The sequence below is a fragment of the Sparus aurata genome, chromosome 8 (assembly GCF_900880675.1).
Source record: "Sparus aurata chromosome 8, fSpaAur1.1, whole genome shotgun sequence".
NCBI lineage: Eukaryota > Metazoa > Chordata > Actinopteri > Spariformes > Sparidae > Sparus > Sparus aurata.
In genome coordinates this window covers 22,547,917-22,620,005 of record NC_044194.1, presented here as the reverse complement: position 1 = coordinate 22,620,005, position 72,089 = coordinate 22,547,917, and the positions used below count along the sequence as shown (strand labels likewise).

The 72,089-nt window shown below is 40.0% G+C and overlaps 1 protein-coding gene across 2 annotated transcripts; it reads left to right on the top strand.

Annotated features, from left to right (window-relative positions):
- The first annotated feature begins 23,768 nt into the window (after window positions 1-23,768).
- On the top strand, window positions 23,769-62,294 carry LOC115585995 (solute carrier family 23 member 2). 2 transcript variants are annotated; one of them, XM_030424713.1, is made up of 12 exons: window positions 23,769-24,071; window positions 31,811-31,963; window positions 38,348-38,505; window positions 41,777-41,960; window positions 42,871-43,052; window positions 45,618-45,735; window positions 47,332-47,488; window positions 48,754-49,007; window positions 51,716-51,880; window positions 53,882-53,990; window positions 59,087-59,182; window positions 59,269-62,294. In XM_030424713.1, exons 1-12 carry the CDS (start codon window positions 24,000-24,002, stop codon window positions 59,451-59,453), a joined length of 1,833 nt encoding a protein of 610 aa, XP_030280573.1. In that variant the 5' UTR covers window positions 23,769-23,999; the 3' UTR covers window positions 59,454-62,294. The 2 variants fall into 2 exon arrangements, with proteins under 2 accessions (XP_030280573.1, XP_030280574.1); XM_030424714.1 differs by lacking the exons at window positions 23,769-24,071; window positions 31,811-31,963; window positions 38,348-38,505 and adding an exon at window positions 40,374-40,426.
- Window positions 62,295-72,089: the final 9,795 nt, after the last annotated feature.

Below are 72,089 nucleotides of genomic sequence, written 5' to 3'. Positions count from 1 at the left end.
AAAAGCTTGCAAGATTGAGTAGTGTGTGTGTGTTACTGCGGTCAGGGTGTAAGTTGGTTACTGTCATGGGATGTACAAAACTGAAAGATGGGAATGTACTGATGGGAAGCAAACTTTGTTTTGTGTTTTTAAGATTGTTTTGATGTTGTGTTTAAATACTTTTATCTCGTTGGAGAGCAGCTCAGCCTTGCTCAAGTGACCCTGGCTGATGGAGGCTTCTCTCAGACCGGAATGACTCGGTCTCATTTTGCATCCTTTTGCCTTGTTCACAAAATGTAACATTGTGAATATATCTTTCCTTATCATGTTTATTACCAAGTAATAAGAAAAGTAATTTTAATCATTTTTTAATTGAGTTGTCAGTGAAGAGTAACTTGTAACACTTGATAAGAGACTTTCCCAACACTGGTTAAGATCAACTGCAGCGCTAAGTAAACACAGGTAGAGTCGATCAAAGAAGTGGAGGGAACAAACTGCAAATCCTTCCTCTAGATTTACAGGAAAGCCTTCTGTCCATGCCAATAGCACATGAGGGCTAAAGACTAACACCTCATCCCTTCAGAACAAAACCAAGCCAGAGACAGACCACATCAGAAGCCTCCTGCAGCCAGCTCGGCTTCCTGATGCCGGTAAACATGACCGGTCTGGGCCAGGGACTGCATCACGTGTGTTTATCCGCACCTGGCTGCCATGTTTACCTGGCGATAAACATGCAGACTGGTGTGACACAGGACTGCTCCGGTTCATCAGTTGCTGAGAGAGCTATTTCTCGGCATATGAGGTGATTTATGATGAAATAATCACTCAGCACAAGCTTTCACAGTCTACATATGTGGATCCACTTGGCTTTTAATGAATATTGAAAATAGTTTGAATCGAGACAATTCAAAGAGTTGTGGTGAATGTGTGTGATGCTCTGTGCACTATGCTTTCACTCTTTACTGGATAAAAGTGGTAAGAGCCTGCAGAAGTAAAGGATTTCAGAAGGGTTACTTTAAGGTACTTGTTGCAGACCAATATGATAGCTGAAACAATATCAGCAGAAACAAATTAAACTGTATATATTTTTTGTCAGATTTAGTAGTGATCATTTTGTAGCTTGGGATTTTTGGGTATGGTTTTAGTCTGGATGTCTTTAAGTGCACCCATAAATTCCCCAGGGCACGTCTACACTGCATTACAGCCACAACATGTCAGCCATAGCTGTTCGCAACCATTCTAGACAGTTTTGTGGTTTCACCAGGTGCACCAAAGCATGTTTCAGAAGCATCCCAGAAGCGACTCTACTCTGGAGAATACACAGTCGAATTTTGACAGAAGGGAACAGAGGACGCGTCGAGCTGCAAGGAGCAGATCGAGCCAGACTGGAAATCATACACGGGAAAGACACAAATAAGGCAAAAATAAAAGAAGATAAAACAGACCCATTGTAAAAGCACACAAATTAAGAACGAAATCACAAAATGACCACAATATGAAATCGAACAGGCATGTCTTAAACGCTCCCGGTGGGATGGGAAGCCATTTGGAGGAAGGAACAAAACCATGTAGTACACGCAACGTCAGGAACGTGCCATGTGGATTCAAGGCGTACATTTGACTGAGTGAAAAGATTATAACATGTTTTATTTTGCGCTTGACTAAAGACTAATGCTTTTCAACTTTTGAAGGTGAACTAGAGAACGACGTCTCCTGCTGAACATTCTGCCACTGTGAACCAATAATGAAGAAAATAGAATGGATAAATGTTTTATAATGTTTGGCTTCTTATAGACCTTACAATGGGGAAAATAAATCATTCTTCCTAATTAATTGACAGGCTAAATTGCAAGAGACTCAAGTTATTTAATCTTAAATGGAGGGAGGGGGGATGTCTGATTCATTCACTCCCATAGGCTATTTATTTTGGTTGGATAGAACAGCGAAATTCACGGGGGAGGTTTGGATGACGTAGAAGGGAAGTCTGTGTTTGGGAGGGTGATGGAGGGGGAGTAACAAACACAAGTAGGCCATCGCTTAGAAATAAGAGAAATCGGAGGATAGAACTACTGCACAGCTTAACAAAAAAAAACAAAAAACTGCAGGACTTACCCATGGCTCACCCAGCCTAACATAACCTCATATCTGCTTATCCCACAGGAAGCACACGTACAGTATATAAAATATAACTAATGCTGATAAAAACTGATGTAGAAGTTGTTCCTTGGCGTCAGTGAGGTTTATTTCTGTACGTGGTTATTTGCATTTTTTATGGATTCAGCCTGCAGACTTTAATAAAAGTAGTTATCCTCTATCTCCTTGCATAAACAAGGACATCTTTTTTTACATACTCTAAGCTGTATATCCAGCTCTCATTCATAACTCTCCCTCACACTCATGTGTTCCTGCGTGATGGCCCAGTTCTAAACGGGTGTCACACTGTACTTCCTGTTCATGTGGGACAGGGACTGTACTCGCTGAACTTGGTTGCGCACACAGTTTGGACACACACATTAATGTGTTTTTTTTTAAGTGTTAAACAAAGTGTTATGATTTGTTAATTGGTCTTGTGTGAAACTGCATACGACTTGAATGTATGCAAGCATTCTTTTTGATAAAACAGTTTGACATTTGATGGATGCAACTTTTCTTTTCCTTTTTTAAAGATGTGACTACATTGCCCACAATGCAACTTGAACACTGTCTGTATGTAGTTTTCGGATTTACCGTGCTAATAGTGGCTAATGTAGCCTCAAGCCGGATAAGGGAGTTGAAGTCGTAAGTGATAAGCTAATTTCTGTCCAACTCCACCCACACAGATTTAACATAAACTGACAATTAATCAACTTTCACAAAAGACTTTATACAACTTCTTTCACGTGTGGGAGTACTCTTCACAACCTGTCATTGTTGGCTAACGTACAGTTGTCAAACAACAGATATTAGTTACTTACTTTTATTTTTTACCTATACTGAATACAAAGAAAAACACATTTGTAACTGTCATCAGTTAGCTAGTGGTTAGCTGACAGTGAGCCACAGTAACATTAACCTGTGTTTGCAGTATCAAATGTATCAATGCAGATTTGTGTCTGTGTTAGATTCTAGTGGCCCTGTGGCGCTTAATGAGCTCAGGGAATACAATGTCTTACAAAACTCTGTCATCTACATCCAACTGAGTCCATTCCCATGTGCCAGTTTGGCTGCAGACCTGCCAATGTTTACCTATGTGGTAACACATGGTGTTAGTGTGTCTGTAGGACTGGGTTTTGAGGACGGCACAGTGGGAGGCTTACAAAACCTTTTTTGTGGGCGCTCACTGACAAGCAAGGAAGGATTCTCAGACTGGGTTATGCAAGACGTTAGTCATCATGCCATGATTCATTCTATCTGTCTCTTGTCTCTTTTATCCTGTCGTTCCTCTCCCCACTCATGAACTCCCTTTCTGTTTCATATATTTTCCATGGTGGGGGGTGCCAAAGGTGACACAGACTGAGGCACTGGCCTCTCTTTTCTTTTTTAACTTCTCACTGTAAATGGAGAAAAAAATCATTCGCTGAGCACGATCAGGCAAGAAACAAGAGGATTTGTGAAGTTGCAGATGCCATTACAGAGGATGGAGGCATGAGCTGAGACATGTAAATGTATGACTACTGCTACAACAAAGAAACTACTAATGTATTTTTCTCTTACACAATATACATTTTTCCCTTGTTGTGTCAGTTGCCTGGCTCCAGACCTCTGAATCACCACCACATCTAATTCTGATTCAAAAAGGTCTTGTGTTGCTCTCATGAATGGCTCTTCTCTCTGGTTGGAGGAACGGAGCCAATCAGAGCCTTTATCGGTAGGACCCATGTTGGGCAACAGTAAGATATTACTTTAATAAGTAGTGCGGCACTATTATGTCTTTCTTACAGAATTTCTGTAGTATTATCACAGTTACTAGGTCAAGTAACATACCATATGAATTTAAGCATTTATTGATGTTTTTATAAGAATTTATCCACATCATCCCAGTTCCACCAAAAAATATCCTTTCAAGAAGAATCGTGATGGCGAAGGATAGAACTGACTGTGGAGTCGGATTCTTAGTTTTCAAAGTGGGTATACTACCATTACTTTGAGATTACCAGAGAAAAGGACAAAAACTACATAATCAAGTGCAATCTTTGTAGTGGGAAGCCAAAGAAACTCTAAAGCGAGAAATAGCCCAAATGTTCAAGTATTTTCAAGCCTGCCCATCCTTGGGTCCAAGGCTGTTCATTCATTTAAAACCCAACATGGGTAAGACTAACTCAAATTGTTGGTCGCACGTGGCATCAGTTATGTACTTTGACGGTGCACATGATTTAATCGTGTCCTAAAGGTGTGTTCAGCTGGGTGATTATTCTGTCAGGATGGCAAGTTCATATTCTAACTTTGAATGGCAATGCCATCCATTGTAACCATTGCCAGTATTCTCTGCTGGCCTCAACCTATTTAACTGTCAGGCTCTGATACTGCACTTACATGGAGTCGTTTCATTTCAGTGGACACAATTGATTTCACTGTTGTGTTATGTGTCAGTTATTATTAGCGTTGCAACGGCGAGCACTTCAAATATGTGTATTGTTGCATTTGTCCACCGTCTTCTTTGCGGGATCTATTATTAACTTAGTACAATATCTTTGTTCCTTTTTAACGAAAACTATTGAACACAGTTCAGATCGCAGGTCAGACGTGTGCACAAAGGATGAGGTGTTTTTTCCTGTACTGCCAATAGTACACTCTCCAGCATTCGTCCTTCATCTCCTTTCAAAAGTCCGCAGAAGGATTCACGTTGCTTCTCTGCTTAGTTGGATGTAAGTCCTTGTACGCCGTTCCCACGCGCTCGACGACTCTCTCTACGCCTCAGTTTCACTTGTACTGTGTGCTGCACCATGATGCGCATGATCCTCTGCACCTCTTGCTGTGCTTCCATTCACCTGATTACGAGGTGTGGTGCTGTCATCGTTGATACGTTTGTTCTGGAAGTGATCTTTTGTGTTTGATTATACCTGGGAAATATAGCAAATCAATGTAATAACATTTACAGTAGAGTACTTTATATCTGGATGGGGGCACATCCTCCGGCTCTTTGTCTCAGGCAGGACGGATGCAGTAGGGGCTTCTTGTTTTTTTTGATGAAGCGCAGTGCACCACCAATACGACGACATCGCCTGTGCTGTATGCACCACTTCCCCCCCTGCAGCTCTGTAACCATTGTGACGTCATCAGTTTCCATCATCATCATCATCATCATCAAACTACATAAATAACATACTGCTAGTGATGCTCATGTGATTGGTCCAGTAAAAGGATGGGATGAACGCCGCTCGTCTGTTTTCTCCTCTTCTCCTCCATCTCTGCCCTCCTTCACCTGACCTCACCCTGTGTCACCCCCCGTACCCCCGCCCCCTCTCATTTCTTTATCCCCTCTCACTCACTTACGTAACAGTGTGATCCACTGGGCAGACGGGCGTTCTGAATGAACAGGAAATTGTGAATGAATAAGCAGCCATTCTTAATCTTGTCTCCCTCCACCCCGCTGCCTTCCCATCTTCTGTCCCTGGGTCTCTGTCGAGCTCCCTGCGTGTCTCCCTGTAACATTTTCTTGCCTTCCTGTCTTGTGCTCTCCTCTCCTTGCACTTCCTCCCTTTCTTCCTCCCTTTGCTTCCTTTTTTCTCTCATCCCTTCCTCCTTCCTCTGTCTCTCACCCATCAGCTCGGCGTTACGGCGGCGTAGGGGGCTGTTGCCGTGCAGATTAAGTGCTGTAATCCTGAAGTGCGGGGATTCGGTGCATGCATATGAATGCTCGTGTGTGTGCGCACATGCACGATTGTCTGCAGAGGACTGGATGTTTCTGGCTGCCTTAGAACATGGCATGCTTTCCCCTCCCGCTCGCACTCTCTAGTCCCCCCCCCTCCCTCCATCTTCATCAGCACCGCCATCATTATCATCGTCGCCCCATCTATCGGGTTTAGGAGGGGGAGGGGGTGCACGGCAGCTGAGCCAATGGTGAGGTCATGGGATGGCTTCGGTGCTCATTCAGGAAAACAGCAGCTGGATGAAAGAGGGGGGAGGGGGAGAGAGGACTAGAGAGCGCGAGCGGGAGGGGAAAGCATGCCGTCATCAGAGAGGAAATATCATTCAGAAAAAGCTGGCTACGATGGAGAGAAAGACTGAATGAGAGAAAGAGAGGTATAAAGAGATGGGCTCATGGGAACAGCTAGCTTGACATCAGCTTAATATCAGAATGGACCTGTAGTCGTATGTATGCATTGTAGGGAAACAGAGGGACGGAGCGACATGGAAAACAAGGATTTTCAGCAAAAAAGAAATGATACAAGCAGAGGAACAGGAGATAAAAGGAGTCATATATAAAAGAGGAAGCAGTGGATTGTACCAGTGCAGCGCAGAAGCCAATGAAAACGTTACATGCTGTGCACAGCAAACAATGCGATGAATTTATAGCCACTGAGCTCTGGAGAAGTCTTGCTTCAATGCAGTGAACTGAAGAGGCAGACAGAAACTGAGAACAGCTGGTGAGCCAATGCTACTGTGAAGATGGGAACAGGGTGTTAGGACAGGTTTTCTGTTCTCCTCAGCCGACATGAAAATACTGACAGATGATGAGAAATAACAGGAAAGGAGGGTGACACAGAGCTTTTCCAGCTGTAGTGGAAACAAGGCAGGCCAAAAGACTCCAAATCCAATCAAAACCAAGAAAAGACATATTTTTTGAACACTTAAATGTTATTTAGCACGATGTTCCTTACAGGATCTAGTAAAACAAAAGTATTGACCAAATACTGTATGGATGATTAAATCTGCCTGAATCATAAATACATAAAGAAATAAATGTCTCAATAAATGAATAAATAAACCATTAAATGTACCAAAATAGTAAAAAAAAGTGTAAGTGTATCAAAAAGTGACATAAATTGATATTTCTGTTTCAATGCACTTCTGTATTTCAATGAAACAACAAAAATTAATCACTTTAATTTTCTATTTTATCTATTCATGTTTTCATTTTTATTTTCTTAAGCAACAATATGTCAAAATTCGCTTCCCCACAGTTTTTAAACACTATTGCTGTAAATCAAAGCCCGGGTCTGTTACAATTTGTCAGACGTGATGTGGGTGCTAAGTCATGACGTCACAACAATGTGTCGTATCTATCTTTGTATTTTCTTTTTTACATTTCTTTATGCGTGTCTGCTCCGCTACATATCAGGATGGATACAAACAGATACGAAATAAGGGTTTTTGTTCATTCTCATAAGTTGGCTGAGCTGTTGGCCAGATTGTGTGTAGGTTAAGGGACACAGTTTGTGATTTTCTTTTCTCAACTGGTTAAGATTATTTGATTAAATTCATGAAATGGCGTTCATGTAGATGACTTTTTTGAGCTTACAAAAACAGTCAGCCATGTCATTTTTTTACCCCTGTTGAAATAAAATCTCATCTGATTCTGATGGCTGAGGGATTGAAATTCACTCCGAGGTGCTAAGTTCACTGTGTCCGGAGTGAGCCAATGTTTTGCTAAATGCATTAAGCATCTATGTAAACTGGGTCACTCAAACTCACTGAGGCCTGAAGCCATTAGTGTAGACCAACGCTCGGTCACACTCACACTCACACACACACACACACGCACACACACACACACACACACACACACACACACACACACTGGGGATATTAGTGGTTGGGGTTAAATTGATCGATCTTTCTTCTTTGTTTATTTGTTTGTTTCACTATTGAGTTTGGCTGTGAGAAGGAGATGCAGGGAGGATATTATGAAAACACCAGCGTCTATAAGAGACAACAGATGGAGGTAATATGCCAAGAGCACTGACTGTTTCATGATTGTTTGCGTGTTTTTGTGAGAGTTTCTCTGCTGGCTTCCTGGCTGTCCATTAGCACACAAAATACCACTACAGAAAATAATGTGATTGAGTGTTTGCAGTGCATTGGTCTGTCTGTGTGTGTGTGTGTGTGTGTGTGTGTGTGTGTGTGTGTGTGTGTGTGTGTGTGTGTGTGTGTGTGTGTGTGTGTGAGCGAGAGAAAGAGACAGAGAACAAACTGTGGACTAATGAAGAACCAGCAACAAAGGGGAACACGCACACATTCATGCACATCCTCGATACCAGTACTCACGCACAAACATGGACACACACTAAACCCAAAGGGCAGCCATCACCTCATGTACTTCCTGTGCCAGGGGAAAATAAGAGCACTGCTGACTGACGTAAACACACACACACACACACACGCACACACACATACTCTACATGCTCACAAAAACACAGAGGCACACAGGTATACAATAGGCTTGCTTCCTCTCTCATACACACACACAGTAGTATACACATTCATTAAACCTGCGCTGACACACAAACACACTTTCACATGGCCGGCCAGCCTCTGTCAGCCGTGAGGCGCTAATTAGCCCCTCGCTCCTGCCCCGTGGGCTTCTGCCCGTTTCCTGTGAACTTACATAAATGCTGAGCCATTAGAGGACCGGTCCTGCCACAAATGCTAATTAGCAGCAGCGTCTGATCGCTGTGTCCCTCCTGTCTACTTGACTGAGGAGTAAATAAAAGTTAATGCACTGCCCATCTTCTGTCCACATTCACTGCTCGAAAAGGTGTAACCAGTTTTATTTGCATCGTTTGTCGTTATTAACGGTTGTGAAACTGAAACAACAGCAGAGAAAAGATACCATGCAAAGTGTCTCAACATACTCACTTCATACTTTTAACACAGAAACAAGAGCAAGACACAGAAAGGTAGTAGGAGGTAATGTATATGAAATGTGTCTTCAATTCGGTGTTCAACACTGTGTAACTGTAAATTATTCATCCCAGACTGTACGATATATAATGTTTTGTGCATCCTATGAATCAGTTAAACAAATAATCAACCTTAAGTGCATCATACCCTGATGATGTCAGGTTTTGGATTGTTTGACCTGCGTCACAACCACCTACAGCACACTCATACAGTCACTTTATTCCAAATTCAAACATGCGTTGGAACATAAAAGTTCAGATCTGGTCTGCAGTGAGATGTTTAATTTCAAAATGAGCATTGGAAGTAGTTTTTCTTGGGCGCTCTAAAATCGATCTACTGCCTGCAATGTCATTGTGTTTACGAAAAAAATCTAGGAATGCAAGTAGGACAGTGGGGTTAGTGAGTTGACACGCTTCAATCCAAAATGATGTGCATAAAAAAAATGGATAAATAAATGCAGGGCAATGATTGTTTTGCTGCACATCACGTCAGTGGTGTGTGTCGCCCTAAATGCACTTTGAGTTTTTTATCGTGCACGTGTTGAACATGATTGTGAACTCCGTCTGTGCTGTTTTGGTCTGTTATAGCAAACTATGCTAGTTTGGTTAGCACATGGATGTCAAGAGCCCAGTGCAGATAAACTGTAAGAAAAATCAAAATACAAGTTGGGAACAGTTCTCTGTCCAATAAACATGCTTTCTGGCCTCTGTGCATCTCGGAAACTCTGCAGTCATTTGGGTCATTGCTACAGTCCTCACACATTTTTTTAAGAATGGTTTACTTTATGGATGGTCACAATCCAGGGGGTCTCAGTGTAGGATTACATCAGATAATCTTGCACTACAGTGAGATGTATTGACCTCAAGGGGTTACGGCTACAGATTAGGATTTACAATGTTCGTCCAATGAATGTACCTTTGTAAACCTTGACCTATGCATGAATGGGCTGTATGTTCTCAATGAAAGGGATTACAAAGGACCTAGACAAACGGGGAAATTGTATACAGTGCAACAATCGAATCTCTTTAAGTACAGCTGGAGAAGTAGGTAAATGATTTTTGCTGAAGTGAGTATGGATTGGATTTAGTGAGCATTTGGGGTAGGGGATAAAGTCCCAGTAAACTGTAGGGTGGAGTTTATTCTAAAGAATTAAACCGCTGCCCATGTTGAAGTTGGGTTGAGCCATGCAGGGAATTATTCAGCCAAACCTGGTGCACTAAAATCACACTGAAACCCAAAAGTAGATGGATAAAGAAATGATAACTTGGAGGTGTTTTTTTGGTTATTTTTTTTTTTATTCAAAAATAAAATATTGTAGTAATAAAAATCAATTTCTTGTATGATGATGTTGAGTTCATGACATATCAAAGTTGGTCAAAGATGCTGAAACGTTCATGTTAACACCTGGATTTTTCCCAAAGCTCCAATATCTGTTTTGGCATAATAATACAGTACTGCCTGAAGAAGCTAACAATAATGTACAACTCACCACCACCAAAGCCTGTTCAAGGTAAATAAACTCAAATGTACTAGTACTAACAAGCCACCGTCACACAGCTGTCTTCAGCTGTTGTCCATGAGGGCTTAAAGTTGTGAAATTAACTCTTCCATTAATGCTCCATCCTGAAACTATTTGAACTGTGTCTGTCCATTTTTTCTATGTAAATCTTTAATGGTGCAGATTTTGATTGTATGGAGAAGAACCCATATGCAATGACAATATCAGCATGCAATCTTGAGCATTTTAAAACACTTGCACATTATACAGATGACACAGGTAATGCCAATTACAGTCCGGGTTCACCTGCTACCTGAGACGAGTTCTAATCCGGCAAGATGAGTGCAAACACCTGTGGGCTGTTTGTACTTCAACTGCTTTTATTTATTTTTTCCTCTTATGGGCAGAGTTTTTGTGTAGCCATGCATTGAGCAGTTTAGTCAGTGTCCAGCAGAAGGTTGTCACATCCTGGCTTAGGACGGACCGCCATCTTGTGGACAAAAGCGACTTTACACCATTTTAAGTGTTTCTCGTTCTCAGCTTTTTGTGTGTTGTATGGGAGATATACTTTACGATGAAAGGTTATTTCAAAGGGACGTTTATCCATTAAAACATCAACATGGTACCGTAGAGGAACAAAAGTTTGGAGACATGACTTCAACCAACACAATCCAGCATACAGACCGATTCTAGGGGTTTGATGCAATGTGAGTGTGTGATGTGTTCCCTTTGCATAGTTATTATAGTTTCATGATTCATTTGAAGAAACGTTGTGCCTGATAGTGGACCTATTATTGTCCCCATTGAAGACAATATCAGATGGAGCTTTTTGTGCACTATTAAATTAAAAGGTCCTAACTGAGGTTTAAAAATGTTCCCCTCAGAAAGATGTCGTGTTGTACTGTCTTTGACTTTCTTCTCTTTCCTGTCCTGATCATCCAGGGTGGCCCAGAAAGTCTGCTGGTCAGAAAAGAAATTGACAGATGATTTTGAACAATGTACTGACCAGAATGACTCAAAAATAATGATTTTGGCTTTTTTTCTTTTATTTTTTTTTAGATAAGAGTTTGTCCTGTGATGCTTTTAATGCTTTTTATTTATTTATTGTTTTTATCTAAAGGCTTCCTGACTTCCTACCTCCCTCCTCCAGACTGCTACAGATCAGCACATCAGCAGAACTTATACCTGACACACCTATGGGAGCAAACCATTGTAGTAACATTTGACATCTCTTTTAACTGACTGTCATAAACCCTCTGGATCTGGATTGGTTGTGGTAGATTCAGGTCACCTGTTGTACAGGGTGTGGAGACTGGCATTCCCCTCATAGCCAGTCATGGTATGACAATGCCCTTTTGTGAAGGCTTAAGAGGGGAGGAAAACGGCACTCCCATGTGATTCTTGTTCTTTCCTTGACGCACTGCAGACCTCGTCCCTTCTTATATGCGTCAGACTCCCCCAAGCAGCTGTTTGAACACAGATTTTCAAATGATTTCACCATTAACACTAAAGTTATAGCAGCCTTTTATAGATAAAGTAAGCAGTAACTAATACAGGCTACTTATTTGTCACCAGGAGAGAAGCTCCCCAGACACCCTGGGAATTGCACAATTTGGAGTTATTGCATCAGGATAAACTTGGGGGCAGGGGTGGTGAGGGTATATTTCACCATGTTTTCTCTTTTTCAGGCAGGTTAGACAGAATTTCTTATAAAAACAGCGGCTTTTATGGTTACTCTTTTCAAAAAGACAAACTGTTAGACAAAGACACAAACTAATGAACAAAATGTTACCATCTGTTGCCTACCTCTGCAATCATAGTTGCAACAGGTGTGACCTATAAAACTACTTTGTGTTCTCTGGCTCTGTACCATGAAGACATGTAAATGTTCTACTCTCAGTTTTACCTCAAACACAATATTTCTGTTTGGATGCTTCCATGGGATTAACTCTGCTCTGACACGATCAATACAGGAGTGTACAAAGTGTGTACAAAGAAGACTCATCAGAGCAATCAATGTTCCAGTCTACAAAGACAATTAGTGCTTCTTGAATGACAGCGAAATTGTTTGTAGCCGAAAGTGTCTCTATAAATCAAGAGACAAAGAAAGAGATAGACATCTTTGGCAGTTGAGATCAAGCTGGACTGCCACATGTGCTTCACAATGCAGTGAAAAGTAATACCTGACCAGAAAGAAATAAAAATAAAAAAATATTTTCTGTTTCTGAAGTCTTAATGTTTTACCATGTTAAAAAGATCAGAACAACTTATTCCTGGTCTCATCAGGGGATTATTCTTCCTATCTCTCTCTCTCGCTGCATTCTCTCTAAAGATGAACTCTCGGGAACAAAAGAAGCCATGCTCAATAAGAATCGCCAACCATGTCTCCTTAAAATTATAACACTACATTATTCATTGTGGCGTTGTTTGAATGAATGTATCTGCAAAGTTGGAACATCCCAGTTTCTGCAAAATATCCATTGACAGAATATTTTTTGGGTTTTTCATATGTGCACATGGAAACAGAGTCAAAATGAGGTTGTTATGGTGACATTTAGGGTATAACTAAGGATTTAATTAAGGTTAGGAGAAAAATATTTGAAACACAAGACAGGGTGCATTGACTTTTAAATATGTAAAGAAAGCCACAATCTTTCTATAATCTTACATTAGAAAGGATTACTAGTTTACCATTTTGGGAAATACTTGTTGCAGTCTTTTTGTGCTAGCCGAGAATCTCAGAACCACAACACTTGTAATGTGTGCAAGAAAGCAAATGAGTACACTTCCCAAAATGTCAAACTATCCCTTTGACCAAAATGTTTTTGTGCTCCGACCTGAACTGCAACCACAGGATGCAGGAAATGAATCACGCCTCTCTTCTCAGTTCGTACATCCTCAACTTCTTCCATGCCTCCTCTCTCTTTTAGGAATGCAGTTAGATGAGGAACTTATGAAAGGCTACATCATCTTACATAAATCTACAATGTTTAAACACTAATGAACATTTGTAGAGTCCTAGTCCCATGACCGTTGATACATTATGACTATCTTTTATATCATGGGTATAGAAAATATAAACAGCAGAGCATCTTCACTCCTCTGGTATAGAGTTATTTTTGTGACCTTATTATGCAATCAAAATCAATCAATCAAATCAGAATAGATTTTAGACCAAACTTTCTACACTGCAATTAAAAAATGTATTAGTGCAAGGAAGATAAATTTATTGGCCAGTAACATTCGCCACTGGTTAACAGGACTGGTGTTCAATGATCTAACTCCAACATCAGTTGCCGTTTTGCCTGTAGCCAGCTAGTTAACTTTTGTCACTTTCTCATTTTAACATTAAGTGTCATGCTAGCTGAACTGTCTGGTTTTTCCATCTACCTGTATTCTTTAATATTCTTTAATAACAGCAGCTGACAAAAACACCTATGACCTATGTGGAGCGATGACGATGGAGGAGAAAGGAGTAGAAGAGGCACAAAATTATAGAAATATATATAATATAATTATAGAGCCAGGATCTGAACTGTGGTGCAAGCATGTAAGATAGTGTTGACTGGAAAAAAGTGTCTTAAGAACGTTAGCTTCTCAGCTCCAATCTATCCATCGCTAATTCATATAACCTGGGGGTAATCAACTTGAAATGTCATAAAAACAATGGCTGGAAAGGACACAACACCGGAAAACACTGTAAAAGCAAGGTCAGCCAGTATGTCACATGGAATGCCCATTGTTGTCATTACACCTCCCTGTGGGCCCTGAGCCACATATCATTGAGGCTCAGGGCCTCAATGACAAGCCATATTTTTGAGTCTCTGTTAGTTTCTTTGTGCATTTAAATCAAAAAACACAGTGAAACTACTCATTATGTAACTCCAGATGCAATAATGTAAAGGGGTTACCTTACGAGCAGCTATGTGCAGGAGAGAAGAAGTTAATTGATTCATCAGCCTGGTGACAAATGATCATGACTACATGTGATTTTTGCAGTCATGCTCTTATCCAAGATCCATGTTAGTTCTTGTTCTGCTTGGAATAGGGTTTGAGAATCACATGAAAAGTTGGACAATGGACAATGAAGAGCAAAACACTTCCCATTATTGTCATGTTTGCTAGTCAACCCATAATGCATTCTCTGTTCAAACCCCGGTTTGAACACACCAGACCCCTAAGATGTCAGTGCTGAAAATATGAACACTGTGGAGACAAAGACTTGAGACAAAATATGTCAAAGAGTAGAAATGAGGGATATAATTTCCAATAAAATTACAACCCTGGAGTCCTTTTAAGACAATTAGTTGTGCTCTCAATGGACCAACCCTTTTGACCTTGTACTTGAACATTGTCCAGAGAAATTGCCCATTTTTTTTTTTGAAGAAAGTGAGCATCAGGTTGCAAATGTCATCCACCTACCTTCAACTATAATATGGCTTCTTTCACCCAGTGAGTTACCACTAACTTCATATTTTTCAAAGCTGTAAAGACTTCAGATTCTTCAATTGTTCCAAACATGGAGGATTTCATTTGTTTGACTTCTACACAACAGATGTCAACCAATTTCCTAATAAGAATTTCCTTTTTCGAAGGCGCTCAATAAAATATGAACCCTAATGTTTTTCATGAATGATGATGATGATGATATTTTTTTTTTTCAACAATTTTCTGTCGAGTCACAGAGTTTTCCAGAGTATGAGACAGTCCTTGTGAAGTTCCCCCGTGGCCTACTTTTAACTGCAGTGACAGTTCAAGTGTACTGCTTCAAGATCTCAGTGCAGCCTTTCGACATGTTTACTCTCTGAAGCCCGGGTTGGTCTAAAGAAAATGGCTCGAAAACTTCTATTTTCTTTCCTTACTGATATAACTTTCTCTGCTGTAGAAAACGCCCCTCCTTCCATTGGTGAATTTAGCTGCGGGGGTTCCTCAAGGGTCCATTCTTGGGCCTCTTTCATTGTCATGCTCCTGCAAGAACACCTTGAGTCTGGCAAGTCTGGCACAAATTTCTAGTTTTGAAGAATTTCCATTCCATTGCTGTGAGCAGAGCAGTGAGAATTTCCGCTCTTTGCTCACAAAACCCCGGAACCCTGCTCCAGGCTGTTCCAATCATTATCACCCTATGCACCACTCAGATTTCACCTAACTCCACTCAAATTGCTCTCAGCTTGGTCCAAAAAAATAAAAAAAAACATACAACAAAAGAGTTGCAATTTAATTTTTGTTGAAACTGTGAAAAAAAACCCCAAAAAACTACACAGCAGAAATGATTGATTTCAGTGTAAGGCATGCTTCTGACTAGGAAATTTAGCATGATGGAATGGGAGACAAAGTGTTGCCCTGCTTTAAAAAAAATATGTCTAATATCTGAGTTGATCCAAGCAGACTCGTAATGAGCTCTGATCATGTGCTGTATTCTGTTGATTGCCGGGGAGAAATTAAATGTTTTTACAACTCTTTTGACAGCTGCTGTTTTGAAGTTCTGTTGCAGATCATGCTGTTGCAGTGTTGTATTCATGCAGGTTCAGGTAGGTTTGCCACAGATTCTCTACATTACACAACAAGCCCCATTTGATCCTTTTCATGATGTCCTATAGTCAACAATGACACATCACATTACACATCAGCCATGCTTTTTCTCAAGACCTTGCAACAGCAGCTTCTTAATATTAAAGGAAAACCATGGTCACAAGAAAAAAATTAAAAAAGCTGTAAACCTGCTTGACGAAGGCTGAGGAAAGATTGTCTACCTTGACCTTCTTTTTGCCCCACAGTCAGTCATCATGGTACTTTGTCAATGTAGGTTGACTAATGCTTTCTATCTTCAGAGGACGGTATGATGATGACCACTTCCTTGCGCACGGTTCAGCAGCTACTGTGCTGTGTGAGCTCCTTTTGTTCAAAACGTCACAGTGTCACAAGGGTCGATGGTTTATTAAACCCTGAAAAAGGAATTCTTCTACTCAAATGTTTCATTCGACACTGTCTAATGGATCGGTCTGATTGTTAGGAGTGATGTGTCACTTATTGCACTTTTAGATTTCTGTAGTTACTTTGGTTACCAACCCAACTAAGGACAGTAACACATTAGAAATGTAAGTTTGTCTTAGAAGTCACTTCTAACTGTGCTTGCAGTGACGGATCCACGGAATAGAACTGAGGTTAGCTTTCTCAGGATGGAAATGTTCCCACCTCTTTGGTTTTATCCTGTGAAAAACTCAACACGACTCTGATGTGAACTGTGGCAGGCTGGAGGTACAAAGAGTCTTTTCAGTACAAGTAGAACCATGTCAAATTAATTCACACCTGCAACAGCGGCATCTCAGCGGCATCAGCAAACATCTTTCAGCTGCATTTAACAGGAAAGTGAGAATCGAGGGCAAAAAGTGATTTAAGTATGGCCTTGTTTTTTTTTTAATTATTAGAGAAGCTGTGGTGTTTAATCATTTTTTACAGTTTCAAAGCTCTTGGTAAATAAAATGACCAAGGGGCTTCATTGTGGTGATGATATATGTACAAGGAGAAAATCATAAATAAGAAAATCAAAGGGAGGCAGAACACTTAACACCTTTTGATGTTCATCAAGTTGGCTCAGTGTTTTATCTTCACACCAGGTAGAATTTCACCAGGCAGAAAGTGAACAATCACAGACTGTTGTATGTCCTCAGACTCTCTTTGCCTCTACATGGTGCAGTGATACTCAAGTCTCAGCGGTGCACCAAATAAAGCAGAGTTTCTTAGTTTGTTCTTGCAAGTAGTGTGTCAAAATTTATTTTGCATTTCAAGACAAAATCCACGACTTGCTCTGTGAAGCCCAGTCGCAGGAATGAATGTTGGCACTAAATGTTTCTGCAAACTTACACATTCGCATGTGTGCTTGTCATAAAAAACATACCATATTGACATTTCTGCAAAACTTGCCACATCAAGTTCACATTAGTAGGGGATGGATGGCAAGGAGGCTGCCAAACCAGTGACCTCAAATGTTTTAACACTGTCTCAAACTAAGTGTGACCCACTGGACATTCTGAAGGAGTCCAGAGTCCTTCAGAATGTCCAGTGGGTATGTGGTGACATAAGCATGTGTTTTGAATGAGACCTCAGGACACCACCAGCCATGTATTGGGCGACCAAAACAGGTTTTTTAAGCTAAAACGTTGCCTGAGCATAGCCAGAGAATAACGTTTCAACCTATCCATGGCAGGTATGTACAATGCCAACATTTCTTCTGATGATTTTGGTATTTCTGTGATAATGATCAAGAGCTCTGAACATTTATTCATGCACAAATGTAATGATGGCAGAGTGAAAGATGAATCATCTTTCTGCAAAACTGTGAAAAACAAAGGAAAGTGCACAATCAGGTTCACATTTTTTTTCAGGCTTTTCCAAACAATAGACAGGCCATACAATAAAATTCAGAAACCGTTGTTTGTACATGCTAGACATGACACAGTTCATGGCAATTGGCAAGGTATGTAGGGTCATATGGTCTGTTGTGTCTCTTGGTAAAGGAAGGACTTCATCCTTCTCATCACCTTCTCTGACTCAGTTACCAAACAAATATATCATGTAGCCTGAACAACACAAGACACAAATTAGATTTCAAAGCTGTGTGACAAGATTGGTGTAAAAATCGTGTGCATATCTGGATTTTCTAATATATCTTAATTATGCAATGAAGTGATAGATTCACTGTATACATTTATTCATAAACACATTTGGCTGACTTTGGTCTTATGATATAAATATTGTATAGCAGAATGACAATAAATACATTAAATAACTGTGGCTTTCATCAGGAAAAATCTTGGCAGGTGTCCACAGGTGTTTGGTTTCCATTTTAAAGTAAACTGTGAGGACTCTGGCAGTTTAGTCATGAAGCAATAAGTTCATGTTGTGTAGTCTACAAATAATTAAAATTTGATAACTGAAAACCACATAATTTTTTTTTGTTTCAAATGTGTTGTATTGCATGTTCAACAACTAAATTATTTCAAGCACGTTTTAATGCCATTTACCGTTAACATGCTTGATAAATGCTAAATGCTAGCTGACATGAGCTGCAAAATCAAATAATCTGTTGATCAGTAATCAACTGAAAATAAGGTAACTGATTATGAGTTTTAATGGAATATATAACCCTTTGAATATCAGGCTTTGTTTCTCATGGAAAAGGAATTCTGAATTTGTCATACTTAGACCTTGAGTGATAAGGTTGGCATGTTGATACTCAGTTGATAAGCTTGTAAAGAAAAACTTAAACAGAAATTTGACTTTCACTCAATTTAGTAGCTAGGTCCATCATTAAATTTTATCCAGCACAAGCATGACATAACTTATATGCAACATTATTTTCATACTTCTGGTAAGCCTTAATTTATCGGGTGTAAAGTCTGGTCCACTTCCCCACTTCTGTGACATGTGAGCTTCTGTAAAAATTAACTACCAAGCTTAGAAAACCATCAGCCCTCAGCTGCTCCAAGCTCTTTTTTCAATGGCTCTCTCATGACAAGTCTTGCAAATATACCATAACTTAGGAGTGAATTGATTTCTCTGTCCCTGAGCAAGAAATTGGTTCCCATTTGGCATGCATGACAGTACTGTTAAATATATTTTCCATGTTTGTTTTCACATGCCATGCATGAGTGTGTCCAGTTCCTGAGCATCTGTGGTCACAGGAACAGGGAGGTTAAGTGGTTTTGGGTCAGATGAGGTTTCAATTGTGGAGATAAAGCTTGTAGAGACTCAGTAAAGTTTTAGAAACAGTTAACATAACTTCTGTTAGAATAACTTCTGTAAGAAAAAAATACTCCCTCAGACCTGGCTCACATTAGTGTTCTACTTAAAGGTGGTAAAGACCCCCAGCAGTGCTCATCACACAGGCCTATAAGTCTCTTGGACCACAACTATAAGATTATCACCAAACTCTTAGCAAGAAGGCTGAGTCAATCCTACCTAAATTGATCAACCCAGACCAGTCAGGTTTCATAAAGGGGAGATATGCAGCGGACAACATAAGGAGAACCCTGAATGTAATAAACTGCATTAACAACCAGCAGAAGCCTTCTCTTTTGCTATCCTTAAACGCAGAGAAGGCTTTTGACAAGGTTGAGTGGAGTTTTCTTTTTCTGTTCTAGATAAATTTAAAATGGGTGGTAACTTTATTGATTGGATTAAAACTATTTATAATAGCCCTAAAGCTGCAGTTATAACGAATGGCTTTTGCTCTGACTTCTTCTTCTTCTTCTTCTTCTTCTCCTTAAGCAGAGGAACCAGGCAGGGGTGCCCTTCGTCACCTTTACTTTTCATCTTGGCGATTGAACCACTGGCTGTACTTGTTAGAAACAACACCAACATCCAAGGTTTCAAGTTTGATAATAATGAACATAAAATGTCCCTATATGCGGATGACATTCTCTTATATATCACTGATCTTAATAATTCTATTCCTCATCTCCTAAATACAATTAAAGAATTTGGAAGCTATTCAGGATACACGATCAATTTTAACAAGTCTAATACTGTTTTCTTGCACATGACACCAACTGAGAAAATGCTTTCTTCCTGTGGTTTTAACTCTACTCCAAAAGGCTTCAAATACTTAGATATATTCATCACTCCAGATTTGGATGAATTATTTAAAGAAAATTACACCCCACTCTCACTTAAGGTTAAATCAGAGTTGCTTAAGTGGTCACCTCTGCCATTGTCACTCTTAGGTAGAATAAATGTAATTAAAATGAATGTTCTTCCAAGATTCATTTTTCTTTTCCAGATGCTTCCATGTTCTTTACCAGTAGAGTTTTTCAAATCAATTAATAGTTGTCTTTCAAGATTCATTTGGAAAAATAAAAAGCCTCGGATCAGTTTAATGACTCTCATGAAGCCCGAAGCTATGGGAGGACTGGGTTTACCCAACCTCCAATACTATTTCTGTGCGGCCCAAATAAGGAACCTGATTTCATGGTCAATGGATAGACAAGAGTCTTTGTGGGTGCAGATGGAATCAAAACCATTCGAACCACTGCCTCGCATCTCCCCCCTATTTATAAACCACTTTGAAAAGATAAAAAATATGGACAAATGTTTCTCTGTAACTAACACCCTTCAAACGTGGAAAGACTGTAGAAAAAAAATTGGAATCGTCTCTTGTACCTCTATACACTCCCCAATCTTTCAAAATCCAGACCTTAATACTCAAATCACTTTGGTCAATACTTGTCAATAGACAGACTCCGGCATAATACAGTTTAAAGATTTATTAAATATGAACATGCAGTTAAAATCATTTATTGATTTAAGATCAGAATATAACATCTCTAATAAACACTTTTTTAAATATCTACAAATTCAAAGCATTACAACCACTCTCATTAAGGAAACAAAATTACAGCCTGGGCTATCTGAATTGGAAGACACCTTAGTATCCTCAGACACAATAAAAGGAAAGATTAGTGAATTTTAGGGAGAACTTTGGGAGAACCTTTGAAGACAATGTCTGCTTAAATATCTGTAATAAAATTCATTTTCCATTTACAAGTAATAAAATCAAGGAAGCTAATTTCAAATTCATTCACAAAACCTACTTAACTCCAATAAAAATGCATACAATTTCAAAAGACATTTCAGCAGTATGTCAGAGATGCAAAAAGGTGGAGGGGACATTCTTGCATATGTTTTGGGACTGCATCTATTCAAAAAGCTATTGGAGCTCAATCAATTCTTTTACTCAATCAGTTATGGACATACAATTTGATTTAAGCAGCAGTTTATATTTACTAAACAACACAAATAATTTACAGTTAGATCAAAAATGCAGGATACTCATTTTGATAACTTATTTCGCAAAAAAATGTATACTTTTATTTTGGAAGAATGATTCCCCTCCATCTTTTAAGATTTTCCTTGATCAGCTGTCTTCATTTTACCTTTAGAAAAACTGACTTTTGAGAAATATAATCGTGGCCATCTCTTTACAGAATTTTGCTGCCCTATACTCTTCGGCATGGCGAGAGCATGAACCAAATGCTGTATGCTATTGTATCACTGTCATTTAGTCTACTGTTTAGTCTACTGTACGCATCACTCTGCTGATGCTTACATTCATATTGCTGCTCCATATCATTACTGTTACTATTGCTACTATTACTATTACTTTTATTGTTATTTTTTCCTTTTATTATTTATTATCATATATTATTTACTTTCTCTTTCTTTCCTTCTTCTTTTTTTTCATTCATTTATACTCATTTATATTCATATTTGTAGTTTCATGTTTGTGTGTTTGTGGGTTTATCCCTTTAAGGGTGGGGGGCTGGGAACACTGCTCAAAGGAAAATTGCAAACTGTTAGACCGACTATCAGTATGTTTGTCTGTTATGATGTGTTTCTGTCCCGACAAGCTCAGGATAGACAGACACAGCCAGAACAAGCTTCTCCTCCATTTTCTTGGTTATGAGGGTGATGGGTGACATTTACCATCTGATTAAATATGATTTACTTCACTTTTTCTCTAGGTGGCCAAATGCTGCTGGAGAAAAACAGAGAACAAAACAACTGATGAAAGAAGCTGCCACTCAGAAGAAAAACCTTATGTGGTGACATTAAAGGTCCCATATTATGAAAAACACATTTTTTTCTGGTCTCTACATAAGCTGGTCCTCTCTGAGCCTACCAACTCCCAGAATGAGGAAAGCAAACGAGTCCTGCATGGTCTCTGCAGCCCATCCACTGGTAAAACGGGGCTCCTACAGGCTGTTCAGATTTAGCTCCTGTTGTTACGTAACGAAAGGAGAGATTTTCATAGGCCAGCCTCCTCTGCGCGATGATACAAGATATCCAATATAAAGGTGTCTATGCCTGAAAAACCTTAAAAAAATAAATAAAAAATAGCAGTGTTTCGCAATGTCGTTGCTCGAAAATGGACTCGCAAATTGCTCTTTTGTTGATTGTAAAAATCAACATAAGTGCCTATATTCTGTCCCAGGTACAGAACAACCAAAGAGACAGGGGTTGCTTTTCATATTGAATGACAACGTGCCGGCTGTGGTTCGTGTTAGCTTAAATGTGTGGGTTTACCACTTAACAACAGGCTGCTTCAATGACCAGGGTCAGTACAAAGCTGGCTTTGCCTCGACACTGACCGTCGTAAAAGAATCAGTCCCAACCATAGGGGACCCAGCAACTGCACCCGAGCCACAGGTAAGTGTCGCCACGTTTTCATAGTATTTACAGTTGCCTACGAGTATGGTGGGGTCAGCTTGAAATTGGCTAACTAGTTAGCTCTGCTTCGGTCCACTATGCAATGGCGTTTGATGCGAGTTTAATGTCAATAATATTATGATAGATCTTGGTTGTCACAGTAAAAAGTCTGGAAACAAGTGCAGACTGGAGACAGAGACGATGCGAACAGTGTCAAAGAGTTTGGAGACTGTGTTGGAGACAAACACAGCTTTCGCTAGCTGTTAGTCATTAGCTACATGGTAGTAACTGTAACAACACATAGAACAGACTAACATTATTCAGGCACACTAACCATTCTGAAACGTCCTGCTACAGCCACAGAGTCTGAATTTCTTCAGGAGCCTCTCCTTCTGGGTCTGATTCTGGGTCAGTCTAGTATTGTTGAACCACATCATCTCGGCGAGCCATAGCAATACATCCACCGTAAAAAATTAGCGCATGCTACCGCTAGCGTAAGCGATATCCGCTCCCTGAGAGGGGCATGTAGCAGGCAAGGCAGGTGTTGACAGACGGAGCTCATTAGCATTTAAAGGTCCAGGCACAGAAACAGCCTGCGCTCAGTAGAGCTCACTTGAGCGACTTTTAGACAGCTGAAGTTCAGGACCACGGATGGGTTTTGGGCAATGCATTTCGAATACAATGTTATTGGACCTCTGACAGCTGTGTGAAATTGATGAAAAACAGTATAATATGGGACCTTTAATTGAAACTGTCTACATAGACAAGATGCCTGGCTTCCCGTGTAAAATATCTGGTTTTGGTCACCAGAAATAAGGCTGGAGAGCCTCCCAGTTCTCCTTTAAACATATTCAATTGTGTCACACTTACAAATGCTGCTGTGGTTTGTACGAATATCAGTATGTAGCCTATGACACATACAATCTTGCACAAATCTGCGGTTTGCAGAAATGTTAACTGCTAACATTATATATCCCAGCAACTAGGCTGACCATGATGTGACACATGAAGAAATGACACCCGTATAGGTGAACTTATTTCTCACTAAGTTGGTGAAACTGCCACAGATCAAATCGTAAAATACAAATAACAACCTTCTAACACTATAAATTATTGTAATGAGAGAAGAGCATCTTAACGAGTAGGACAAATTGAAGATTCTCCTCTTTGTCTGTCTCCTCTCATAGGATCCATCGTCACACAACATCACACAACAGCAGGCACATGATCGTAAGTCAGACTAAATAAAGCCTACATTCGCTTTAGCACACCAGAAACCATTCAGCCCCAGAGAGGTGATTACAAAACTACTGAGCCGCTCTCTCTCGACTGCGATAATCAGTTACCCTGGTGACATGAGGCGGTTGTTCATGTTGTCCTCGTAGGTCTTTGGTCATTCAGAGTTTTACTCCCACCTTGTGCGTTTGTTGATTTGTGTGGAGTCCACTTTGGTCCTCAGAAGCAGCTGTGCACCACTTTGCCTCATTTCACCAAAATGCGTCTTGCCACAGAGGAGAAAATAGAGCTGGGACCGACGGAGCAGGGGACAGTCAATCCTGCATTTGGGGTAAGTGTAGTGTCTTCTCAATTCTCTTAACTGTTTAGTTTGGCTTTGTGATACCAACAAGTGTCAGAGACTGAGTGAGAAGAGGGAGAGGAATCAAAGTCACATGCACATCTTTCAATAGGAAAAAATCATGATATGAAAGTAAGTTTTTAAATCATGATTTTTCCCTTAATGAGAGAAAGAGAAATGCACTGCTTTTATCTTACATTTCAGCACTGGGTGCTAAATGTAAGCCACTGTGGAATGTGAAATCACTAAAGTGTGCATGAGTGCATGAATCTCATGATTGTTTCAAAGTATGTGGTGAGGATCAGTGCTGTGTATTTGAAACGATTCAAAGAGCTCCAAGCTTACCATACAAATGCTCTTTTAATAAAACATCAACCACGACAGACAGACTGAAGGAGGCACATTAAAGTGGGGGACATGTGGTTTGTGTATGAAAAAAAGGTCTGACTGCATGTGGTCTGCAAGTGTACACAGCTGAGCCCAGGGCTGATGTTTTCCTTTTTTTCTTGCATTCCAATTAAGTGAAGAATTTAGAAAAATGGGAACACCAAACAAACAGCACAGCTTCCACTGCAGGTGGGCGAACACGTCAGTCTGTCAACAAGGCACGGGGCCTCATTCATTATTATTATCCCTGTATTGTACACCACTTAACACTCCTACACAATGGACCATACAATTAAATAATCGATGTTTAACCAGAATTTATACAATTAATAAATCAGTCAAGTTTTATGACTTTGGAGTCCAGGGAAGTTTTCATAAATCATTTTTTTTACCTTGAGTTTGTCAATATATTTCACAAGAACATGTTTTAGAACTGTCAGCCCTGCTTTCATTGTTGGTTGAATCAGTTTGCTTCACACAAGGTGTTATTTATGAAATACAACAAAAACAAAGTCTAATTATTGGAGTTGCCAAGGTTAGATAAATGCGGTGATAAGCGAATGTTGCCACTTCAATCTGTGTAGAAGACAAGATGCATAATTCCACATTCTTATCCCTTATGAAGGGTTTTCCGCAGCGTTTAGAGCTAACAACATCAAACACACGCAGCATGTGAAGGTCCCAGCCGCTGAGAAAATTTTTCAAGAGTTTGTGAAGATAGACGTTAGATAGACAAGTTCCTATGTGCCCTCTTGGCGATGAAGCACGTAGTTAACAGTGCGCCGTCCTTGTCTCCATGCTGTTCACTGCACAGATGCAACGACTGTGGGTTTTTTCCCACTGTAAATTAAAATAACACTCACACCTGGCACACCTTTCTACAAGGTTTCAGGTTATTTAGCTAGAACCCATCAGTGCAAAGCAAAAGAACAGGAAACTACATGTGTTTTTGGCATGTCTCTCGCCATTCCCAAAAGTAAGCTTTTGTTTTTCAGTCCAGCTTTGAGTCCAGGGAGAGTCCATTTAGGGTTTCAGGTATCAGCAGTGGGTAGAGGCTTAACTGCAAAAACAAAGACTGGCTTCATGTGAAAAATCTCTTGTTACCTTATGTTGGACTTAAGTGTGCCCCGGATAGTGGAGCACTGTCATGGTACAGTAACTCCGACCCTTGAGCTCCTTCTGGGTGGTTGTTTTTCATGTCGGTAATAGTATTAGGTATTATTTGTCAGTCGTGTTTTTTACAAATTGACATTTCTTTGTTGCAGACTAAAATGATTACTAGAGCATAGGCGGGGATGGACGAAAGTCCAAGCAGAAAAAATGAAAATTGTTGTTAGTGTCTGATGTAAAGACACTGGTTTGACTATCAAGGTGAGGCCTGGAGACAAGAACTTACAGCACCTACAGTTTATTACATTGTCAACAAATGGTGAGAGGATGTTGCTGCTTTGTGGCTTCATGAGCGCCTGAGCACGCTTGACCTCCATGTTGGGTTAGATGCTGGGCTGGCAGGTGGAGCGGTGTGGGCGTTCGGATGTGAACTTAGCTGTTTGAGGAGGACTTCCTGACAAACAGTGCACTCCCTTTCTCTAGAAAAAAAAGATTCTGCATGTCGTAATGTGTGGTTACAGCCTGCTAGGACTGGGGAACTGGCCACATTACACAGCACACATGTAAATATTACCTTGGACTGCCTACCCCTTTTTCCTTAAATCGCTGTTTTAGTTACAGTGACATACTGTTTGCTTTGCTTAATCGTAATACATAAACACCTCATAGTTAATGAAAATGTCTATTTTTTTTCACTGAGCAGCGATCTCAGTTTGAATCAGTGCGGCATTTAAAGTTCTCAGATACTGCCAACAGCAAAGGGAAACTAAAACACTAACAGCGTCACTGAAGCAGCTCAGTTCCCCTCATTATTCTTTACAGTCAATGACTTGAAGAGCCTCTTGAAGATCATCCATGCAGCCAGCAAACTGATTGGTCTTACCTCTCACAACTTATCTGTCCTCATCGTCACAGCTGTGGCATGGAAGGCACACATCTTGGCACATGATGCCGTGCTCACAATGCTCACGATGACCAGCATTAGTGATGCTTTACCACACTTTGAGCACATCACTTTCTGTCTGTCTGTCTGTCTGCTTATACGATTCAGGTACTGGTACTCCACTTGAGAACTTTTTTTGGACTCTAGTTTTGCTTCATTTTAAAGGAGTGAATCTGGCTTTTTACACCACAATTTTTATCTGACCGTTGTAGCAACTACTGTTGAGTTTGTTGAACTGTTGAACGTAGCTGCCAAGACGCACAATATCGATCTACGTAGAGCAACTAAAGCATTACACTGAAAAAGTCAAGAGTGGCTTGAAACATGAGTTTACTCTAATAAAATGCAACTAAAATTATCTTTCCATAATGCCGAATGATCTCAGTCATCCAGGTCAGGGTAATTCTGCGTGCTATCGTAGGCAACGGAACTTTCAGTTTCATAACCCAAACGCAGACGAGACTAATGTGGACCCAAGTCACTAGCTATCAAAGTTCAGAGGTTTGTCCATTGTTTGCACTTAGCCACCAATGCAGCCTTCCTTGCACTGAAAAAATGCTGCAGGTGAATATAATCCAGTTATGTTTCCCGTCAAAATATCACTATTTGTAGAAGAACCCCCTGTCTTTTCTAGATACATTTATATACTACCCGTGCAGAGATGGGGATTCACATCTTGAGTAGGCAAACACTTTGTTTAAGGTTGGGTAAATTCACAGTCTTGGTTTAATGTGAATACAGTAAACTGGTCCTGTCTAATTTCTTCAATCACTTTTGTCTCACAGCTTTTGGACAACATTCAACAAATGTCTCCATGTCTAATGAAACCAGGGAATCGGTAGTTACATGGTCGATGTCTTACAACCTCAGGATACTGAGATAATCCCTCTCTCCTCTGCCACACGAATAAAATACAGCTGGATAAATAGATGTCCATTTTTTCCCCAGTGAATTCACAAATACACTGGCAAAAGTTTCCACAGACTCACCATTGTATCAGCAACAGGGGTAAAACACCATGTCTTAACCATTCAGAATGTCCAATTACAACATAAGTGATTAAACGTGTTTCTGGTGGTTATTTAGGCAAATGTATTCTTTGTATCAGGGGAGTGATAGAGATGGCACTTCCACCATCGGTCATGTGGACCGCTCCTTCAGTCTCATGGCATCCTTTGCTGTGGTTACTGGAGTGCAGGTAGACCACTAGATGGAAGCAAACGTCCATGTAATCAATGAGGCAAATGGCTGCGTAATCACTGAGGCAAATGACTGCAAGCAATACCTGCTGAGAACTTTGTAATGTGAGACTAAATCAAGGACAGAGACGCAATGTGATGCAGATGAGTCCACATTCTCACGGTCCATCTGTCTCTGTCATGTGGCTCTCATGTGAAATGGATGCGATGGTGGGGTGTGCACAACAAGGTGTTTTGTTTGCAGAACGCCAGCTTCGGAGCAAAGGCTTGAGCATGCGGATCAAATTCAACCTGGATTTTATCTTGTCCTGTAATATCTGAGACATCTACTGAGATGTACATTGTAATAGTCCAGACACTTGGAGTTAATACTGGTCTGATGGTCTGAGACGGATGTATTTTTATTCTTATTTTTTTAACACTGAGCTTAAAGTACTCACACACACAACATTTCTTAACTGATACATGTTTTCTTTTTATTTCAATGTATTTTACAACATATAAATGTAAATTCCCAATCAGGTATATTGAGATGACAGTTTGAAATAGTTATTTATGGCCTCTTGCAAAGGAATTTTGCAGCACTTGAATTAATTACAGTTCACAGGACAGAGGCATAAGTCAGTTCCTTTATGTCTAATCAGGGTTCAAATTAAGGTTGAGGGGTGCGGCTGTGGTTACCTGACGCAAATTAATTTCTTATTAGGATCTGGGAGAAAATGAGCTGAACTATTGCGCGTTGACACTCATATTACTGGTGTCATATGAGGAACAAGACCTATTTTATTTATCGGTGTTCACTGAAATCAAGTTTTTTCACTGTGTTCTGTCTTTCACAAGCACGCATGTGTTGATGTGTGGAGGGATGTCAGATTGAGAGAACTACCCAGTATGAGGTATATGCCTTTGCTCAAGGGCACATTGGCAGTGCTCAGGAGGAACTACTACTCCTCCTCAGGCAACCCTCCAGCCCCCAAGCCAAATTCCTACAGAGTGAGCTGCTGCAATGCAAATATGCACTGCTTGAGAAAAATAATTTCAATTGTAAATTAAAATATGCACAAACAATGAAAGCTTTTATTAGGGTTTTATGTGTAGATGTGTGTAACTACATCTATATCTTCAATACTTCGGTCCCAGTGGGTATTACCAGTTGAAATAAAGGATAAATAAGACATGAAAAGAGAAATGAAATAAAAATTTGAAAAGTATGCAGAACATGGCTTGATTAAAATGTATTTATTTATCTTTCTTAGGCAATAACTGAAATTTGTTACACCTAATCTCGTATATCTTCACATAATCCCCCACCTCTTCCAGGTTGAAAACACCCCCCTTAATACCTCTACTGACCATCTTACACTTCAGACACATTCTCAGAAGAGTTTGAACAAACCCTTTGGGAACCGATTGGTCCCATGTGGGCTATTTTAAGAGAGAACAGACCTCTTTGCATGCCAGAAGTGGCAAATCATAAAATTCATGCAGAAAATATGTAATAAAAAGTATTTGATCCAAAAAACAGAAGGTAGAAGGTTTATGGTTCCAAACATATTGTAATGAAGGAAGTTTTTGACATACAAGGTTTGTGTGTTACATAACTGCGTGAATGTAACCACCAGACCAGATATTCTTACACTTCAAACAGTCGCATCCTAAAAGGTGTTTGTACAAGCCCGCAGGAAATGGATCCGTCCCATGTGGCCTGTTTTTTAAGGAGCTGACCTCTTTACATTGGTCTCACATATCAGGTGGCCTTTGAAGATCACGCAGTATGAACAATCACTGATACAAGTCCCATAAATACATCAAGGATTACACACTTCACAAAACCTTCACAATCAAAACCAAAAATAGTCTTCGACCCATGGACAGAAATAATCCTCAGGATCAGTGACAGAGGTGTTTTTAGTTGGATTCTTTAATAGTGATCAAACATGTATCTCACAATCAGCTGACAAATGCCACCAAACTTGAACAAATGTCAAGTATTTTACATATTTTGAACTTTAGGTTAATTATTATCATTATTATTATTATTATTATTATTATTATTATTATTGTTATTATTATTCAAGTGTAACATTCGGAGTTGAAATCACTCCTCTGCAAGTTTTTTTCACCACACTACAAGGAGTTATTAACTGGTTATGAAACGGTCCCAGTTCAACACTGATGCATCTATTTTGTGGGTTGGATAAGTCCTCAGGATGAGTCTCACAGCCCGAGGAAAGAAGCTGCTCTGGGATATCTGTCTAAATCATCAGACATATCTGTAAATCTTCTATATGGGTATCCCATTTGTCTCTCTTAATGAGATGTATTTCTCTCCATACTAAACCTACTAAGTCTTTTGTTGGGTAGTCAGAGCTTTCAGTGTTGCAAACCTGAAGACCAGAGGACCACACTTGATACACATTTCTATGATTCATCGTGTGCTTGATCTCTACCAAATGATTTATATGGAATATAAGAATGTGTGTTTCCAGGGACAAGGGCTCAGGTTTCAGGGTTCTACCAGTATTTGTTGGAGTAAATCAAGGTGAATCTAGCAAAGGTTAGCTGCTTGACCTCTGACAACATGTACAGTAAAGGAGTTACATGTCAAATAACTTATAAGGAATTTTACATCAAAGTGTCGACTAAATAATACACCGCCACAAATGTATGTCACTCCGATGGGAACAGAACCTCTGGTGTTGTTGCCATGTTCCAGACATTTGAACAGCAGTAAGGTCCAGACCTCAGTAAAACATTTTTCCTGTGTGTTAATACAACTTTGCCTCCACAAAGATTTACTTTTCATTCAACAGGTAGCTGCAGCATCAGGTTGCTTTCGGTTGCTTTATTAATTTCACATCACCCTGACATTTATTACTAGATGGATACAGAAATTAGATTAGCGTTTTTACTTCAGCTTTTTGTCAGGACAGTTGGTGTCTCACAAGCGCAGAAGGTACCCTTTGCATTTGAGAGGCACCTTGCAATATGAGGCGAACATATCGACTGCTCCAACCAAGTCTCAGTAGGGTGCAGGTCAGGGTTGAGTGCTGTGTTACACCGACCTGTCTCACTCCCAACTCGTCAACTACTGCAGCTTGTTCAGTGGCCTTATGCTTCAAATTAATATGACCCTTTACCTCCCCCTTTAGTGTCAGTTTGGCACGTGCAGGGCTCCGTGATCAAGTTAGAAATTATCATTCTTTGGGTTAAAATAACTACATTTAGTCTCGTAACTGTAGCTATGTAAATGAGACTTAGTAGGGCACCAATGTAGCCAAAGTAACATCATTTATACATTTATAAATTCTAAAAACAAATCGCTCTTTACTCTTGGTCACAAAAAGGATGTTAACTCTGGTCATTGGAGAGAAAGTCCAGTGTGTGACCTGTCCATCAACCCCCAGCTCAGATTTTTTTATGCCACCAGAGGATCACTTAAAGAAGTGATGATAGAGGGTTACACACAGGACATTCACCCAGGAGATTGGGGTGTGTGTTCCGTGTGAAACAACATGTCAACATTTCTTTTCTAAAACCTAACCAAGTAGTAAAACCTAACCAAAACTTCTGTTTCAAACCCAGTCACCCTGATAAACTATTGACAGGTTACGTTTTACGGAAAACCACCGTTGTTCACATTTATGGGAATTTCATCGCGCAGCATACGTCATTGTCTTTTAAAAAAACACACACAACACTTAAAAATGTCTGGACCACCAGAGCAGTTCAGTTTTAGGCACCTTTATCTAAGCATCTTGACAGGCTTTTGAAGTGATGGCCCATATCGCTGTAACATTAATTCCATTGCGTGTGCTCAGTATTTATGATCATCTACACTAAACTGAACCAACAACTTTAGATTGAAGATGTCTTTCCCAGAACCACGCTTGGTTTTCACGGGAAAGCATCAATAAACCCCTTTGCTCTATGATAATCTCTGGCATGTGCAATTCAACAGGGTTGAAGTTCTGTTTTCTGGGAGTTGGTGTCCAAATAGTTTAGATGGAATTCGACCTAATTCATAAGAGAATGTTGTTTTTTGTTTGATGTTGCGTGGATAAATGACTAATTACTTTCTTCCTCGAAAGGGCAAAGACAGTGACGAACAGCCACAGCTGACAGTTGACATTGGCGAGCCACAGACAGAGGCCCTGGAGGAAACTGTGGACAAAGGTGTGGATCTGGTTTACTCCCTCAATGACAGGCCGCCGTGGTACCTCTGCATTCTGCTCGGCTTCCAGGTAAACCAGTTATCTTTGATTATTATCTACTGTGATAGTAAATGTTGTAGAGGTCATTTTGGTATCCTCCCTGAACTGAACATCACTGCAGGAATCATTATCTAAAGCTTCTTTCACTGATTTAGTTTGAACAAAATGAAGCCAAAACAAACACAACTGACAGACAAAAAAAGCCCTGACAGATTGTTGGTATATTAAGTTGTTGCAACATAAGCATTCAATTTTAGTCATGTTTCTGTCCATCATTACCAGCAATGAAATCTTAGCTTGTCACATCCCTTCTGAACAAGCTGGGTGGTGGATAGCGCCAAACATAAGAAAGTGGGAGCAGTGCCTGAAATAGTATTTCTCCATCTTCAAACCTTATTTTACCCACCAGCATTTTTTTTAATCCATTATGAAAGATTTAGCTTTGTGTGCTCCAGAAGAACAGGACTGTTTTTGTTCCCTAAAAGCGATCCAGCAAACTTCTATCTAAATCAAATCAAGTGGCTCTCTGTGCCATTTTCTCTTCTCAGCAAAGGGCCAGCTCCCTCACAGCGATTACCCACACGTGACTACATTTATGGGTTTTGAAGTGTCAAGTTATGTGATCATCCATATTCGAATGTCAGCATGTTTAACACTTGTTATGCAGAACTTAAAACAGGTTACAGCACTTGAAATGTTTGTCATTTAAACCCCCTTGATGTTGAAAGGTTTTTAAGCAGCTGTCACTTACGTTAAGTCAGTAACGCACAAGGATTTGATGCTGACATTAAACCTGACAGGCTCTGATCAAGCAAGAAGTTATACTCACAAACCTCATGTTGCAGGGGGAACTTATTATTTAAAAAAACAGAGATTAAATGTACAGGGGAAAAAAAGGATATGGATGAGAATAAGTCTTACCCACGGGTGCCTGAGCTTACGTAAGGAAATCAGAAGACCACAAGGTCATGAGTTTTGTTTCAGAGCAGAGCAGCCATGACATTTGAATCATGCAGTAAAATTAGTTACAAAGGAGTTCTGCAAAATGGATAAACTCTGAATTGCTGGTCATGATTCTGCAATTTAGATATTTTTTGTGTGTAGTATTTTCAGTTTTCCAGAAAAAACAAAGGATGAGCAAAGAACATACTGTGTTTCAAGGGTTTATTCCCTCCATCTGGGAATATGAAATGAGGCTGATGACAGACAGCTTAGATGATTAATTGACTGCTTTTTGTTGTTATTTATGTTCATTTCTTTCATGAACACAGGCAGTTATTTGCAGTGATATAAGAATGTTTCATGTTATTCATTAGCACACGGTGTGATACAACATCTGGATATATGCAGAGATGAAACAATAGCTGGCTCTGGAACAAGTTTTTTCAGGAGCATCGTGGTGTTGATGATTAAATGATCAGCTTGTTAACAGACTTGGTTCTAGTTTAATACACAAAGCTACTAAAAATAGAGGAGAGGAGCAAGGTTAACTGTTGGTTCAATCATTATTACAGCTGTTACAACCTCTTTTTCCACAGGTCTCATTACTTTTCCACAACCTTAAAATTTTACAGCCACAGCACATCTTTTTGTCACCTCGCTGTTTTTACTTGAGCACAAACTGTTTCCTAGAAATCAGTGTCATGACTGATTTGCTGACTTTTTTTGTTCTAAAGCAATCAACAAACAAATCAGGGATTAATTATTAAGATAAATGTTCGCTGTAACTTTTTTTATGAAAGAAAAACATGTTATTCATTGCTGATTGAAGCTACTTACAGCCACTAGCAGCCATTTAGTTAAAAATGAGCCATTGCCATGCCACATATGTTGTGCTTTCCTTTTATCTGATGCTGGTATCATGTCTTGTCTAAATTACGGCACTGTTTTCGTTGAAAAGAAGAATAATGACCAAAACATCCGACTGAAACCTCAGCAGATGACAGCAGTTATAGGGTCGGGGTCTACAAACAAAGGTTATCGCTTGTTAATGTCTGGGGAGGCATGTTTCACTGGGCACTTGTGAAACCGTCCCTCTGAAACGGTAAAAACATGAGAGGAAAAGTCTAAGAGCTGTAAATTCCCAGGAGGGTGACTGACAGACCACGTGTGCCCACGTCACCTGGGTCAGCTCAGTGCCGAAACAACAGCCTGGACATCTGACATGACACAATTTGTATTTTTTTTTACTTAATCACATCTGTGAGTAGCACAGGATAAATCTGCAGGATTGCTCGACAGGCAGCACAATTTACTCAGCATCTAATCCAAATGTTATTGAGCATGCAACCAGAGTTACCAGGTTGTGTCCTTCCTCTGTTTGATTTATTTTTGACCCTGATTCCTCCAGAAGGCTCAGTCGCTATTTCCTGCATCTGACCACACTTTATAGACTTCTCCCTTGTTGAAAGCATTCATCTGTAAGTTCTTAAGTGCCTTTTGTTTTTTACAAACCACAGCAACAATGTAAAGGGCATGTATATTTTGCTGTGGTCACATTTGTTTTGACTAGTACTGTAGTCCAGATAGCAATGTCCTCTCTCAATTCTATTTGGGAAAACTTAATTCCATTTTAAAAGGGTGATTTATAATTGAATCATATCATTTAACCATAATCCAGAAATGTGCTCTATTCATTTTGTAAATATCAGCATACTCTCTGCCTAAGGAATCAAGCACAATGGCTTGGACAGACCGGGACTTTCTGTGGCAATTTTAATAATGCATGGCCAACGTTGGCCAATAAGCAAGCCATCTTAACGTTGTTTACATTGAGGCCAGAGCTAGACAGTTAAATCAGAACACAAGAGTCAGTATCCTGTTAGCAACTGAACTTAGCTACACATGGTCGCTAATTGACCATCTCGTTAGCTTGGAGAGCTTCAATTCCCCCGTTCAACAGCTTTATTGGATGAAATAAAAGGAGGGTGTACACAGAACATTGAGGAGTAAAGCTTTGGGAGTTATTGCAGTTAATGCAGAAGCAAGAGGCTTGGCAGCAGAGTAATGGCGTTTGATTAATTTCAAATACCCCAAGGACAAGTACCTTTGTGGTTAATGTCAACCACATTGGTAACATTAAGAAGGAATAGAAATTGATCCAGTGTCACAATCATTAAGAGGAGATCAGATATATTTTTTTTTTCAGTGAAAGGTTTTGATTAATATTAAGAACATCATGTTATTTGGTACGAGGTCACATCTGCCATTTTATAAGCTTGATCTGTCTCTGAATCATGCCTCCCTTCATTATTTGTTAGATTTTAGAGTAAATATTACTTTTTGCCACGATCAAAGACTTTTTACCACAGTGGGGTTTATGACATACTCAAAATACATGTATAAATATGTCTGTGACCGTTGGAGAGTACCAGCAGCTGGACCTTCCTTGTGTTGTCAGACCTTTCGCTAGGTTTTGGTTCCAAAATTACTTGTTTAGGTTTGAAAAGAAAATAGTTTGGGTTTGAATTGGCACATAACTGGTTAACTTATTTATTTCGATTGGTGTTTAATGCTACTGGACTGTGTATTTCTTTGTGTAGGACTCAGATCAGTCCACTCACAGAAAGCAAAGGTAGCTGATGGTAGTTAAGAAATTGAGTCTGATGACTGGCTCCCAGCACAACACTGAAGTAGCAAAGAGTAGTAAACTGTGTAAGATAGAATGAGTCGATCATGTTTTTTAGTTTCATTAACAAATGTCTTCTGGGTGGAATTCAGGTTGTTCTTTGACCCATCAAACCTCCTCTGTCTCTGTACTGTGTGACAGACCCCCTCCGTTGCCCCCATCATACTAACTCTGGCCACAAGACGTAGCCGCCCAAACATAAATATGGCTCGGAATAAGCTGCTTGCACAGTGACCTATAGGTCTAAGGTCATTTTTCAGGGGAGGATTGGCTGTCAAAACAAGGTGAGAAATAATACATAATGTGACAGGGCTTCTGTCAATTTAAGAATATACACTCAAGATAGCGTGAGGCCTTACATGTCTGTTTCCAGAGGGAGTCTCACCCTCAGTTTCTACGGTCATTAAACTGACCGTAACCATCTTCTTCAGACTTACGGGAGTTGCAAGTTCAAGAATACCCCAATAAATCATGTGAGGGCCTATCAACATCTGCCTTCCATTTCTCTTTTTTCTTTTAGTCAACATTCTTTAAAATCAGTGCAAATCCCTATCACCCCCACCACCCCCCAACCTGTCAGCACACACGTGCACACACATGGGTGGAGCGTGCAGGACAGTTAAACCTTGCATTTGAGCACTATAAGGACAAGATGTTCAAGAATATCCTAAACAATCCCCTGTTTATAAAGTGGTGTTGGCAGATTTATTATCAAATACATACAAATATAAAAGCTAAATACTTTATCATTTCTCGTCATACAGCCTGTGCTGTGTCAAGTGATAGTGTCATAATAATTTCAAGCGGAAAAATTGGGGATTCGTTATGTAAAAAATAAAAAAGTTTATACTGTGTAATCAATGGGACGGGTTGGACATACAGTGTATTGCAGTCTGTGTGTTTATTCAGAGAAGTTGTTTCCCAGTCCTTGCATCAATCCCTCTGAACCCCGAGCCCTTTCCTGGCACTTTTTGGCATCACGAGGTACAGAACTCATTTATTTCAGTGAAAAACAGATAGAGTCTGTTTTCCGCCGAAATAAACAAGTCTTGTACCTCTGTGAAACTGGCAGGATTGTAAAGGAGAGAGAGGTCAGAAGTGTCTTTGGTGCAGTATTACACAGTTCTGATGCCATAGATTAAAACAAGAAGAAGAAAAACACAATAATAATCAATCCAAGGATAATAATACACAAATTGTGATTTGATAAATTTAATATTCTTTAGTTTTTTCCAGGATCTGGTTTCTGTAAACAGTTTTGGGGAAATTTGAAATGATGTAGATGTAGAATAAAGTCATTTTTAGAGCTCAGATTTGGTTTATTTTTTCCTGGCAGAAGTGTCCATTGCATATGATCGTTAAAGGGCCTTCAGATATGAGAGTCTGATCATTTCCATTTTTAACTATTCATGGCTATGGAACATGTGTAATTTGGTGATTTATCTTTATTTTTCTGAAAAACAAAACAAAACACAGCATGTAAGCTGCTGTGCTGTTGCTCTTTGTCCACCTTAGTGAGTGAGACAAACAGAGAAATAAAGAAAAGAAGGGAAATGCAGACATCCTGCAAAGATGACGTCCTGTTTTTCTCAGAAAGTTATAAAGGAAAGCTGCGTGTATTTTGTCAAATTTGTTGCGTCTGTTAGACAAGCGCAAGGCAGAGACTCTGCAGGGGAAATAAATGAATTAATATCATAACGGATGATTAGTTTTTGCCAGAGGGGCAGATTATTATGCATTCTTTCCAGATAATTAAATGTAGCGAACGTTTGAAGTGTTCATTCATAAAAATGCAGCTGCAGTGTAATCATTTTGTCATTGACATTCTTTAAAATGCACCAGGAGGCAGAAAATAATGTCTAAACTCAAATTGTTGAGGTCTCAAGGTTGGCAAGTAAGCAATCACGACAATCATTGTTAGGTTAACTGTGGTTTTGGTTTTCCAAACCCAATTAAAACTAAACAGCAGCAAATGAAAAATAACATTTATATGTATTATTCTTGTAAAGGAACAGTGTTGTGGTGAAAGGGGTGTTGTCTTAAAGGGAATGACTCACAAACTGTTTGGCCTTTGGTGGATGGAGGACACTCTTGGGGAACGAGCAGGAGTATGTTTATTCATGTCGTCAAATAATTGAGATCATGCACAAATATGAGACCACACGCACCCTATCAGCTAATATGATCTGGCATGATCTCATGTGCCAAGTTTTATGAAAGATGCCGAAGCCTTTCCTCCTAATCTGAACTACAAACAGTTGGTTCTGGTTACTTAGTTTGGGCAACGTTCCCACTTTGACTCTGGCTGGGAACCTTTGTTGCATGTCACCCTGCCATGTTTCCTCGTTTTCCCTTCTGTCACTGTTGCTAAAGATTCAAATCTGGAGAAAATATTTGTGAATTAGATAAAAAAAAAAAAGCACCTGGTTTGCATCAAAGAAATTCTGTACCAAAGTTTCATGTTTTGACATCAATAAAATGTTATCAATCTAGTATTATTTGAGGGGAAAACTATAAGCTGCATGCACACTTATTTGCCAAAAAGTAGAGTGTTGTGCTGGATTTTTAAAAACGCGAAGGCTGCAACAACTTTTCTCGTTTTGTGTTGTAATGTTGCTGTCTGTATTTCATGAAATAAAAAAAAGAAGATATCTCTTGACACAAGTTTCTCCATCTACCTATCCCAATGAAGAACAGCTCATTTCATAGGAAAATTGGAAGTCAAGATTAAATTGATGTGGCGAAAAACATTTATTTTACCCGTCCACTCTCGTCTGCCTCCACAGCATTACATCCTCGCTTTTGGCGGCATCATCGCAGTCCCGCTGATCCTGGCCGAGCCACTCTGCATAAAGGACAACAACGTCGCCAAAAGCCAGCTCATCTCCACAATATTCTTTGTGTCGGGGCTATGCACGCTGCTGCAGACCGCTGTTGGTTCCAGGTAACAACCCCCTCATTCTGCCCCCAGTGAACCAGGAAGTGCCAGGCCACATAGAGATACTGACTTTAAAGTTGTCTAATCTTATATGTGTGGAAAAACATCCTGCTAGCATGTGAACTTCTGAGGTTCTCTAACCTCACTGTGCGGTGGTATTCATCGGGGTGTGTGTGTGTGTGGGTGTGCGTGTGTGTGTGTGTGTGTGTGTGTAGGTGGGTGTGTGTGTGTGTGTGTGTGTGCGTGCACACATTCACATTTTAAGTATCAGTCAGGCTGAAGATTTACTGCAACTACAAACAGAGGGAATGCCCAAGTTAAGAATGTTCACAAGATGGGGGGAAAGTCTCATATTTCCTCTCTCACACACTTCAGCCCCAGATGTGTTAACATCCTCTGATGATGACAAGGAAGTGCGACATCTTCTTTTATTGTGAATTAACTCTGTCCTCCAACACATCTTGCAGCGGTCCTGCAGTAATTTACAAGCTCATGCAGCGATGCAGTGGTTCACGTGGAGTTAAATCTGTCAGTCAGTCCATCCCTGGGCTCCGCATGACCTAGTGGAAATGAGTTTTACCCTTCAGGATCAGTCCTGTATTAGTTGACTCAGCTTAATTTGCAGCTTTCCTTTTACAATAGAGATGTGACATTCTGGGAGCTGTTCGGCAGTTTGAGAAGAAAATCCTTGTGAATCTAATGCATCAATCTTTATGCTTCACCACGGAGCAGCTGCCTCCCACGCACACGGCACGGAACAATACAGCGAAGGGCTTCACACACACATTCCTGCCCCTTCAGCACTGCTGTAAGATCGAACAAATAGCTAATTCTTTTGTTTGAGTTCTCCACCCACACAGCTTGGCAAAGCTTAAAGGGACAAAAGAGGGATCCCAGTAAAGATTTTGACATTGAATAATAAGGACGGTAATCTTTGTTTTTATTGGACTTTTCAAACTGTGAAATGAAGGGGCTTTGTGAAACAAGAGGATATATAAGAATAACTAGAATCAAAGCCTTGTGGTTTTATGCCTCTGTGCACCAGTTGGGCTGCTGTCCCTGAGCTATGGCATTGTATCACAGCCAGAACATTTTTTTGGCAGAGGTCACAGTGACCTTTGACCATCAAATTCTGATCAGTTCTGCCTTGAGTCCAAGTTGACTTTTGTGCCACATTTAAAGAATTAGCCAGATCAACCGAATCCTAATCCAAACCACTTTTTGAGGAGGTTTGAAATCCGATTCAAATCAGACTTCTATAGATGCACTTCAGTCGGGACACTCTTTCGTAATCAAACAGTTGCTCACTATGTTTCATCATAAGGTGAACATTTTGAGCTGGTTTGAGCTTACCCATAGCACAGTCAGTGAAACTGTCATTACTAAAATTATGAGGGTTAGTCATTTATTTCAGGTCTACCCATAATATTTACTATTTCCCTTCCCGACATGTGTTATTGTTTTTATTTCTTAAATGCTCCTTGGAGGAAGAGCTTCTGTATCTGAATGGATTTGTTCCTTGCTAAATAAATCTAAATAAAATAGCACTAGTTGTTCTATTGTTTTGCTTCCTGGCTGGACAAAAGCAACCTGCTCATTAAAATCCTCAGCGCACCCTTGAGGCTCATTATGAGCAGATCTAAGTCAACCTCGTCTGCAGAGACCTGGGGTCCATTTCACAAAGCAGGTTCAACAAACTCTGAGTCTAACCCTGAACTCTGAGTTGATCTACTCTGAGATAGGAAACTCTGAGTTTTCGGTTCCAGAACAGCTGATTTGAGTTAGTTTGATCAACTCGGAGTAGTTTAACCTGGAGTTAAGCACGTGCACCACAAGTATAAAAAGACAGCATCAATGGAGCCCTGATTCGACGAGTCACCATGGCAACGGGGAAGAGGAGGGCTACGTTTTTCACCCCACTGGAAATGTAAATATTAATGCGCTCATACAGTGAGTTTGAGCACGTTTTTAGAAGGAAGTGTAACACCGCTGCAGCAGCAAAAGAGAGGGAGACGGCGTGGGAGAACATTGGTGCTCGGGTCAATGCGTAATTTTAAATGAAGTCCTTTGCAATCACAATAATATTACAGGGGGAAACTGCTTGAGTGGTAGCCTATTAATTTATTTCATTTAGGTGCAACCCCGGCTGAGAAGCGCACTTGGCTGCAGCTTAAGATGAAACATAAAAACATTAGACCTCGGCATAATCTCATGGGGGTACCTCATTTTGATCATGTTTTACATTGTAAAGTAAATATTAAGTGGCTGTGTGACTGTACAGTTGTTTTATCCCCAACATAATGCTGTTTTCACACACATAAATGTCTTCTCATCTATATCATGTTCTGTTAAATAATTAAGCCTATTTAAACTAACACAGACGGGTGGTGGCCCAGCACCGCCACCTCTAACGGAGGCAGAGGAGCTGAAAATGATAAAAATGGGTATAGCCGTTTCAGGGCGAGGCACACTTTTGTGACCGCTCTGCATACAGTTGCCTTGCTCAAGTGCTCTGCATCTCCGAAGTTGTATAAAAAAAACTCCCATTTGCAAAAAAACGCAGCGCAACACACAATATCTGCTGGGATGTGAGAGCATGACTTCGGTTGGTAATGTTGGAAATGTAAGGACGGATTAGGTTGTGTATGTAAATGATGGACTGTGACGTGAAACGGTACCGCTCAAAAAGATAATTGTCTGGAAATGCAAGAACATCTATGCGCGTCTGATAATCATCTCCCGACGAATATTTAATTCTCTGCGCAGTAATGCTGCACCTTCATCCACGGGATTATTATCAAAAGGACATGCCATGGTAGTGAAAATAGTCGCCACCTAATATAACTTTGAATGTAGGCCTACTGACTGATTTTTGCAATGATCAATGAGAACTATACTACGCCAAAACTCGCCTGCTGACTGAATGAATGAGGAAATCAAATAACGTGTGTGGCTGAAAGAGGGCGGAGACAGAGAGAAACTCGAAGTTTGTTGAGAAAAACCTGGTCCCGACCAGGTTAGTTTCAGAGAGTATGTTACCATGGTAACTGACCGAGAGCTTAAGTTACCTCTCTCTGTGAAACAGGCTGGAGTTACCCCTCTTTCTCTGGTTTGAGTTACCTCCCTTTGTGAAACGGAAAACTCAGAGTTTCCCTCATTTCAGGGTTAACAGACTCAGAGTTTTCACTAAACCTGCTTTGTGAAACGGACCCCTGACCTCGTTTGTTCCAGTGAACTCTTATCTAATCTGACCTTTAATCCCGTCACTGACTTGCAGGTTACCAATCCTCCAGGGTGGGACCTTCAGTTTCATCACTCCAACTCTGGCCATTCTTGCTCTGCCAAAGTGGCAATGTCCGGCCCCGAATGCACCCGTGATGCTGTCCATGCAGCTTCAAAATGGCACCAGACCACTACAGGTGGAAAATTCTGATGAAGTCTGGATGTCACGGATGCGCGAGGTATGTAAAACATTCAGCCAGGAGATGATTCTCAGCACCCTGTGTCTCTTTAGGGAATCCAATCAATCCCCTTACCAGCAGTAACGGATTTGAGGGGAACGATGAAGACCTGTATCATTCTGTCACACCTTAATGTCTGTATGCTGACAGAGATATGACATTCATAACATTCTGCTTATCTCACTGTATGTGTGCATCCAGAAAGCTCACACAAATCGTATGCCTTGGTTCATGTCCAGTGGCCCACCCAAAGCTATCAGCATTTGATATGAGACTTAGTAATCCAGCATCTTTCTCTACAATTGTGAGCTTCAGCTTCAAGAGATTGGGTGTGGGTCAGGAATCATCTTTAAAAATTCATTTTGTGAATTAAAGTGTATATTTTTTGTTAATGGAAAATTGTGTTCAAATGTTAAGATTTTGGGTAAAACTCAGAGATGCAACAGAGGACCAATAAAGTTTTAATATGCAGAAATGCGTGTTTAAAACGCCTACACGCTTTTCACTTCTCTGCAATCAGGGAAATTTAACAACAGCATTCCAGTTCACAGACAAAAACAAAAGGAGAGACCAACTCAAATAGGTTGGTCAGACCACATGGACTCATGAGAAGTGAGTGTTTAGAACTCTGCTCTGAAAAACTCCCAAGTTGAAACAAAGGTGAAACTGTGGGATCAAACAAAACTCTCAAAAACTGTGCTCTAATGTACCACTTTCACATGCACAAAATAAAATCTGGGTGACAAGAATCACAAACCCATCTGTCGTGGTGGATTTATGATGGTTAAACGTGTTTTCCTCACATTTTTTCTCATACGTTTTTATCTTCCTCGTCGCTGCGATGTTCAGTTGAGTACAAAGAAACAGCTTATGTGTCTGAGTTGCGTCCCGCTTCACTTGTCGTCCACAGATCCAGGGAGCCATCCTTGTGTCCTCTCTGCTCCAGATTGTCCTGGGCTTCTCTGGCCTGGTGGGCCTTGTGCTGAAATACATCGGCCCGATGGCTATCGCTCCCACCATCAACCTCATCGGCCTGTCTCTGTTCATTGAAGCTGGGAAGAAGTGTGGAGGTCACTGGGGAATAGCTGCTCTGTAAGTGGATGGTGTTTTACACCAGTGTGTTGCACAGTGACAGTACATGTGCGTATACTATGACAATATCTACATTAATGATCAATTATGTGACATTTGCTTTAATAAATCAAACATTTAGCTTTAATAAATAGAGGACCAGTCTGACACTGACCTTCCATTACTTTTGTAATAAACACCTTTACCTGAAGTGATCCTGAATTGTCCTCAAGCCTAAAGGAACAATTCACCCAAAATTGACATTTCAATCAATGTCTACTCAGCCCGACGCAGATGGAAAGTAATGTGACGTATCGTAATCCATATTTTTAAAAACTTTTTTATCTAAAAGTCCAGATCTACGAGGCGCCGTTTAGCTCAGTTGGTAGAGCGCGCATCCCATGTGCCGAGGCTCTGCAGCGGACCCGGGTTCGACTCCTGGCCTGGGTCCCTTTGCTGCGTGCTCTCACCCTATTTCCTGTCATATCTTCAGCTATACTATCAATAGAGCCATAAAAGGCCAAAAAAATACTTAAAAAAAAAATAAAAGCCCAGATCTACTTCAGTAGTCTCGTAGAATGTTGTAACGCTGTTTTGCTGTGAATCTCCAAAAATGACTTAATGTTCATTCTGGGGTGAACTTATCCTTTAAAATTGTTAAAGGATGTCAATAGTTGTTTTTCCTGATCACAGCAATCATGTTTTGGAAATGGACTGCTTCATTTCCCCCGCACTCCCCGTGTCTTCCGTCGGACTGGCAGAGGCTCAGGATCTGTTGCCTGCTGGGAGAGTTGAATTACAGCCACAAGATGTTTGCGTCTCAGCTCCAGTAAGCTGCCGGCTATCCTGAACAGAGACTGCTGAGGAGGAGCAGGGCATTGAGGCTAAGAAGGATATGACTGATTACCATCCATATATGGCACCGGGAGGTGGATGTGCTGAGCCCTTTTAAAACCCACAAGGATCACTCTATGTAATGACTTTAGTCTGCATTATCTAGAGATGGCGGCGGTAAATTAAGACAGATTTCATGGGGTTGGGGCAAAGGTAAATGAAAGGAGAGGTCATGTGGAACAGTGAGTTTCAGTAGTTTCGGAGATTAGGTGGATTTAGTGAGTGGACGTGACTGCTTTGGTCAAGAGACAAAGAGGGTAGGAAACAGACAAGACCGAATGAATGATCATGCAATTAGATTTTGTTGGAGTACGTCAGCAGGATGGATGGAATGTATGGGACTTCTCTTTTCGGCTATGAATTGACTTTGTGTTCCTATATCTTATCTATATCCTACAAAGTATTCCCATTAATCTTATTAAATCAAAAGAGTATTGTAATTTTGTCATTACTTTTAATCCCATTAAGCTGTGGGAGAGTTGTGCAGTCCAGCACTCACACACAGTATTCTGTCTGACTGACTGCAATCCATAAATTGCTACTTTACATTTATTCTGTTTCAGTTTTTTTTTATTTCATCCTATGACTGCTGTTGCCACAAACACAAAGCTGGAGATGTCCCGAGGTCTCCTTAAAATCATCCAGTGGATTCACACTTACCAATGTCAGAACACATTGGCAGCCTTACTGCCTGTGACTCCACCACCGTGGTTTGCAGAAACGTAAATTTCCAACATTTTATCCTGGCTATTTGGCTGCAAATAAACACAGAGAGACAGATGGCAACCCCTAGATCGGAACACCTTTTGGACCACTTCCATCATCACAAAAAAAACAAATCAAGGCATGTACTTTGGAGGAACGGTCTTCATCTCTGTATTGTCTCTGTATGTAATTAAAGTTCTTCGAAATTCGGAAAGAATAATACTTCATGCAAATGGTGTCGTGATAAGGCCTTGGGGCATCACGTGCCATCAGAACAGTTTCAGTGCATCTCAGCATTGATTCTTCAAGTGTCTGAAACTATAACTGGGTTGAGATCCGGTGACTGGAAAGGCCACAGCATATGATTCGCATAATTTTCATACTCATCAACCCATTCAGTGACCCATTGTGCTCTCTGGATGAGGCACATGGGGAGAGACCACGCCAAACGGGATAGAAAAAAGGAAATCTGATCACGATCACTGTTTCAACTACAACTCAAGTTTTTGAAATTCAATTTAAGTGACTTGCTCATTATGTGAAACAAATTGGAGCTTAGGGACACAGAAGTTAACTCATTATTAAAGGCTTCTTAAATTTGTCTGAGAGACCTTTCTATGTGTTGACCAGGCTGCAGACTTTCCAACTGAAATAACATGCACCATGACACTCGCGTGAAGTGCTTCATGTGCGGGCTGAAATGCCATTGAAAGGCAGAGAATTGAGTAAAGGGTTTTACAACATTTAAACGATCACTTTTCATACACTTTAACTGTCACCCATAATCCTTTCCACGAGGGCTAGCATCATGTGGGCATGCCAGTTGTGTAAAGTGGCATGTGCACACTTGCTGTGACCTCTTCCTGACTGTGATGTATGGAAGCCGCCATGCTTAAGCACAATTATATAAATAGTTGTGTGTTGGGGCCAGGCCCTGAGGAAACAAGCTGTGAGTGAAATGTTGCCCTTTCTTGTGTTTTCCCACAGCACTGTCTGTCTGATCCTACTGTTCTCGCAGTACCTCAGCAAAGTCGATGTTCCAATGATTGCTTACAAGGATAAGAAGTGGACGGTCTTCCAGTATCCGCTCTTCAAGCTTTTTTCTGTGAGTTGCCAACATTATCCAGGTGTCATAAGTTCTACTTGCCACACCGTTTTAATATCAGAAACGTATGCTTCTTAAAACCTGCTTATAACATCTTTGCCTAGCTTCAAAACTACAGTAAACATTTGAATGAAAACACTTTGCAAAAAGTCACCCTGCCAATCCAGTTTGCAAAATCAAAGATAGATTTTTAATTATGTCAGATTGTTTGGCACTGTGTCGGATAACCCTTGTTTGTTCAAAAGAAGGGCAACTACATTTTTTATTCAATTCAATGTTTTAATGTAAAAGTAAAAAAGATTAACAAGATTTTTTGTTTACTTGATCAGCATAGACTGGGCAACTTGTTTAAAAGAAAACAGATTTATTTGGCCTTTAACAGTAACATCCTCATGGAACCCTGCACATGTGGAGAAAAATTACAGGATTGCATCCCTTTTCTTTTTCATGTTTAGTTGTCTTTTCTGGGCTTGTGTATGACTTGAACAAACACAACCTTATTCAAAGTCTTTTGTGAGATTATGTGAGCCCTATTTTCTTAACCCTTCAACTATGACTGATTACAGTTATAACCTGTCAGGTGGACAACGCCTGCGGTGAGGGGAACGTTTTTAAATCGCTGTTTTTCAAAGGATGGGCTTCAGTCATGCACACATGGTCTTTTTAACATCTGCCGTCCACATTGATGCTGTTACATACCAGCCATGATCCCCTACTGGTCACTGTCAATCACAATACACGGCTTTACTAAATGACATGACACTGTTCAAAGACAGTTATTTACATTGTGCACTTCAATCACTTCTAGAAAAATTGTGTATCAAAAAAAAAGATGAATTTGTTTTTACGTTCAACAACAGCCACAACTGATATTGTTTGCAGGAGCCCAGAGTTTATACTTGCCAATGAAATGCCAACTCACTGGATAAAGATTTTAAAAAATGAAACTGAATACAGGTGCTCCTTCTGACAGGAGACTTTTAAGTCGTTTTGGCCTCAGGATTCAGTTTTGGAGTGTTTTATGTATGGCAGCACCACATTTTCGGAGAAGGTCTTCACATCTGGTGAAAGTTTTGAAAGTATGGATCTCACCCCTCTTGTGTCAAGATGACATCAAAGCAGAAATCAAGTAACTCAGTAACACTGTTTTCTGGCATGTTAACTGCCCTTGAGTGACTCCAAGGGCCCTGTATTTTATAAAAGCATTCTTGTGCACAACTCTTTGCTTCCATGTAACCCTGGTACTAATGCAATAAAAGTGCACGCAGGTTCCCAGGGTGTGTTGTATGACGCATGCAGGCTGAAATTGACAGTACAGTAATGGAATGAATTATTACTTTTCAAGTGGCCTCATAATCCAACAAATACAATCTCCATAACTCAGATAACTGTCATGTAATGTTGCCTCTGTGGCCTATATGAGGCAAGGTATGTAACTTAGCATCATACTTAATGTCTCAAAGGTCTTCAAAAACATGCAGTGAATAGTGTCTCACCAAGGAATTGCTTACAGATATCAGTAATGTATGTTGTAGTTATGTGTTGATATTGAGCTAACATGTACTGATACACTCTGCATCCGATACCAAACTCTAGGCTCTACTCGGGATGTGTGGTGGCTGGCTGGTCTGCTTCTTGCTGACCATCTTTGACGTCTTTCCATCAAAGTCCGATGAGTACGGCTTCTCAGCCAGGACCGACATCAACATGAATGCTGTGATGAACTCCCCCTGGTTTCATGTGCCTTACCCGGGTGAGTGCACAAATGACATATTTTAAACTGGCTCAAACTATACTTTTTAGTTTGTTTCAACGTCTTATAATGAAGTACATGTAAATTGCACGTTGTCATGGCTGTAGAATAATGGAATCATCTGTGCATAGATTGGTTCACTGTAAACCTTGCTTTCACTATGCTGTTTTGTCTGCCACTAGGCAGGAAATCCAGCGATCCAGTCAGTCTACTTTCACTTATCAATTATATATTGGATAAACAAATAAACTCTTTTTATCCTTTGTTGTTGGTGGTAGTTGTAGGAAGTCAAATGGAAATGATCCAGTTGTAATAACACTTGGGGGAGAGGAGGTGCCAACTCTTTTTTTAAACATATATTTGGATGTTTATATTACTTAAAAGGAGTAATTAAGTCACGTAAAATAACGTGACATGTCAATCAGTCAATTATTGCTGCGAAAAATCAATAAGAAATTTTTAAAAAGCACCCTAGCTGCCAAAAGTGATTGGAAACTTGTGAGTATCATTTTTCCTACCATTTACTGAAGTTGTTTTCCAGACACTTAATTAAATTTTTGACAAACATCCAAAAACTGGATACAAGATATTTTGTAGCTTAGCTGAGGGTTGCACAACTGCGCTTTAATGATCTGCCAAAATGTTGAATGAAAATGATCTGCTCTGCTTTAACTGGTACTTATTAAACAACACACATCCTTTAACACATCACAGATCGATATTAAAAGGGTGGTTAGAATAAGACCACAACAATTTACTCTATACTCACAAAAAGGCCATGAAATGATGGAAATATTACATCAAAAAAGAAACAAAATGATCTGCCAAGGAACAGAACAGGAGGATTGCCAGGATTTATTTAAACAAGTAAATCTCACAGATATCTGAAAATACAAAGTACATTTGTCTGGATACAAAAACAATATTTAAGTGCTTTGATGTGCTTACATTTAGCAAACAAGACCTTCATCTTGATATAAAAGTGTGTGTCTAGCAAGTATATCTCAAACTCAGACCAGCCGACACTTAGAATGTTTTCATTATGATTTGATTTCACCTAAAACATTGTTGTTTTTTTGGATCACGATTAACATCAGCTGATGTTTACACAACAAAGCTGTCAAGATAAATCAGAGGTATCATTCATGCAACAAAACATGATCCTTCAGTGGATTCCCACTCACCTCTGACATAAATCTGGATTGATGCTATCCATGTGTCAAAATTTGCTTGGAAACTAAACCATACCTACTCTGTACCCATAGGTCAATGGGGTTTGCCCACAGTGAGTGTGTCTTCAGTGTTGGGTATGATGGCAGGCGTGTTGGCATCTACCATGGAATCAATTGGTGACTACTACGCTTGTGCCCGCTTGTCCGGTGCTCCTCCCCCACCAACTCACGCCATCAACCGAGGTATCGCTGTGGAGGGCATCGGCTGTATCCTGGCTGCACTGTGGGGAACTGGAAATGGCACCACCTCCTACAGCCAGAACATCGCTGCACTTGGCATTACCAAGGTACACATCTGCTCTTGTGTTTTACAAGCCAACGTTAAAGCATTTTCGGTGTTTAAATCCAGTTTGCACTCCGCCTTTAGCTCTGTTTTTGTCTGCACCAACTAACAGGAAAAATATATTGCCAATTAAGCTGCTTAATATTCCACTTTCTCCACTAGGGTAATTGTGTTATGGTTCAGTCTCAGTGCTCTCCTCAGCCCCATTTCCAACAGCAGTTGTTTTAAGAGAACAGTATAAACCCAGTGTACTCTAGCTAACAAATCAAATGGCAAATATTACATTACAACAAGTTAAAGATGTCATATAATGCTCATTTTCTGGTTCATACTGTTATTTGGAGGTCCTAGTAGAATAGGTTTAGATAGTTTAATTTTCAAAATAATAAATTTTTTTCCTCAGCACCCCTTTTCACACTGTGTCTTGAACGCTCTGTTTTAGCTACAGAATGTGACATCTCGCCTCTCTTCAGTCTTTGGTGAGAGTTGCATATACACAACAGGCAGTATATAGCCAGCGGCAGAGTAACACTGGTCAGGGTAGTGTGATCTAAAATAACGTATCCTACAGCAGCAGCAAGTGTATGTCTGCTGACGTATTTTAAAGTATATGTATAAAGATAACACCTGTTACATAGTGACGCACATAAGTTACAGAAGTAAAGGCTCGACTCAAAACCAGGCGTTTCAAGCAGTGCAGAATCAGTGTAACTCCCTTTGGTGTGGGCTTTTTCACTTTGAAGACCTTTTAAATCCACAAAAATGCTGCATAACAGAATTAAGGAAAGGCAAACCTAAAAGGCATGAAATGTGCTCTTTATAAGAGGTTAAAAGAGGGCCACTCTACTGTATCTTGTCAGATGCTTGTCACTTCCTGCATGTGTCAGTAAAGGCCTATAAAGTCTAGCAGAGCGCTGTGATTCCCTGCCCCTCAGCACTTCCTCTTGGAAGAATCCCTGCTGCTGTCTTTAGTTCTGGTACATTACAATGAAAACTCCAGTGGACTCGGTGAGTTCAACCCTGTAAAGAGGGTCACCGAATGCTTTGTGATCTTTATTATTAGCTCTGTGCACATGGAAGATCAGGTGATAAGTGGTCGTAAATACTGAAAATACGTACAGGTTCTGACTTCAGTTCAAAGGTTTAGATATAACGTAACATTTTATACTTCATTTAAATCATCTCATAATTCTCATTTACATTTTTGTTGTGTCAAATCCAGACTTCAGCCACAGTCACACTGCAAAAGCTCATTCACGTGACATACTCTATTACTTCTGCACATGTGATGCACACATTTATGTATTACTTAGTTCCAAGTGGAGGGCAGATTAAATGACTTGTGGAATGCACAAATAATGATGATTCATGGGGGATTATCTGTATGGCTGAAGCATTGCGAGGTAGCAGGCGCTCCTCTGTCAACATTAAGTTCATGTTGATGACGTAGAATCTACTTGTAATCCCCTGACTGTGGGCATCATCCAGGCATTTTTTGTTGTAAATTGCAAAGTTATTATGAGTTTTAGTGTTTACATTAATTGTCAGCCAGACTCAGTTACAATATTATATAGTGTATATCCTCCAGTTTAATGATTACATGGGATGTAAGCTCAGTTCATTGTGTGCCAAAGCTCACAATAACTGTTATTTTCATACTAATAATTTTGAGAACTAAAAAGGGGAAAATGCCACTGTTTAGCTTAAAGTAGTTTGTTGTTGGACACTGTGTTTAATTGTCTGTCCTCTGTCGTTTTTTACTGTCAGCTCCTTTTCCGCTCAGTTAATAATGGTTGTTTGGCCAGGACCCTCAATTATATATCAAGAGGTCGTCTCGGCTAAATAAAGATTAAGTATGAGAAAAAATATATATTAATACACAAGCACAACGACAAGTACTTTATCATGGATTGAATTGTCTTTGAAACTCAGTGGCCGGGTTCAGATCGAATTTAAACCACCTGGTTAATCAATCAATGAATCATACTTTATCTATACAGCACACCTCAAGCAAATAAAATACAAGGTATTTACAGGCATACATTTTCCAAATTTACAGACTACTGCACATCAAAACAAACAAAAAGGATAGAAAATAAAGTCAATAAACTAATAAAACACAGTTGGACCCTGAACTTCTTATGAACAGGTCAACATGTCAAACTTCCATTTTATCTTGTTAAATTATTCACTCTTTCCAAAAGTATTGCAGTATCTTCACATTCCGGGAAAATTGCAGAAAAAAAGTCTGCACATCAGCAAAATTGATGTGAAATAAGTTTGAGGAACCACATTTGGAAACAAACTGCATGAGAAAACATCGGTATCACACCCATGAAAAACGCCTTTCTGTTGAAGTGGTTGAAGTGAGATAGACTGCACGTATTTATTTGCATATCCATGTAGTATTTCACTAGAGCAGTATGTAAAGAGTATGAAGCAAAGAGTGTCAGTTTGTACTCCAGAACAGCTTCAGATAAAAAGCATGTGCTGCTAAATGTTTTATGGGCTCTGCAGGCTTGACCTGAGCATTCTTTCACCCAGGCAGCTTTCTCTGTTCTCTCACATCTTCGTCCAGCTCAAAATCATTGCAAATGAGATTGAGCTATTACAACTTGGTTTTTTTTCCCCAGAAGCTGGCATGGTGAGAATGATGGATTAACCCACGTTGTACACACTGGATAAGGAGTCTATGCTCTTGTTTTATTTCAGGTTGGCAGCAGACTGGTCATCCAGACAACTGGGATCCTGATGATCTTACTGGGGATCTTTGGGAAATTTGGAGCAGTTTTTATTACCATCCCTGACCCGGTCATTGGAGGCATGTTCCTCGTCATGTTTGGAATGATAGCAGCAGTGGGGATATCCAATCTCCAGGTAAACACATTTCACTGTTGTATCATATTTTATTTAATGCATCTGATGTATGGAGTATTAAGACAGCCCCCTCGTAACAAAATCAAGACCCTGAGACACAAAACATCCAACCTTGTATGCAAGAGGACTTGAGCAAAATACTGAGTCTAGTTGTCTCCAGGGATGCTGCTCTGGCACTGACCCTGAGAACTGAAATACAACCCAAAACAGAATAATCCTTTGGGGATCGATTAAAAATACTTACCTTGTATCCTTCCCCCTGGGGTACTTTTTGTCATATCTCAAATTTGCTTTGCTCTACAATTTCACTTTTTGATGAGTTTGTCAACCAGTTTGTCCTTATGACTTCATATCATCGTTCTGTGTCTGTTTTAATTTGTCCTTTTAAAAGAACCCAGTTTTGCCTATACAATTTTGAATAGAAGTACTTTTATTTTAGTTCACTGTTGCCATGGGTCTTAATTTAAAGTATCACTGGCTATCAGGAGGGGTAGTGCACTGCTATTTCTGTTGTTTAGAAAGAGACGGACACAGACACAGCAGATGGGGGAAAAAAGGGTTGACATCTGACTGAATGTAGGTTTATTTCAATTATTATATATTGGTATCAAAACGGTCAAATCGGTACTATGGTTTGTACTTGAGATAAAATGTGCAATTTAAAAAATTCAAAGATAAGAATATGTACATGAAGTGTCCCTTTCCAAAAAAATGTCTTTTTTTCCCAGTGACATTTATTACATTGCTAATAAGGGCTTAAGGAGGAAATAATTAACATTTTGCTGTCATGGTTGTTTCTTACAGAAGTTTATTTGGTAGTCCCTGTATGTTGAATATGTTGGCTGGGTGAAGGTTGAGTAAACTTGAATCTGTGAAAGAAAAATAACATACTGACCATTTAAAATTAATACTGTAAGTTTTAAGCTGTTTCCTAAAGGGAATTACATAATTCACGGTTGCATATCAGATACTAAAACACCATATAACTGATCCGTCTGTATGCATATTTAGCATGGCAGTTACTGGGCCTTGAGAGCTCGAGTCCCTGATGCACGCATGCCTGCTAAGGGTGGCGATACCCTTTAAGTGGTTAGTGTAGTGGGGAAGCAGTCCAAGAGACAGGCAACTGAGTGAGCTAAGGTCAGCTGTAATGCTATTTCCTGGCATGAGATATTTCTGTGTGATTAAAGAGTCCCACTGCAGGTCTTAAGCACTGTTGCCCATTAAAACTACCCACAAACTCTGTGACCTTTTTTGTTTGGAAAATCTAAAACTACTCCTTAATGCATTATAAAAAGTATTTGGATGTTGTTGGATTCCAAGCATTGGGAATTGGAGGGAGTTTTTGCCCATAATAGTGAATCAAAATATTTCTTTTTCTTAGTCTTGCCTGATTTGTAATCTCTTAATCATTGGAATACGGGCCGCATCTCACACTGATAGTGTATTTTTCTTGTAAGTGCTTCTTTCCCCATCGGCTTTTGTAAAACAGATGAAACAGGATGCTAGGGTTCGCACCAAACAATTGCAGCTCCCTTTGGGCTTAGTCATAGGTGTCAAACCCTCATGGGAGCTACAGTATATTATATATACAAAATAATTGGCTGCAATGACATGGTGCTCAGATTTAGCAGAGAATATGGACAGAAAGTGCTCGCATCACATTTCAGTGTCTCTGAAGGTCTTGTGAAAGAAGTCCTGGAAAATGTAGTAACTCAGAAGTGGGACAGGTGTTGTTCACAGCCATGTTGTGTAATACAATAATGTAATTTATAGACTAGCGTGTCCCCAGTCTGACCTATCATTACCAAATGAAAGTAAATCCTGAACCAGAATTGAACTCTTTGAATTTTCAGATTATTCCTAATGACATTTGAGTCAACGTTTGAAATACAGAGATGGGAGCCAGCAGAGCAGAACAATGTAACAAAGTCTCTTTCGCTTTCTCTCTCTCTCTCTCTCTCTCTCTCTCTCTCTCTCTCTCTCTTTCTCCCTCTCCAGTATGTGGACCTCAACTCGTCCCGTAACCTCCTCATCCTCGGCTTCTCTACTTTCAGCGGCCTTGTTTTGCCTACCTGGTTTCACTCCAACCCTGGTGTCATTGATACAGGTGATTTGCAAACAGATATACACTCACTCATGCACACGCACACTTGAAGGACATGTTTCCACACTGATTAAGTCCCTTCAACCGGGCACAACCTTTATATTCATAAAAAAGAAATCAAATTTTTTTTCCAACCACATTATGCAAGTGTATTTAGTCTTAAAAGTCAGGTAGGAGCATCACTGGCCAACTGAGGACAAGACATTGTACTTAGATACAAATGTAACTAAGTATATTTACTCCATTACAATACTTTAGGAAAAAATTGAGGTTGTTGTACTTGATGGGCATTCCCATTTTCTGCTACTTTATTTCACTCCACAACATTTTGGAGACAGATTTTGCTCTTTAACTCACAAATATTTGATGACTTAAGTTACAAGTTACTTTACAGATTGTGTGCCACAGTAAAACATTTTTAAATTAATTTATTTTATTGGCAAAACTCTGTGATTCCAATAATATGAAAAATGCCCACTATCTGATCAGCAAATAATTTAGCAAGTCATTTACTTTTACTTTAGATACTTAAGTACATTTAATACCTGATATGTTAAGACTTTTACCCAAGTACCATTCATACGGCTGACTCACTTTTACCAAAGTCACATTTCAACTTGATAGCTTATCTTATCTATACCTTAACTCAAATGTGACTTTTGGGTATTTTTTACAACAATGACTTTGCAAGCCCCCCACTGTACAGATTGTAAAGCCCACTGAGGCAATCTGATTTGCGATTTTGGGCTCTATATAAATAAACTTGACTTCATGCTGAAATTCAGCAAAAACTGCATTGCGATGAGATGATGAATGGAGAGAAGGACTGCACTGCAATCTTTTGGCAAATGATAAACACGATAAAGCAAAAATAATTCTCACACTTTCTCACATGTTTGGTATTATTATTTCTTCTGTTTAGTAATGCAAACAGACCAGGTCATGAGCTAACCATATCAAAACACCAGCACCACTTTTGCCACACCACAATGACAAGCCTTAACTTGTACACGCCACTGGTTTATTTCCCAGCATCGACGTGTGTAATTCTTCCAAAAGATCAACTACCAAGATCAATATCTTCCAGCTACTGTACCATGACTAATTCTTATTCTGTACCCACAACAGTTGTAACACGAATGTTTTCAATTCCACATGCTGTCACATGCTGTGTGATTTAATCTGGCAAGCAAAAGATGAGGAAGGGAACCAACCCAATCAGACTAGCTGCCATGCCTATTCATAATTGGCCAAACAACTGTAAGACACAAAAAAAATTAGCATGCAGTTTCGGTGTAGTTTTACTCTATGCAAAACACTCTTTATATGTTTGAATTAACTGGAAAACACATGCAATGTTTTGTCTGCCTTTAATGTTGACTTAGTAAACAGTAAACCAGTAAACAATACCAGAAGTTGACACGGGCCATAACTATTATCAGAGAAGCAACAGTGTCCCCTGAAAGTGGCTTTATGCCACCACTGCTTCACCTACAGATTACACTTGAAAAGATGGCAGCGCTTTGCCAGCATAAGCTTGTGAGGCCAACGCGTTCCTCAAATCCCACAGACCCAGATGGCAGACAATTGGCTACCCTTGGTCTTCAGCCTAGATTTGAAAATGGCAAGATGAATTGACCTTGTTTTTTATTTTTATTTTTCTGTTGCGCTTGTTTGTTTTTTTTGTTTTAGCCCAAATACACAGTCTGAAGATATGTGTTTGTACCTCAGCTGGTCCGGCAGTCCAGTCAAACCATATGGGTCCAGTTGGGTGTAAGAAGCTGTTCAGTCTGTAGGGGGCACTGGTGGGGCTGTTACGCGCTTGATCTTGGTCTTTATACATTTCACACATGACTTTCTGCTTGCCAAAGGGGATATGAGGCTGAGGGTGTCAGAATTATCTGAAGTTTAAAGTGATTAATGTTGTCAGCCCTTTTTTAAAAGCGTGGCTATAAGATTGATTCAGACAGGCTCCTCTTGATTGTACATGAGTTGCAGCACCAGGGATGTGGAGATTGTTGGTAATTGTCAAAAAGGGAAGTAGACAACAGCATGGGTACACTGGATGAGTAAACTGTCGTGTTTTTGATAAGCATAAGCATTAGACACTCATTTTTAGATGGCATAGTTTTTCTGCTCATTTGGGCATGTTGCTCATTACAGATACTACTTGTTGACTTTCCATCATTTCCATCATCAGGTTGCTATTGGTCTATTTTGCACATAATTCTTGATTTCTATTTGACTTCCTTGCCATGGCTTGAAAAGCTGTACTGTGGTGATCCCCATCTGCTACATCAGACACATTAGAAACATGACAAGCCTTGAAAAAAGTGGGAGAAAGGGTGAAAATGACGGTACTTGAGGGATCAGGGCAAAATTCTCAAAACATCAGCACCTGGGTTAAATCTTGGTAAAACTAGGTTTAGTGGCGCCATTGGGCTGTTTGTGTGTTCCAGCGTACACAATGTGAGTGGTGGTGGGAGCAAAGTCGGAGGACTCTGTCTATATCGCTTCATTAGATGTCATTAGTGGTTTGGTTTGGTTATTGGTTTTCACTATTGGAAAAATTTTTATATTGTTTTGCATGACAGGAACATGCTCCATTTAAATGACATAAACATAAAACACACATGCACCCATACACAAACACACAACAGGTAGAACCCAATTACGGTTATCCAGTCATGAAACATTAATCCAACAGATGCAATTAGACAACCTAGAGCTCTTACAAACACAGGTCTGGTCAATCCAAGACTTTCGAACCAATCAGAGATCAGTCAAAGTCTATCAGTTGATGATTCCCTTCTTTTGATGACACATCAATTGCTGTGGAGTGGGTTTGTAGCCTCCTCCTATGAAGCGCCATCAAAAGAGCAATCCTCAAGATTAAACAGCTCTGCTCTGCAGACATAACACCTTGATCCCATGAGTCATGTGATGCAAGTGTCCCCCAGGAAAGTGCTAATCCAGAGTTCAACATTGGGCATGAGGGCTTGTCTGGTTTTCTCAGGTCTAGGCTGCTTACCTCCCAATCCTCTTGGCTATGTGCCATGTCACCGGCTGTAATCTGCCCGGCTCAGATAAAGCACTCCTGCCCCCAAGTTTTTTCCCTGAAGTCAACACTTAGCTGATAGCGCCACACAAGAGGGGGCTTGTCAGCACTCTTTGTAAACAAACTGCTGCTCACCCAGACGTCTTTAGATGTACAGTCTGTGGGACTTAAAATCAACTCAGCGGGTGCCTTGAACTTTTGACTGCTGCCTCCCCAGGAACGAAACGTTTGTGCCTGCTTGTGTGTCTCTGTTTGGATGGGTCCTTTGAACAAGAGTGTGTTCTGAATCAAACTACGTCAGCACTGATTGCAATTCTTGATTCAATTCAATACAACTTTATCAGGCAGTTTATCACCTGAGGGGCATTATGAAAGGAGGGAATAGGACATGCAGGCATTCACATATTCAATGGCGCCCTGTGTTCACCCACTAACTGGTGGTAGCACATGCCACATGAAAGGCCAACTGTGAATCAGGATATATTAGTGCCATGGCGGCCCAAAGATTACAGTGGCTGCCCAATCAGCCACAAATCAACAAGTCGAAATATCTCGACTCTCTCTGAACCTGCAGACTTCACAGTACTGTCTTCAGAAGTCCTGCTGACTTAATACGCTCCATTATCATGACTCCTTAAACCTGCCAGGCTGTCATGTGGCCTTTAAGGGGGGCTTTAAAAGTGGTGTTAATACTTAAGACTAAACTGCACCAAGATAGATCAAAAAGTGAGCAGAGCAGGAATATATATCAGCAAATAGATAACAGAAACATTTTTTTTTGGGTTATTTTTCTCAAATAACAAATAAATTGATTTCAAACAAAATTCAAATTGTTCACAGGGAAATCTGGACAATTAAAGGAGCTGATGAAATAGAATCCAGGAAGTCTGGGATGAGTAAAAAACGTCTGAAGGGTTATCTGGTTCTGGATGTCACTGGAGCTGGTCATTGTCAGTGGGTGGGTTTAACATCCTGTTGCATTTTTTGCATTCAGTCCGATCGCCAGAATAAATGTTGGCAATGCACTTCTCCAAAACAAAACCACAAATATGTTGTAACTTTACATTTCATTATGTTGCAACTTGTCTTGAACTTCAGTTTTACAGGAACACATTTTGTGCGGGAAAACAGGAAAATATATGAAGGGCAAATTACCGTAAAGAACAACAACCACAGCATAAATCTCCAATTTGCATATCTGAGGGTTTGAGGTTGAAACACCACGGCCCCTCATTAAAAAATATCCTGTGTTTTCACGCTTGAAAATGTTGAAACGCGGTCTTGGACAGCAGTTACCGGCTTGGCAGCCTTCTTACCATTTGCAATTACACCCCCTACTTCCCAACTTGAAAGTCAGCTCATACACATGTAATGTGAAAGTCACAGGACACATATTGCAGAAATGTTGACATGTTCAATGTGACACATGCAAACTTTAATGTATCAGTCCTATCTGAGGGACAGATCTAAAACTTAAACCATCTTCCTGGCTAGACTCAGGATAAGTAAGAGTCTCTCTGTCTGTCTGTGAACTGATCCTTTAGAACAACTGTATTTTTCACTTAAGATGATATATTTATGAAGCAAAGCTTAAGAAGTATTATAATTCTTTGTCACTGAAGTTACACAAAAAGTCTTGCACCTGCCAATATAAATCTGTCACTTTAGAACATGTGGGAATAATTCAACTTCAAGGTAAATAGCTCAGGGCATTGAACACATAGAGCTCTGGGTTGTCTGGCCAAGAATGCCTTTCTGACCAGGTATGTCGTCCATCGAACAGATGGATCGAGACAAACCTTGTGTGGATTGGCTGTTATCTTGTCCTGCAGGATTTACTGTCAGGCCCCAGTTGCTGTTGATTTTAGTCTGAGGGAGCTTGTATTTCTTTTAGTTTTATTAAGTTGACCTTAGAACTCACCTCTGACCTTGTTGTGGAGAAGGGAAGGGGCAGAAATATTCTCCCTATTAGATTTATATTTATTTTAAAAGCTGCTGATGAGTAACAAATGACTTTATATAATATATTCTCTGTTCAAAGGAATCAAAGAATTGGACCAAGTGATTGTTGTGCTCTTCACCACACACATGTTCATCGGCGGATTCTTTGGCTTTATCCTGGACAACACAATTCCAGGTATGACAGAATACTTGCTGATATTCATAAATTATCACATAAGCCAAAACGTAACTATCAGGTAACATGGTCTTTTCTTTTTTTAGGCACCGACAAAGAGCGAGGCATCAAGAGCTGGCGGGACAAGGTGCAAGAGGGAAGCAAAAACATCTGTGACCAATCGTGCTATGACATCCCTTTTTGCAATGGCATTTTGAAGCGGTTTAGGTGTTTCCAGTACATGCCCTTCCTTCCTTCCTACAAGACCAACCAACAGCGGACATCCCAGTAAAGGACTGTAAACTTACAGTGTAGCATTGATGCCAGCTTATGAGCCCTATGAAAACAAACAGCAGCTGTTGAGCATTAAAAAAAGGAAGAGGAAAAACTATTCTCACTTAAAAATTATTGACACAAAGGTGGACAGGACAGTATGTTGTTTAATTGTTCCTAAGTGACCTAAAGACTCAGTGTGAGGAGACAGTTTTTCAGTACTGAACCACTGTTAACACCTTTCCTCTCATGGTCCAAACATATGCAGGTTTGTGGAGTGCATAAAACTAATTCTATAACACATTTTCATCTTTAAAACAGATATAATAAGTTACTGTTTGCCTTAAAAGGGTGGTGCCTGTGGCTTAAACCTTTCAATGGTTGTAGTATGTGTCTGAAACCACTTTTCAGATAGGGCTGCCAGTGTGGATGCAAGGGTAGTGATGTGGGACCAGCCTGGCCCTCTTTACTAATTCTAACACACAACTCTGAGGGAATATAAAATATTATAATGCACAGTGGATGAGTTTTGTGAAATAAATACCATTTCACCTTAAGCTTAGATCTTCTTTGGCGCTACAAAATTGATTGTCCTTACTAAAACACTGAATTTATATTGTATTTCTTGATACACCTGAGCTGCTGTTTCTCCCTACAGTTGGACTTCAACAGATTAAACCCCTCCGACATTATCTTTAGGGTTATTTTTTTCAGTTTTACTGGGTTAATTAAAAAAATGTAGTGCCTGAACCAGTACATCCTCATACATAAACGACTGAATAGGTAGATTGCCAGTGACTCCAAAGACAACATAGCTCCATTTCCAAAACAACAGCACCACTGCAAAGTGCCAGCAACAGGTGCACCAAACCTTTTCCTTTTGTGAAGGAAAACATCTTGGTTTCGGTCGAAATGACTGCGTTGCTTATGTGACTTCAGTTACGAATGTATGTACGTTACAGTACGTATGTAACTTTAAGTTTCATTATGTATGTGACTTAACTTAGCTACATGAGATGTCAAAATAACTCACTGTTTAATTTTGGTTTCACACTGGAGTGCGTCAGTGGTCTCTGAGACAAAAGTCTTCTGCCTGTTGACCCTACTGCCCCACACCACCTTTTCCTTATGCACACCGTGTTGCTCTTTACACTACTTTACCTGACTTTCTCCTTTGCTGCTGTAATAATTACTTTGTCAACTAGAAGTCGCCACCTAACATCAAACATCAGTTTGGGTTGTAAAAAGCTGCTTTCACAGTCACCCTATTGGTCCACCAGACTGAACTAGCAAAAAGCCGCCCTGACACATTTAAAGACAATCATCAGTGATTACATTACATAGTGATGACGCTTTTATCCAAGATTTACAATAAGTGCGTCTGATAACGGTAACTTGACCCAAAATCTGCAGGAATCCTTCAAGTACATGACTAATCACCTTCATCAAATACAATGAACTTCAGCAGAAACAATATGAGATACAGATCTTTAAAGGAACATGGGGCAAGATCTGTGATAAAATAAATGTGCATATTTTAAGTTTTTTAATGCTAATGGGTGATGAAGTGTTCAAAACCAAGAAGAATGAGCCCACCCACGTATCTCTCCATTGTCTTGAACAGGCTGTGTGCTGCCTAATATACTGCAATTCGTGGACTGCGCATTTTCCACGGTCCTTTAGTCTGAAACCGAATAGTTAGAAATATGTCCCTTTATATATGAGACCGAAAGCCCAACCTGTTATGCGCTAAGTGACGTTAGCAGCTGGCTGTACAGTTTGTTCGTGTCTGTGTAGCAACATTAGCCGTTACACACAGCAATCCCGTATCAGAGATTATATTTTTGTCCCCCAATATGCCGTCCTTGCTTTCGCCTGTGCCTTTCAGACTGCATCAACTGTAAACGTCGGCGTCGGCTTGGCTGATGGCTGCAGTTACCCTAACGGCCACAACGGCTGTCGTGTCACTATTGAGTCTTATTTCTTGATCCTGCCCCAAGTTCCTTTGAGTCTACAACAGAAGGTGTGTCGATATTCTGCTGTCCTGATATCACAGTGGGGCAGTAAAGAGTAGAGTAGTTTTGTTGAGCAGTAGCTTAGGGCCCTTTGTACTGAAGCAGTAGCAAGAAGAACAACTGCCATGTCTTCCATCAGACCTCATGAAGAGTGTGCAAAGACATTATTTAGACACACACATTTAGATTAAATTAAAAAGTATATACATGCATACATTTGAACACCTCTTGGGTGTCTTTTTGAGGCTCTCAACTTGAACCAAATCAAAATGTTGCTTATCTTTAATCGACTAATATCTGAGTGACTTTCATGTAAAATTTTCATGTTTCATGTTTCATCTAAAAAATGGTTGTATACCAATGCAATGTTCCAATGCAGAGTCAAAAATGACTTTAAAGCTAGTGTAAGGACCAACTAATGTATCATGATGCTACTCAAGCTACTGTTTAAGTATCACAAATGTGTTCTTGCCCGTACGTTTCCAGTAGGATCATTACTACCTCACTGAGAACAGCAGTTTGCAGGAACAGATCATTGGATAGTGGGGGCTTTTTCATAAAAGAATAAGAGTAATATGTCATGTCTTTTAAAATAACTGTTTTCATTAATGTTATTAAGGTTCCTGATTTATACATTTAATTTTCTGTTTTGTCACTGTATAGAAAAATGTTGTTATTTTTAAATACTGACGCTGTTACTTTTCAGAATATACATGCATTTGTACTAATTTTTGTATTATAATTGTATTAATGAATATATTAATATTTATTCATATTAATGTTTTTATGAATCTGTCCTCAACTGTGACAGTTAATTTGTTGAATAAATACTGAAGTTACTCGAGGCTTTCACTATCTCTCTCGTACTTATTTTATCTTGAGATATGAGTGTGTGTTTGTGTGTGTTTTTGTGTGTGTGCATGCCTGTATATTCACTGTGTATTCTATTGACCACTTGAGAGCAGCTCAAGTTGTGAACCCAACAATAAAAATATTATCAGCCTTTTTAGTCAATATAGTAATCTCATAAGTGAAAGGCTCATTATTTACACATTCAGTAGCTATATAATATTTTCATTTTCAAGTCTGTGTGTCAGAAGTCCCTCTCTTTTAATTCTGGTTTTGGTCTCTACCAACTCCTGAGAGAAATATCTGTCCCTGTTAAAAGCTTTACATCTGCTAGCTGCCAACTGTATGTAGGCCTACAGAGTATCAGAACTTTGTTTGATGTTCTATGTGATGCCAAAACAGTTTTGTAGAAGGGGGTACTTTTATAGCTTGTGGCAAATGAGTGGCGTGATGGATGGATCTGATTTCTGTAAACAACTATTATGGGTGAGCACACCACAACACGCACACCGAAATCATTTACCTGCCTATGAGGGACACAGACAAATTGTGATAATCATGTGATTAACATAAATGATTATCGTTACACTGTAGTAAATCTGAAACAAATGTTTTGTTCAACCAGCACAACTTACAGAATTGGGCATGACGTATGTGTAGGTGCACCTTCATTAAAGTGATATAACTTACCTGGAGATCTGGTTTTGAGAAAGCTGACAAATTGCCACACAGCCTTGTGTAACGACTTGGGAGAAAGTTAATTGGGTTAATGGAAATTCTAGGATTAGTCTTGCCATGGTAAAAGTTCAAGTCAAGTTTAGGCCATGAAGCTAGGAGACCCTCAGAAGTATAGTTTGCATACGGGTGTCTGAGTACGTATGCGTCCTCATGTTTTGGCATTTTCAAATTATTTTCTTTTGAAATAAGCTTTGAAGTTTGTTTTTGATGTTGATCTTTATATTTTACAGACACTGTATCTTGAAAATCCCTTCCTTTTGTGGGATTAGAGTCTACAGTATATCCACAGGTGAAGATTAGCCTCTCTGGGGCCTCTCTAACAGAGCTAAAGACATTTTGGCTGATTAAAAGGTCTCTGTAGTCTTTAGTCTCCTGATCGGGCGCATCATGCAATGAAGGCCACAGGTCTAATCCCCTGTGGTATTTACTGTCTATATGTAGGTGCCAAGTACCTTTATAGTATGAAGACAAACTATGCAAAACATCTATATATGTTCAGACTCTTTGTGATTACGATCAAACCTATGCTGCGCAAGGTACGCACGGCACCTTCGGAGAACGATAGATACTGAGATCAAAGTGATGTTCCTATGTAAAAAGACAAACAAAAATAATTGCAGACTTAACAAATTAATGTAAATGTATATTTTTGAGATAGTGATTCTCCAGAAAATCAGCCGTTAATCAGGTGCTCTAAAGGTTTAGATTTGGTTTCATATGGAAGTTAAATCAGGTCATTAATCAAGAGCATAGATTTTCAGTTTGAGAGCATGATTTCATTCCTTTTCAGTGACACAGCTCCTTCACGTGCTCAGATTTGTTCTCCTCATGCTCACATTTTGTCCTCGCACTTAAATTTCTTCTGCTTACTTTCAAAATGTCTGCTTGAATTCAAAAATCACATGCCTGTGTTCACATTTCTCCTTCTTGCACACAAAAATTTCGCTCGCATTCAAATGTGCCCTCTGCGCGCTCAGGTCTAAGTGCACGCGCTCAGAACACACACCCGCTCACAGGTCAAGTTCTGCTCTCGGATCTCTCCTCTGCTCATGGATTTTTCTTGTGTATCAACACTATCAACCAATAGAATGCCGGCTACTGTTGACCAATCAGATTATCCCCGCTTCTTTGCGGGTGCGTTCGCTGTACTTCAAGGAGCGTCGCATACGGACGGGCACTGTTTCTACCGGGTTTATCTACTTCCGTCCTCCAGGCTGTTAAATGTGGTGGTTCCCTTTATTTTTTGACGACTTTTGGAATAAAATATCAGTTAATCAAAACACGAGCGCCCGTGCTTTTCATTACAGTATACCTACATCAACATAAAGTAGAACAATAGCGACTCTACTTTCGCCATATTAGCCAATAGCCAGCTACCCAGGCAGCGGGATATGTTATATAGTATACATACTGGAGGGCTAGTATGAGTTTTGATGATAGTACAGCGGGTAAGAATATCAATTTATGCTGCTTTTTGCATCATGGGACGCTGGTTCGCATCCCGGCCCGGCGTACAGAGTTGGGTGTAAATGTACCGTATATTACCAAATAATAGACGCGTGTCAATTAACCGCAGGGTCCCTTTAAACACCGATGCAGGTGTATATTTTGATAAATAACCGCTGGTTCCAAATAAATGCTGGGTCTAATTCATTTATTCTTTTTTAATCAAGGAAGAAGACTGCTTTCTGTCAGTCAGTATCACACTGATGATCGCCATGGCTCCGGTGCAGCAACAAAATAAAAAGTATGACTTGAAATTCAAACTTTTTGTCATAAAATATGCAGAGGAAAACTCAGGAAAACCGTGAGTGACAGACAGCAGAGATGAGGAGTTTGCAGCGAGTGCTAGTTGGATGAATCGTTTCCTCCGCCGCAACTTGCAGGAGGATGCCAGAGAATTCACCGAGAAGCTGGCGAAGTTTGTGACATTTTCATTCCGGATTTTGAGAGGAAGGAATTAAACGCCTGTCCCAAATAAACGCCTGGTCTGTTAAGTGATTGAAACAAATAAATGCCGCGGTTATTATTTGGTATTTTACGGTATGATAGCTCGCTCGGCCGGGGAGAGAGACATGGATCACAGTGCTCAGCTGCAGACACATCAGAGAGGTGACGAGACGCGACTCATCATGACTGACAGGCATCAAGGCCACTCAGCGTTACCTTACTGACCCGCCCCCAGATATTTCATTCACAAAAACAGGGCCTGTGGCAATTCTGGACAGCTGTTTTTTTTTTCTTCTTTTTTTCTTCTTCTTCCTTCATGGGCCCCCTGACAAACGCTTAACAAGAGATGGTGGGTAAACATACGTGATTAAAAAGGTGTAATGAAAAATACGCTATGATGATAGAGTATTTTTCATTCATTACACGAGCGAGGGCGCCGGGATGCGAACCAGCGTCCCATGATGCAATATGAACAAAAGTTCTTAACCGCTGTACTACCATCACAATCATGCTCACATCTCACTATTTATACTATATAACATATCCCGCTTCCTGGGTAGCTGGCTATTGGCTAATATGGCGAAAGTAGAGTCGCTATTTTTCTACTTTATGTTGATGTAGGTATACTGTAATGAAAAGCACGGGCGCTCGTGTTTTGATTAACTGATATTTTACTCCAAAAGTCGTCATAAATAAAGGGAACCACCACATTTAACAGCCTGGAGGACGGAAGTAGATAAACCCGGTAGAAACAGTGCCCGTCCGTATGCGACGCTCCTTGAAGTACAGCGAACACATCCGCAAAGAAGCGGGTATAATCTGATTGGTCAACAGTAGCCGGCCTTCTATTGGTTGACAGTGTTGATACACGAGAAAAATCCGTGAGCAGAGGAGAGATCCGAGAGCAGAACTTGACCTGTGAGCGGGTGTGTGTTCTGAGCGCGTGCACTTAGATCTGAGCGCGCAGAGGGCACATTTGAATGCGAGCGACATTTTTGTTTGCAAGAAGGAGAAATGTGAACACAGGCATGTGATTTTTTACTTTAAGCAGAAATTTTGAAAGAAAGCAGAAGAAATTTAAATGCAAGCACAAAATGTGAGCATGAGGAGAACAAATCTGAGCACGCAAAGGAGCTGTGTCACTGAAAAGGAATGAAATCATGCTCTCAAACTGAAAATCTATGCTCTTGATTAATGACTTGATTTAACTTCCATAGTTTCATCACATGTCACGTCTATGTGAGCAGGGACTGGCCTCAAATTCAAATCGAAAACAAATGTGGTACTATTAAATGATTATTCATAAAAGTTCAAGGCATGCTTTGTATCTGGCAAAGAAATCTAGTCATGCCTTGATTAGCCTATATCCATTATAACACCACACAATTTGCCATTGCAGGGAAGGATTTAGGAGCACTTAACCAAAAGTGTGCCAAAACTTGTTCCATGAAAGGCTGTCATGGCCATGAAAGCATGGTAGAGGGCAACAATCTTCACAGCTGTCTGTGACTCCTCCCAATGTGGACGGCCCCAAAGCTGGCGTTTCCTCAATCGTCAGTGTCTTGCCATGTCTCCTTATTGCCAGTAGTAAGAGTGTGCAGGTGTGTGTGTGTGTGTGTGTGTGTGTGTGTGTGTGGGTGTGTGTCTGTGTGTATACGTGTGGGGGTCTGTGTGTGTGTGTGTGTGCGTGTGTGTGTAGGTGTGTGTGTGTGTGTGTGTGTGTATGTATGTATGTGTGCGTGTATATAGTATGGAAGGTGGGAGGGAGGGGCTTTCTTTATCATTGTTCTATCTTTCTTGTGTAAAGCACTTTGTGCTACATGTCCATGTATGAAAAGTGCTCTATAAATAAAAATTGAAATTGAAAATTGAAACATCTTTGCCTCAGCTAGTGAGCTGGAATGGAGGAATCAGAGACCCAACCAGAAATGCCTGATCTCCCTCCTACGCTTCAGATCTGTCACAGGAGTGGGGCCTGGATAAGAGACTGGCTAAGTGCCCAAGTGCCAGCATCTCAACACCTTGAGCTGCCCTTTGATGCAGATATCAGAAAATGTCATATTAAACTTGTGTTTCAACAAATTTGTCTGACTTCTGATGTATTTTCGTGGTATCCACTTGCTTCTGTCTTTTTTCTCTCAAGCTCATGCTCCTTTTCCTCCATCCCTGTGAACCAGTTTTACTGTTGCTTAATGCTCTCTTTGGGTGACCCACGACTTCATTCTTTTTTCTCCTCTTGCTTGGAGTTGTCAGCGCTGTGAACCTGGAACTCAAGGAGCAGACTGGGTGAATGTGCAGGGCCTGTCTCCTCTGGTTCTGACTCCCTTGCGGTATTTTTTTGATTTAAAGGCCTCATTGAGTCCCTCTTCCCCAGGGCCTCAACCATGAACTGGTTTTGGGTATTATCACCTGGAGTCCGTGAGTATGTAGGTGGGATCGGGCCACAGTATCAACACATGATCAAACACTGGACAACTTATATTGCAGCACACATCTAGCAGGCTCCCCTCTCTACCCTCTTCTTATTTCACCTGTGTTATTCAACTGCAATTGAGACACCCATAGCTATTTATGATCTGCACATTAAAGCAGTATCTAAAGCTGGTATGAAGCATATACCTTCACTACACGTGGATGATAGAGTACAGATATGCTACATGATATCTACACTGCTACTAAAGATCTCGAGAACTCCAGGTCGGATATCAGATTGTGAGGAAAACATACAGGAAAGTGAATCAATGCCAGCCCAATTCACGGCCCTGTCTCTCAGATTAACATCCAATCATTTGTCTCACTGTTAAGTATGAATAAGTCTATACCTTAATGAAAGACGTCTCTTTGTGACTCAAAAAAGACAACTAACCAGAGTGGCTGCAAATACAATGCACTCATGGAGTACTACTTGTGTTAAATTATATATAATTAGGTTTGCTGCCAACCCTGTGCACTGGTTGGTTAGGTTCCATGTCAATATGGTAGATATATTACATTACACTTATTAAGATGACGCCTTCAGTGACTTACAATTATGTGGGTGACATGTACGTTGAATAATTCAGTGTAACACAAATTACCAACTGCCTCTGTGGCACAGCAGGTAAAAATGGGCCTCACAGTGAGAGCCATATGTGAAAGCCATGTGGCTGGGCCAGGTGCCAAGTTTGACACTAAGACCATCACCAGGTCGAGGAGACGCACAGCTATATATTTAAGATGATGCCCAGCCTTGAAACTTGGTTGACACAAATCTAACTGGATTACTAAATCCTAATCAGGATTGGTGTGTGTCGACAGATGCAGGTGTTCATTAAGTGAAGAGGCACCTTCAGCCCCAATGTTCTGAACGTGAGGAATTAGAGAAAGTCTGTCAAGGCATTACCTGCCCTGAGTTTTATTATCCACTGGAAACGTGACTCAATTTGGATTTGTGCCACCTCTCAGTTGAAGGTTCGGGATTCCTGGTCAGAGAAGTCAACAGTGTCAAAAACTAAAGTAAGCCTGTCAAACTAACTCATAGAATCGAATCAATACTAATTAAGAAAATCAGATTATGTTGTCTCATTTGATGTAATTAATATCAAAAATGGGAACGTCTCATTTATTTTCAAAAACAGTCTCAAGTAGATAATTACAATCCAAAGTAAAAACATATGTTTTCACCTAAAGAAGGAGAGTAAAAGAACTCCATCTCCAAATGCTACCAGGACCAACAGATCAGGGATTAGAGCAAAAGATGGTGCAGGTTTGTTTCCCCTTCCTAAGCTACTTTATGCAGCTTTACTCCAAGGTACACTATATTGAATTAGTTCATGTGGCCCAGAAGGTCTGAAGCTGTTATTTATTTGTGTTAATTGGGTCACGATGAAATTGTAAAGCGTCCAAGTTGGAAAGTGTCCTGACTGCAGTCAATATGTCATCCTGTCCAGTTGTGCTTGTGATTATTGATTATCATGGCCAGCATACAAAAGGTAAATTGTATACAGCCAGAAGCCCTAAGCAACATGGTACTCATCTACAACATGGAAGAGCCGCGGTCACTCTGTTCTTCAGCCCTTTGCTACACTAAACAAGTGATCTTACATCATGGACTACGTTACAATCTGTATCCAATTTCCTGTTAAGACGTTATCAGTAGCCATGAGAATGCCGACTGGGATAGCCAGCCAATGTCAGGTTTACACCCACATTCCACATCCAGTAAGTGAGATTAGACTGGTTCACAAGTTACAGCATACGGTCGTGACAGTGCAGTTTCCATCCCTCTCTTCTGCTCTCGGTCTGTCTGTTTGACTGAGAGCAAGATAAAGATCAAGTGTGCACTTCAGGTGTGCTCACACATCTGGTGGGTTGTTTGAAGGTGCAGGCATTGTTATGGCGTTTATGCTTCAGGTTTGGCTTCTTCTATTCACTGCTTTAGTTACTCAAATGCCTCTCTCTCTATCTTCAGTCACTCTCTAGCTCATTTGACCACCGCTGCTCTCTTTCTTTGTTAAACCAAGGAGGAGGGGCCAACTTTGAATGGCATGTTAATCAACAGTAACACACATTTTGCAAATGATGCCTTTGTTTAATTTAGCATATTATGTTTAGTGCAATGTACTATTGCAGTGAATATATAACCCACCACCCCTCTTTAACAGTAATCCTGTTCCAATGTTGCTGATGCTTTGATATAATTTCCTAAAGTCTTTCGTGACATTGTTTTTCTCAAGTTCCAACTAACTTGAGAGAAAAAAAAACAACCTGTCATTGATAACTGTCACCGTTACAAAAGCATACCACACCATACACTTTATTTACGCAGACTCCTGGAAGCCATCCAGGCTTATCTAAAATGCTGAGCTGATGCCAGTAAGGGAGGGAGCGCAAAAGAGGAGTGACTTATCTGTTCTCACGAAAACTCTCTACGTGTCAGTTTATGTTTTTTTTTACTGGGTTAATGAAACCACAATCATACCATCTAATTCTGGCTTTCCTCTCACAAACAGATTCCCAAAAAATCTTACACAATAACGTTTCCAGATAGGTGTGTCAGGTTGTTTGCTACTGAGATTGTATTGCACCATACAGGTACAAACTGAGCAAAACTAGAGCAAAACTATTTTGCATCCGTCGGTACATACCTGTGAGACCGACAGGTGCATAGGAGAGGACTGAGGTTCAACAAAATCAGAATCAGGTTATCTGATGAAGGTTCTTTGTACAGACACATTGTTGTTAAAGAAATATAATTATAATCAAAGTTTGTTGTTCTGACGATACAGTTACCAGATTTAACGAGAGCGATCATTTGTTGAAGGTGCGATATGTAATAGTTTAAGTTTGAAACTCTCAAATTACCTAAAATTATCAGCAGAATGTTATGAAACAACAGTGTTGATGTCATGTCAAATATGTCTATGTGTTGTGCTGCAGATATCTAGTAAAGTTAACATAGTAAATCGGCCTGTCATCCCATACTACCACTTTGTAGCTCAAGGGGCAAAAATTTCCAACAGTATTCTCTGCTGTATCTCCGTGCCCTGACCTGTAAAACCTCCTCTTTCGGGAAGTCCAAAGCTCCTTAGTTTACTCTGTACACGACACCAACACAACCCTGTCACTCGGAGTCCAACAAGGTTCAGCTAATGGCACTAGAAACATGGTTGACAAAAATCTTTTGGGTAATCATCATTGACCATCACAAGCACAGTGGCAGCAGACAGTAATCCAATAATGTGTGACCCATGTGACTTGTAAACACTGACTGACTATTGGCGGAGCACGATCACATTAACAAATAACTGAGTAATGCCAATTTTACAAAAAATGTATTGTGTGACTGAACTTAGTTTAAACTTTCAGAAATCTATTTAAACTACTACTCCAGACTCCAAACATGCCTGGAAGTTATGGAGCCAAAACAGTCTCATAATGGATAAATGCACACAGAAAGGAATAAATGCACGAAAAAGGACTCACAAATGTATTTGGGGAGTTGTATATATATGTGACTCGATACACAAATGCATTTTCAATGGACACGCAAATATGCTTCAATCCATATATAAGTAAAAAAAAAAAAATCACATATAAAAATAAGATTTGTAAACATAGTTGTGATGCGCACACAAATATTTCTTGTTTTAAATATGTGCAATAAAAATTCACAAATGTACAAATCGTCAGTTATTTGCAATCTTCACCAAAAACATATTTGGAAGTTGTGAAATTGATATAAGAATTGTCAAAGCGCATTGGTCTCAGCGCTTTTAATTTGTAAACCTCCCTGCATTTGTGTGTGGATTTTTGAGACTCATCTATGAAGGTAGATTTGTGTCTTTATTATTCAATCAAAAAAAAGTTTGCTTCAATCAAAATATATATTTTCAATAAAAAAAAACCTTCACTTCAACCAAAAAAACCCTTTTCAATCAAAGAAAAAAAGTGTTTGAATGCAAAAATATATTTGAGACTCAAAAAAATGCATTTGAACACTGTTTTTCTTTGATTGAAAATGTTTTCTTTGATAGAAGTAAAGGTTTTTTTGTTTGAAGCAACTTTTTTGATTGAAGTAATGTTGTTCATTAGTGGTCAAACAACAGTCCACAGGCCAACTGTTGCCCGCAGCACTGCCTGTTTAGCAGCAACAGATCATGCAGAGCCTGAGTTTATATTCTCACACAGCCCAGTGGATTACTGCGGTCAAGCCAAACCACTCTGAAGCGCTGCTGGTAGTGACAGTGGGGCAGACTGCAGTCACACAGTCAGACCCGTGAAAATTACGATACTTTTACAGTAATTATTCCCGGTAATAAACTGAAGGTATCACGAAGGTATGCGTCCGGATTTTTAAGTAAAGGACGACAGAAAAAACTTAAGGATATTTCACCCAACTTTGACGTGGAATGAAAAGCTTATTTTCCATAAGTAGTCTATGATTCATATACTGCTGAACTTATTACTTCCTAGACTACATGCATGCATAATATGAAGTACTTTTACTGTGTACTGTTTGAGTAATCCTGTGTCAAAATCCTTAACAGAGTACAAGGATGACAAGGATAGTTCGCCCTTTTTGTTAAGTAAAAGATCAGAGTATTTCCTCCAACACTGTGTAA

What these genes read in the sequence shown, in the direction of transcription:
- LOC115585995 (XM_030424713.1), top strand. Translation starts at nt 24,000, where the DNA reads ATGCGTCTTGCCACAGAGGAGAAAATAGAGCTGGGACCGACGGAGCAG. An exon ending in CACTGGGGAATAGCTGCTCT is followed by an intron (nt 43,053 to 45,617) that starts GTAAGTGGATGG and finishes GTTTTCCCACAG; the next exon opens with CACTGTCTGTCTGATCCTAC. An exon ending in CCTGGACAACACAATTCCAG is followed by an intron (nt 59,183 to 59,268) that starts GTATGACAGAAT and finishes TTCTTTTTTTAG; the next exon opens with GCACCGACAAAGAGCGAGGC.